This window comes from Aedes albopictus, chromosome 2 (genome assembly GCF_035046485.1).
Source record: "Aedes albopictus strain Foshan chromosome 2, AalbF5, whole genome shotgun sequence".
In the NCBI taxonomy this organism is placed as follows: domain Eukaryota; kingdom Metazoa; phylum Arthropoda; class Insecta; order Diptera; family Culicidae; genus Aedes; species Aedes albopictus.
Window position 1 is genome coordinate 479,928,451 of NC_085137.1, and position 72,089 is coordinate 480,000,539.

Sequence of the window (72,089 nt, forward strand, 5' to 3'; positions counted from 1 at the left end):
GCAGACGGAGATCAGTGTAGGGGACTGTACTATCCTGTCAAAGCGCTCCGTCAAACACTTGGGCGTGATGATCGACGATAAGCTTACCTTCGGTAGCCACGTCGATTATGCCTGTAAAAGAGCCTCCACAGCTATTGCGGCACTGTCCCGGATGATGTCCAATAGCTCTGCGGTGTACGCCAGTAAGCGCAAGCTTCTGGCTAGTGTTGCTACGTCCATACTTAGGTATGGCGGCCCGGCGTGGGGCACCGCGCTAAGTACTAAATGCTACCGACGGAAGCTGGAAAGTACTTACAGGCTTATGTGCCTGAGGGTTGCGAGCGCGTACCGTACCGTGTCACACGACGCTCTCTGCGTCATTACTGGTATGGTGCCTATCAGCATTCTTATCAGTGAGGACATGGAGTGCTTCGAAATGCGCGGCACAAGAGGCATACGCAGGACTGTCAGGATGGCCTCTATGGTCAAATGGCAGCGCGCGTGGGACAGTTCCACCAAAGGAAGGTGGACCTATAGGTTGATACCGAGGGTAGATAGTTGGATTAATAGGCGCCATGGGGAAGTCACATTCCACATGACACAGGTCCTTACAGGACATGGTTGCTTCCGACAGTATCTACACCGTTTCGAGCATGCGGATTCTCCCGAATGCCCAGTGTGCAATGGTTTAGAGGAAACGGCGGAACACGTTTTGTTCGTGTGCCCGCGTTTTTCGCACAATGCGTGACCGCATGCTTGCCACATGCGGGGAGGACACAACTCCGGACAACTTGGTCCAGAGGATGTGTAGGGATGAGTTTGGCTGGAACGCCGTTTCAACGGCTATTACCCACATCGTCTGGGAGCTACAGAGGAGGTGGCGCGTGGACTCGGAGAATGGCTAGTCCAGATGCAGTACAAGAGGTGGTCCAGGGGTTCGGAGTCGGCTTCGTAGGTCATACCGGTGCCCTGCGGTCGAGATCGACCCTTACAACGATTAAGTGGCCGCGGAGAGGAATTCCCGGTAGCGGTGCTGTCGTGGCGTCGGTCTACTGGGTTGGATCCGAGCCCGCGGTTGGAAAGGGGTCCCCGGCAAGGGTCGGGGTAGGTGAGATCCTGCTGTCTGCAACCTACGGGTGCATCTGATAGGGCCTGAAGGGTAGTGATACCCTTCCTTTGCGGGCAGGTCAGATCGGGTTGCACGTGGGCATCAGTTCTTGATGTCCGCTCAGCAGTAGGGCGCGGGCGGGGTTGACCCTGCCCGCCTTCCGAGGACAAAGGGAGTGGCGAGGACCACTCGGGAAACTGGCTAAGCGCCAGCATGCTACCGTGATGGACTCTCCAAAGCGAGCCATCGATGTTCGTTGCTGCAGGCTACGCAGCTAACCTTGTGGGTGCGATGTGCACTAGCCCCTCTCTGAAGCAATACCTTCTTGGTGGTTCCGGAGAGACGTAGGGTTTGGCGACCATAGGAATGGTTTAGTGGGTACGAGGAGAGAGTAGTCCTGGATTTTACTTTTGTTGTAGAAGACGGCCTGTCAGACCTACACTACCCTAACCTTCTGTTAGGGTGTCTGTTGTGCAGATTATCCCCCTATGGTTTAGAAGGAAAAAAAAAAGACCAATATATCCGACGAGATATAGGAATCGTGAGAGCGTCGAATACCGATCTGGCCAGCCTTGCGCCAATCAAAGCTGGTTGGAGTTCCAGCCTTGGGATGGAAAGAAATTTCAATGGTGCTACCCTAGTTTTAGCTGCCACTAAGCTACATTCCACGATATTGCCATGGGTGAAACGTAAGTAGCAGGCAGCGGCAATTCCATTCGCACTCGCATCAACAAATGTGTGAAGTTGGACGTCTCCGTTTGCAGCAGTTTGTTGACGAAAGTAGCTTCGAGAAATATCCGCTCGACTTGCGGCAACACTTCTAGCCACGTTTGCCATTTTTTGTACAGAACATCATCAATTTGATCATCCCAGTCTATCCCAGAACGCCAGACTTCTTGCAGAAGGATTTTTAGGTACATAAGAAACTGCGCAATAAGCCCAAGTGGGTTGAACATGGACATAAGGATGCGCAACATTTCCCTTTTTGTTGGACGATGTCGACCTTCCAGCAACGCTCGACCGTAACGATCCCATCCAACCTTGTAGGTGAAGGTATCCGACTCTGTGCACCACCACATTCCAAGGACCTTTTCCGTGGCTATTTCCGACGACATGTCGAGATTTTTTTCTTCCGTTCCAGCTTCTTGTAAGGCCTGTACGACACGTTTGGAGTTACTTATCCAATTACGGATCTCGAAACCGCCTTCTGCGTGCACTTGTTTCACTTGCTGGGCGAGTTTGATCGCTTCCTCTTCTGTGGCTACACTCACCAGCATGTCATCGACGTAATGGCGCTTTATAATCACTTCAGCGGCCGCGGGATAATCGCCCTGGAACCGTTTGGCATTCAAATTTTTGACGTAGTGTGCGCTAGAAGGAGAACAGCATGCTCCGAAACTCATCACCTGCAGAACGTAGACATGCAGGGTTCCATCCTGGTCGTACCATAGAAAACGCTGGCATTGCTGATCCTCTGCGCGCATAAGCACTTGCAGGAACATCTCACGTACGTCTCCGGATAACGCGATACGGCCTTCACGGAACTGGACCAGTATGGCGAAGAGTTCAGAAAGCTGATCGGGTCCCTTGAGTAAGGCAGAGTTCAGAGATACACCGTGTGTGGTCGCAGCTGCGTCCCAGACCATTCGAATCTTTCCAGGTTTGTTTATGTTCGTAACAGGAAATATTGGAAGGTACCATATCCTTGGATATTTTTGGTTCAGCTCTTCTTCATTTAGCTTTCTAGCGTACCCCTTCACGACGAGATCGGAGATTTTTTGATTGAGGGCCTCGGCGAGTTTCGGGTTCTTGTCCATTCGCTTTTTAAGGCACTGAAGTCGCTGGAGTGCCATTGGAAGGCTGTCAGGCAGACGTGGGTTGTCATATCGCCATAGTAGACCGGTTTCGTAACGGTCCCCCTTGAAAATCGTGCGAGCTTCCAGAAGAGAGATGGCTCGCTCCTCCTCGGTAGAGCGAAGTGTCTTCAACGGCTGAGCTACTCCCAGGCTATCTACTGCAAAATATTCCTTCATTTTTTGATGCAGGTTGACATCCGACAACGAATCGCAAGCGCATACGTGGAATACTGAGTGAGCAAGATTAGCAGAGTTGTCTTGATTTCCTCCTCCGCAAACTGTCCACCCAAGACGTGTTTTCACGGCGATCGGTTGATGCAGAGCACCCTCGCGGCTCTTTTGGACTAAGCTGAGGTGCTGGTCCTTCATGCCAATGAGAATCCTCGGCCGAACATTCTGATAAGAACTGATTGGCAAACCCTTTAGGTGCGGGTATCGTTGGGATAGCTCTTCGAGATTCAGCGTTTGCGAGGGAAGGAGCAGTTCCGCTACTGTTCGTACACCCGTTATAGAGTACGTTTTCGATTCATTATGCTTTGCAGACACTTCTAGTTTGACGCTCCTTGATTCTTCTTCTCGACGCTTCGCTCCTCCCGTCCAGTGCAGACATAATGGCATCGGCTCTCCTTCAAGCTGCAGTTCATCCGCTAATTCGTTGTCTAGCAATGTGAGTTCCGATCCGTCATCAAGAAAAGCGAACGTCTGAATCGAATGATACTTTCCATGTAGCACAATGGGTAGATAGCGGAATAATACTTGGCTAGAAGTAACCTGATGAGCGTGACACCCGTGTTCGGACGAGATTGGCACTGGATGTGGAGTGGAGTATTGGCCCTGAGCCGGCGAGGCTTCGTTTGGATTATTCGAAGAAGTAGTCGACGGCAGCTGTACGCCTTTCTGTTCGTTGTGCAGTAACTCGTGATGTTTGAGCTCACAGCCATTCCTCCCGCATAGTTTTGCTTGACACCATCCCTTATGTTGCCGAAGACATCTGCGGCATAGCCCCAAATCTCGAACAGTTGCCCAGCGGGCATCTCGGGAGAGTTCCAGGAAGCCTTTACAATTGGCAATCGATGTGCAGCTTTCTTCACAAACTGGGCAGCGGCCAGTCGCAGTTTCCACGTTGGATGGGGCTGCAGAGTGAAACCCCGAAGAGGCTTCTTCAGAGTGGGCATTCACATACGGATTGTTTCTTTTTGTTGTGCGTGAGTCGCTACGTACTGTCTTGGATTCGAAGGTCACGTTCGGGATGGTGATGGCGCTAGCAGCTTCAGCAAGTGAGTACAACCAGTTGCTAAAGGAGGACAAGTTAACCGTTGGAAGTGTTCGCCTATATTGCGCCCAGTTCAATTTTATCGATGGTGGCAGCTTGTTGACGAGTTGGTGAAGAAAGGAAATATTGTAAAGGTATTCCTCTAATCCACACGCATCCGCTGTCGCGCAGAAGTTTTCGACGCTAACGGCGAAATCCACTAGGGCTTCCAATTTGTCCTCTCTTAATGACGGAAGAGAGTTGATTTTGGACATCATAGTATGTACGATTAACTCAGGCTGTCCAAAGAGCATCTTCAGTGTTGATATGACCCCATTCACGTTTGCCGGGTGTAACAGCCTACTTTTTACTGCCTCATATGCTCGGCCCTTCAAGCTTCTCTGCAAGCGAACAATATTCTCCTCGTTGGTAAAGCCACACAATGTTGTCGTGCTGTTGAAGGTTGAGAAGAACAGAGGCCATTCCTCTGGGTTCCCAGAAAATGCAGGTAGATCTTTCGTAATCGCTTGTCGGGCAGCCAGTTGCTTTCGAGAAATCGGGCATGGGTCCATATCTTCCTCATGGTCGTAGACACGACTGGCTCGCATGGTAGAAGAATGGGGAGCATTCGGAAGATGAACTCGTGATTGGATCGGATGTGGAGCAAACTGTTGATACTCCGGAGTTGAAACACCTTGAGAGAATTGACAAGGCTGATTCGCTTCAGGGTTTCGGGAAACTGAATTGCGTGGTTGAACTCGCAGTGCAGAATGCGGTGCCGAGCGTGTTGCATCCAGCGACCGACCGGACTGAAACACTCCATATGCTCCGGAGTGAGGAGTTTGCGCAATCGAAACTCGGCGCTGGGCTTCCATAGAAGTGACCGGTTCAGTTTGGGTGCCTTGTAGAACTGGATTTACCGATCCTACTGTCAATGGCTGCATCCTACCGTCCGTGGCTGGTGGATCCACGGAGTAAGTTAGCAAGGACTCCGGCACTGGGAATGGATCCGGTGGGTTTGGTTCTGGTAGCGAGGAGCGGCTACTACCGACCCTTACACTGGTCGTGTGAGCAAGTTGTATCTTACCAAAGCGCTGGTTTAGGTCAAGTTGATCCCCGGTGTTCAGCAGTCTCGGCTGGCTCGTGCTTGCTACCCAGTGTTCAGTTCTGCTCACTGAATCGTCCCTAGAAGAACCGCTTTCAGACATGGCTTGCTCTAGTAGATGATACTTCTGATCCAGATAAGCCTTTTCCTTCTTCGCTTCATCAGCTACGATTGCTCGTTGCTGTTCTGCTTCACGCCGTTCAATAGCCCTCAACTCCTCCAACTTTTGTAGTTTCAACTTAGCGAGCGCTTGCGAGGAGTGACTTGACGATACCGAAGAAGCTCTCGAAGCATTTCTAGACGGCTCTCTGCTAGTATTGACTACCCATCTCAAGAAAGTCACGAATGGAGTTTGATTCACATTTTTCTTTTGAATGGTCCCATCTGTTACTCTGCTAGTCTGCGGCTGCGTTTCGACCTGCTGGTGTGGTAATACTGGTAACGAATTCAAGTCGACTTCCGACAACCGCACCGATACACCGCCACTTCCTTGATGAGCACCTGCAGTTGAAATTGATTCCTGGACACCTTTTGCTATTCCACATTTGGCACAACTCCACGGGAAATTTTCGATCTGCTGCGTTACTCCCACACACTGGAAGTGATGCCACTTCTGGCAGTCGTCACATTGAACCATCTCGTCCGTGTCCATTCCTCGGCAGACTTGGCATGTCCGTCCGGGATGGGACTCCTCTGGATCACCCGTAACCACCACTTGCACCCCACTATTTGCACTATTTTTCGCACCAACCACTTGGTTCGGTTTGCCGGACCGATTTGATCGTAGAGTTCGACTCGACATGACTGTAGTTTGCGTGTTAAACGATAATAATAAATTGTTGGAAATTGCCAACAGATTCAGGAGGTTCCGCAATAATAATACCGGAAATGAAACAACCGCAGCTTATGGTTTGGTTACAATCCGGATGAATTATTATTATCCTGAGAAATTATACAATTTTAACGTGTGAATTCATGTGTGTGTAGATAATAATAGTTATAAGTACTTGTTTCATGTTTTTTTTTTGTAAATAAACTTACGTTTAGTCCCAATTTGCTGTATCGTTTCCCTCCGTGTCAAGTCAAGTCAAATCTACTCGTATTGTGTCCTGGGCATCGATTGTTTTGTGCAAAACACGTTCCGTACTTAGTCGCAACAGTCGACTGTTCAACCTGCCGTACTATAGTTAGTAGAACTAGATTTAAGTTTGCATGAATTTTAGATAATGCTAGATTTACCTTTGCGGTAGTAGCAGATGTAATTTCTGTGTATGCGACTTTTAGGTTATAGAACTATTGGTGTTGGATTTCAACGTATCTACGTAAATAATACCTATAAGTTTATACAAATTCGAAACAGTTCTAGAGCGTAGTTTACCTTGTAAGAATAATAAGGAATTCACTTTGTTTAAGCAATAATCTGTAGTAAATTTGCACAAAATAACTGCACTTAATCTTGGCGAGTCTTAGCATTTCTACACTATATGACAATTGACATATCATTTAGGTACGTTTTTCGTTGACTCACCGCGTGACAGTGAAGACTGTCACTCCGTGTTGTGTTCAATACCACCCAGTGCAGATGACCGTCTCGATTGTAGTTCGGTGCCGTCAGACATTAGGGTGGTTCAAAGAAGGCAGTAAAGGCGCGGTGGTGTGAATTCGCCAACAGCAACGTTTAAATTCTTGTTTAGTTGGACGCCAATGTAACCGTTCATTATCGCAATGTAACTTTCTCAAGAGATTTATTGAAACACGGTGAATTATGCACCACTCCCGAAGAGAGATCACCGGTCGTGTTAGATTTGCCCGACTGAATTAGAGACTATTCTCTCAGCGAAAGTTGAACGGCTCAAGGAAAATCGGCAGAACTTTCTTGACACGAAACCCAAACTCAATCTCTACTCAAAGGCTACGAAAACAAACAGAAATATCAAACTAAACAAAACGAAACATGAAGTTAGCGAGTAATTTATTCATGAATTTATTTAAAAAGGGAACATTAAACGCAATGGATCTAAATCTTAAAATTCTACAATTGACTAACCCACGAGCGATCGCGCTGTTGTATTTTGTACAACACGTTGAAAAAATCTAGCTCTTTGTACTCAGCATTAGCGTGGTGCTGACGCAGGTAGCCAACCGCGCGAGTTCATTTCATTTATTTAGTATTACATCAAATTCAAGATAAAACTGAGTCAACAATATTTCTCCATAATACACGGTTCGTGGCTGCCGCTCTCCATCCTCGGTCGCGCCCGATGCTCGCCAAGTCACGCTCCACCTGGTCCGCCCATCGTGCTCTCTGTGCTCCACGCCTTCTTGTGCCAACCGGATCAGTTGCAAACACCAGCTTTGCAGAGTTGTTGTCCGGCATTCTTGCAACATGCCCTGCCCACCGTATCCTTCCAGCTTTGGCTACCTTCTGGATGCTGGGTTCGCCGTAAAGTGCAGCGAGCTCGTGGTTCATCCTTCTCCGCCACACACCGTTCTCCTGCACACCGCCGAAGATCGTTCTTAGCACGCGTCGCTCGAAAACTCCGAGTGCTTGCAGGTCCTCCTCGAGCATGGTCCATGTCTCGTGCCCGTAGAGGATTACCGGTCTTATTAGCGTTTTGTACATGGTGCATTTGGAGTCGATAAGGAGAGCGTCCAATATAGCTCTGGTCCTTACAAGTTCCTACCTCATGCTTCCACGGGTCAAGCGATGACAAAGACCGCCAACTAAGAGTTGTGTGCTTAGCTGGTAGTGCAGCCTGGGCACTGTTGTCCTTATGACTTCAGCTAGATTGAGGAGGTACGATCCGAGTGTCTGTTCACCAAGGACTCAAACAGCGTCTGTTCTGGCATCCAGTGGCTGAGTAAGAAACGCTGCACCACGCCCAGCTAGATCCAAGGTGGTAGCCCCATCAGCGCGGTCGTCCCAGTGTTGGTTGGGACGTTAAACAGAACTAGCACGATGGCCCTCCGGCGAGACAGGAGTGTTGGCGTAGGCCCAATAAGCCACCCGTAAAAATCCCCATTGCGAATAACATAGGAGAAAATACGACTCGATACAATCGGCAAAGACCCACGCGACGAAATAAGGACTACGATTGGAAACTTGGAACATGGAATTGCAAGTCACTAGGATTCGCAGGATGTGACAGGATAATCTACGACGAACTACATCCCCGCAACTTCGACATCGTGGCGTTGCAGGAAACTTTGTTGGACTGGACAGAAAGTGTGAAAAAGCGGGCATCGAGCGGCTACCTTCTACCAAAGCTGTGGCACCACCAATGAACTGGAAACAGGATTTATAGTGTTGGGCAAGATGCGACAACGTGTGATCGGGTGGCAGCCGATCAACGCAAGGATGTGCATGTTGAGAGTTAAGGGCCGTTTCTTCAACTACAGCATCATCAACGTCCACTGCCCACACGAAGGGAGACCTGATGACGAGAAAGAAGCGTTCTACGCGCAGCTAGAGCAAACGTACGATGGTTGCTCGCCACGTGACGTGAAAATCGTTGTCGGCGACATGAACGCGCAGGTAGGAAGGGAGGAAATGTACAGACCGGTAATCGGGCGAAACAGCCTGCACGCCGTATCGAATGATAACGGCCAGCGATGCGTGAACTTTGCAGCCTCCCGTGGTATGGTAGTCCGAAGCACCTTCTTCTCCCGCAAAGATATCCACAAAGCCACCTGGAGATCACCCGACCATCAAACAGAAAATCAAATCGACCACGTTCTAATCGACGGTAAATTCTTCTCAGATATAACCAACGTCCGCACATACCGCAGTGCGAATATAGATTCGGATCACTACTTAGTCGCTGTATGCATGCGCTCAAAACTTTCGACAGTTATCACCACGCGTCGAAGTCGAACGCCGCGGCTCAACATCGAGCAACTTCGTAACGTAGAAGTGGCTCAAGACTACGCGCAGCTGTTAGCAGTGGCCCTACCAACGGAAGAGCAGCTTGGCACAGCTACACTTGAAGATGGCTGGAGGGACATCCGATCCGCCATAGGTAGTACCTCGGCTACAGCACTAGGCTTCGCGACTCCGAATCACAGAAACGACTGGTACGACGGCGAATGTGAACAGTTGAAAAACGAGAAGAATGCAGCATGGGCGAGAATGCTACAACACCGTACAAGAGCGAATGAGGCACGATACAAACAGGCGCGGAACAGGCAGAACTCAGTCTTCCGGATGAAGAAGCGCCAGCAGGAAGAACGAGATCGCGAAGCGATGGAAGAGCTGTACCGCGCTAAGGACACACGAAAGTTCTACGAGAAGCTGAACCGCTCGCGCAGAGGCTTTGTGCCACAAGCCGACATGTGCCGAGATAATCACGGGAATATTCTCACGAGCGAGCGTGAGGTAGTCGACAGGTGGCGGCAGCATTACGATGAGCACCTCAATGGCGACGTTGCAAGTACCGAAGGTGGCGTGGTAACAGATCTAGGAGTATGTGCACAGGACGAAAGACTTCCGGCCCCTGACCTCCAAGAGATTGAGGAGGAGGTTGGCCGGTTGAAAAACAACAAAGCCGCTGGAGCAGATCAACTACCAAGCGAGCTTCTAAAATACGGTGGAGAAGCACTGGTGAGAGCACTACACTGGGTCATTACCAAGATTTGGGAGGAGGAAGTATTACCGGAGGAATGGATGGAAGGTATCGTGTGTCCCATCTACAAAAAGGGCGACAAGTTGGATTGCGGGAACTACCGCGCGATCACACTACTGAGCGCTGCCTACAAGATACTCTCTCAAATTTTATGCCGCCGTCTATCACCGATTGCAAGAGAGTTCGTGGGGCAATATCAGGCTGGATTTATGGGTGAACGCGCTACAACGGACCAGATGTTCGCCATCCGCCAGGTGTTGCAGAAATACCGCGAATACAACGTGCCCACACATCACTTGTTCATCGATTTCAAATCGGCGTATGATACAATCGATCGAGAACAGCTATGGCAGATTATGCACGAATATGGATTCCCGGATAAACTGATACGGTTGATCAAGGCGACGATGGATCGAGTGATGTGCGTAGTTCGAGTATCAGGGACACTCTCGAGTCCCTTCGAATCTCGCAGAGGGTTACGGCAAGGTGATGGTCTTTCGTGCTTGCTGTTCAACATTGCTTTGGAGGGTGTAATACGAAGAGCGGGGATAAACACGAGTGGGACGATTTTCACGAAGTCCGTTCAGCTGGTTGGTTTCGCCGATGATATTGATATTATTGCTCGTAAATTTGAGACGATGGCGGCAACGTACATCCGACTAAAGAGTGAAGCCAGGCGAATCGGATTAGTCATTAATGTGTCGAAGACAAAGTACATGATGACAAAGGGCTCCAGGGAGGAATCACCGCGCCCGCCACCCCGAATTCATATCGACGGTGATGAAATCGAGGCGGTTGAAGAATTCGTGTACTTGGGCTCACTGGTGACGGACGACAACGACACCAGCAGAGAAATTCAGAGGCGCATTGTGGCAGGAAATCGTGCCTACTTTGGACTCCGCAGAACTCTACGATCGAATAAATTTCGCCGTAACACGAAGTTAACCATCTACAAAACGTTGATTAGACCGGTCGTCCTCTATGGGCACGAAACATGGACCCTACGTGCAGAGGACCAACGCGCCCTTGGAGTTTTCGAACGGAAGGTGTTGCGTACCATCTACGGCGGAGTACAGATGGAAGACGGGACTTGGAGAAGGCGAATGAACCACGAGCTTCATCAGCTGCTGGGAGAACCAACCATCGTCCATACCGCGAAAATCGGGAGGCTACGGTGGGCGGGTCACGTCATCAGGATGTCGGATAGCAACCCGACTAAAATGGTTCTCGAGAGTCATCCGACCGGTACAAGAAGACGTGGAGCGCAGCGAGCTAGGTGGGTCGACCAAGTGGAGGACGATCTGCGGACCCTACGCAGAGTGCGGAACTGGAGACAAACAGCCATGGACCGAGTGGAATGGAGGCGGCTACTATGTACAGCAGAGGCCACCCCGGCCTTAGCCTGACCGGTAAGGTAAGTATGTAGGACAACAGTTAGTAGGAGTGGTGTATAATGCGAGCAGGATGTTTGAAATTTGATATTTCTGTTAATACACTGTTGTTTACCATTTTCAATTTTTATGTTCAGTCAAAGTGGACCAAGTACAACAGTTCAATATCATATGAAGGGTAGTCAATTGAATTTTTAGCTTGAACATTTCATAGCCAACAACTTTTAAATGTATTTTCACAGTTCGGTTTTTGAAATATTGTAGTACACAGTTCATAATAATTTATTCAGAGGACTGGCATTTTTTTCAAAAATTCGTTCAGACAGAGTGAGCCAAGTACACAATTCTTAAATAATCAGTAAAATCAATTTAGTCATTAAACGGGTATTGGTACATTTCAATAAGATGCCCAGCAGCTACTAAACAAACATATTTTGATTAGGAAAGGATTACGAAGAAAAAGGTAATTTCACCTTTTTTTCTAAGAGACACATAGTCCACTCTGTCTGCATGCAAAATGCCACAATATGCTTCAACACGGTGATCTGTAAAATACGATATTGACCATAATAAAATGGAATTTCACGTGATTTTTTGATCAATAATCATCAGAAAATTCGTTAGGGAGTCATACGATTTGGAAACGTATCACATTTTGATGATAAACTATTTTATTTATTGGATTTTGACCAATACATATTTTTTCAACTCTCTTGACATCAAGTATATGGTCCACTCTGACTGCACACTTTTATCGATTTTTGCAGTGCAATCAAAAGAAAATTGTGATATAACTCTCGTTAATTGTAAAATTAAGAAAATTGAGTGAATGTTCCAAGTAGCTTAAGTAATTCTTAATCAAATGCCCTAAAAATCTAATTTTCGTCAATTTTGTTACTTGGTCCCCTCTGACTTAACGCCGACCATATATTAATCAAGAAATTTATTACAATATCGCCCAAGCCTTCGCGACCCAAAAAATCAGACCTACCAGTGGGTCGCGACCCATAGTTTGAGAAACGCTGAACTACGGTACATCTATTCGTGGCTGATGTGCGTGGTGCCCCGCTGAGTGCCATACGAAACAGTATTCAAACGGTGGATCTTCAACGGCGAGTTTCCGCTCTTTATACAGAAAATTCCTGAAGATTTCGGTCATCGGATGGAACAAGCTTCTGGCGAAACATTTTTTCCATGTCCGCCTTCATAACAAAGCGGTGAAAAGGTATAAAAATACTACAACGCAATTTGCTACATTTTGCGCATTTATGGTTGTTAAAATAGTTGTTAAAGTTTACTGCTTGGGACATCCAATAAATTTACAGTCTCGTTGTATTGTTGTTTGAAGCAGCTGTATGAGATAATAAATCGCCTTAGTGTGAAACTATTATATAACTTAACGATATCCACGCTGAAACGTCAAATTTGCATTGCTTACGGTTGCTAATCTAGTATCATCTGTCAAATCGCTTGTGATTAATTAGTCTTATTAAATCCAATAATCACCGCAAACAGGACAAAAATCCCTTGTTGTACACTTTGTTTGCTGCGCCAAATACTCATTATAAAAGCAGTTTTATTCAAATAAAACAACGTTTCATACGTACGAAATTTATCATCGTCCCTCGTAATGTCTTTGTTAAAACTATCCAATAAAAGTTGCAATAAACAGCAACACCAGAGATGACACCCAGTATAGCTTCCGCTCTTGAGCTCGCGGATCACAACTTGGTATCGGTTTCGAGGATCGTCCTTCGGCAATTTACGACAATCATCAAATTGAACCCTTGAATTCGAGAAGTCTTTTTGCCGAACGATCGACCTTGGCGTTGGCAGTTGCCTGGTTCATTGCATCTTCCTAGTTTGATGATTTTCTTGACGGTAGTGAAGACTGCAAAGCTCACGGAGGTCCAAGTTCATGCGTCTTGTGGGAACATTCGGTAAATCGTGGCGGTGTTTCTCGTAAAACCACCCATCATGATTGTCAACGGGTCGCAAGTGAGCTTCGTTGTACCTACATATGCTCTGTGGTGTGGTTGGTAGATACATCCCTCCTAATTCGTTTATAATTGCTCATCGGAATGACCATTTTTGTCAACTGAGAAGATGGTTCGTACATACCAGGAGGAATCTCTGTGCCTAGGCTTGCATATCGCATGCTCGCTGCTGTGCAATGTGGACAAGGACGTGGATGATTATTGCACCATTTGAGTGGTGTCATCTTCAGCGCGAGTATCTAACATTGATTTTAATGCAGCCTGAAGATTTATTTAACGAGGTGCAAATGGTCGGTGTGTGTCTTTGTATGTTTTTCGTAATGTACATATCTTACACTACATGGAATGTACACTTGTTTTTTGAAAATTAAATAGAATTATTACTTCGATAAAACTGCATTTTCTTCGACTCACTCAAAGTGCAAATTTTCAGTAATACCAATCCGTGTGGTCAATTATGAATTTCAAATAACTCAACATACATATGTACAGATGGGTAAATTATTGGTTAAATTGGGAAAAAAATCCACAGCTCAGGTGAGATTTGAACTCACGACCCTTATTCGCTAGACAAGTGCTTTGCCAACTAACACCAACCAACATTTTCTTGTTGAGAACTATCATTTTCGCCTCGAAGGGTAAAGTCACATATACCAATAAACTCAGTTCGACGAATTGAGATGATGTCTGTATGTGTGTATGTATGTATGTCTGTGCGCAAACAAAGTTCACTCACTGTTAACACACCGCAGAATACGGTCACCAACGCGATGGTCACACGATGTATTACTGTAGATCATCATACTGCCGACTCATGCAGTATGAATAGAAAGGAAGGAAACCAAAACAAGTCAAATTTGTGCCCGGTTTCGAAGAAATATAATCAACATAAAGTGATAAGTTTCTAGCGCGTCAGTAGGACAGTTTTCCTAAAAGGACGTTTGGAATAGGAGCGAAGCGTGTAAGAGGAGTTGAAGACCACTTCTTGTAAGTAATATGATTGAATTAGTGTAAATTATCAAAATGTCGCGAATCAATAAATTTCAGTTTGAGCTGCTACAAATTAAACGAGCTGCTTCAAAAATAGGTTCTTCTTTACCCGAACACCCTCTTTCAAGGCACTTCCCACTGGCCGATTTTTTTGGATTATAGCTCGAATCAAACCGGTATTTCACCGCATTTTTTGCTATTTAAAATGGTTCGGATCGGTCAAGGCGTTCCGAAGTTATGATTATTTCAGTGATCCGGACCAGCACCGGTATAGCTGGCCGTATACAACACTGAACCAACTCAAGTAACTATGAATGCTGAACAGTGAGAGCATTAGCTGAACTATAGCTGGTTAAAGGTGTCAACGGCTGAACACAATGACATCTGAATATTGGTCTGAAGACTTGTTCAGCCTTTTTACTCAGCAATACATACATGGCTGAATATCAAGTTGAATAGAATATTATTCTTCTGGGTAACCAGCTTTAAAATATACACCAAGATGCAGAATTAATCATCTGTTGTTCAACCTATAATCAAATAATTTTTGACAGCTGATCCCAAGCATGTTTTCGTAAAGTTCACATTCTTCAGCCTCAATACATACTTAGTTCAACTTATGCTCTGAATAGTCAAGAGCACAGCAAGTATTGCTCTTGTTTTCGAGGATATGTTTACAAGTGGGTGTGGTGTAGATGCTAAGGTGAGTGACTATAAATCAGGAAGTCCGAATTCAATTCCTAGTTTTCCCACAGATTAATTTATACATTTCAAAACATCTCATCTGGAAATAGACGCATCTGATGGTAAAATTAGACTCACGAAGGTGTTTTAATTTTATTTTTACACAATTAATAAATTTAACTACTGATTAAACGCTTATTAAGCCAATGAACCTCAAATCAGCTAAAGATTGAATAAAATCACCAAAATTAGATGTTTAGGGGCTGAATAAAGGATTGTGCCTCTTGTGCACAGCTTTGTTTAAATGAAGGCTGATTTAAAATAGTTGGAGAAACGTTTGTACAGCATCAAATTATTACCTGGGAAGCCCCATCATGCGATACATCAAATTGCAGCGATTTTCGCGACCTGTAGCATGGTTGATGAATTTTGTGTGGAAATCATCACTGGAGACCTGAAATTCTACGATGTCGGCCCAAAGTTCAAGATGGCAGCCGAATATTCAAGATGGCGGCTCCAAATTCAAGGTGGCGGCTGTGTAATAGAATTTTAGGCTCTAAAACCATGCAATATTGGTATATTTGGTATGAAGAAGATGTCTGGACTCCAAAAATGGCGTCCAGAATATCCGAGATGGAGGTCAAAAATCCAAGATGGCGGCTCCAAATTCAACATGGCAATTGTTTAATGGTGTTTTTGGCTATAACCAAGCAATATGGGTATATTTGGTATGAAGAAGACTGGACTAATAAAATGGCGTCCAGTGTATCCAAGATGGCGATCTAAGATCCAAGATGGCGGATCCAAATTCAACATGGCGGCTGTTTAATGATGTTTTTGGCTCTATAACCATGCAATATAGGTATATTTGGTATGTGGAAGATAAATAAAAAGAAAATCGGGTTAAGTACGGTTCCTTTGAATTCCACTAAGAATTTGCATCCTTTGACAGATACGTATTTCGACCTCAACTGTAAGGTCGTCTTCAGTGTCTTGTACTTGACTTGTCGAGTCAAGTACAAGACACTGAAGACGACCTTACAGTTGAGGTCGAAATACGTATCTGTCAAAGGATGCAAATTCTTAGTGGAATTCAAAGGAACCGTACTTAACCCGATTTTCTTTTTATTTACAGATATTCCCCTAACAAGCCCAGGTTAATCATCATCATGTGGAAGATGTCTGGAGTCCAAAAATGACGATTAAAATATTCAAGATGGCGTCTTATACTTCAAAATTGCGACTGTTTAATGGTGGTTTAGGACATCAACCATGCAATATGGGTATATTTGGTATAAGGAAGAAGCAAGGGAAGAAGTCTAGACTCCAAAAATGATGACCAGAATATCCAAGATGGCGGTCTAAAATCCAAAATGATTGCTCAAAATTCAACATGGTGACTATTTAATAAAGGTTTAGGCTCTAAAACCATGCAATATAAATATATATGGTATGGGTAAGATGTCCAGTCTCCAGTTAGCCTAGTGGTTAAGGCTATGGATCGCCAATCCGGAGACGCCGGGTTCGATTCCCGTTCCGGTCGGGAAAATTTTCTCGACTCCCTGGGCATATTGTATCATTGTACTTGCCTCACAATATACAAATTCATGCAATGGCAGGCAAAGAAAGCTTTTCAATTAATAACTGTGGAAGTGCTCAAAGAACACTCAGTTGAAGCGAGGCGGGCCAAGTCCCAACGAAGACGTAGAGCCATAAAGAAGAAAGAAGAAGTTCATGCAGTCAATAAATGAAAGTTGAAGGTAAGGTTGAACCATACCTTAGGACCGTCAACTCTCTTGCTTGTGTGATCCTGGGTTGGCGGAGGCGACACCATTTCGATCGGCCACTTTTTCATTTATGACTTGTTCACGCAAACTCCACTGTCATCTAAACAAATCGATTGCATCATTTGACAAATGTTTCTATCTGTTTCATATCAATAACAAATGCATTTGATTAATAGTGCTAATGTCAGCCTCTTTTTAGTGTCTGCAAGCTCTAAGAGGAATGTGACCTGTCCTTAATTTATTTATGGTTGTTATTATTACATATTTCCAAAAATGTTCTTTGTGGGGTGAATCGCCAATTATTGCACACCTGTTGATAACCAAACATGTTAAGAAAGTCTTCTGTGGAAAACTCATCACCAAGAAGTCGAACCCATCACCTTCAATCTCAAACTCACGTGCCGTTGCTCTCTAGGTTAACTGGATACACTACAGCATCGACAGAAGCATCAAGTCTATTAACCAGAACTGCGTGCCATTGATTTTTTCATCTCCTTCGAAAGCCGTATTGAGTTTTCTTCAATTGCTTGTTAGCATCATGTTTTCAAGAAGCTGTGATGCTCAATCTATCACCATGATGCTAATGAAGATGCAAATTATGCGCAATCCGTTTACACTACCGCGGAGACCGGCAGCCAGTGTTGTTCCCCGGTAGGCTGCTAGTGTTGCCAAGTGGCTCTTCACCTACAAATTAAATTAACCGCGAGAGCGGCTTATCGTCGCATGCGGCACCTTGCTGAAGAATAACGAGTTAAGAATTCGCAGTTTGGTGCGGGCTTGCTGTTTTGGTGACACGATGGCCGCAGTGTGATAGGTATGATGAGGAGAGCCGTAACTATGTTTGAAGACCATTGCTGGGAAAATGTCAAATGTTAAACTCACGGTGACAACGGTGCAATAGTCCTTCTATGTATTTTTTGTGGTGTGATCTGTTAGCAGATATCACTGGATGAAGATGCGCGACATGGTACACATAGAGCACACACTGCTGGCTGCTTGGACAAGAAAGTGATGCGTGATCGCAGTTCGCGTTACGGACCGGTTTTACTAGTATACTGGTGGTTCTGCTGGGATCATGAGCTAATCGGCTTAGCTCAGAATTATGCAAATCGGTAACGATTCTGGATAGGAATCAGGATCTCCTTGCAGTTTATCGTGGCACAGATGGCTTATCTTTGCTTTAGTTACTATTCTTCTTTGAATGATGCCTTTATTTTGGCTTCTTTTAATTTATAAAATATGGAATCTAGCAGTTTTTTCCGGGTTGTACTGAAGAAATTCCGCTAAAAGTCTATATGTTAGTATTGTGCTTAATTTCTGCAAAAGATCCTGAATTTAATCATGTAGATACTTATATCCACTAGGACCTTCTTTTCTTCTTGGTGTAACGTATCAACTAACTGGAACAAAGCCTGTTTCTCAGTTATTATTAACTGAGAGCTTCCTCTGGCACTGGCAATGATCATTTTGGATATATACATAATGTGGACAGGAACGAATATATTCTATTCTAGTTTAAAGGAAGTTTCCATTGTGAAAAGTTCTTGGACCCAACGGGCATCGAACTATTCAACCTCAGCATGGTCATGCTGAATACCTACTCCTTTGCAGCTGTGGCAGTGTAGGCTCTATTGTATAACATGAAATGTCCAAAACAGAATCATCTACCCAAATGGTCTCATACCCGTTACACATCAGGATGATAGAGATTTTATAGGCGGAAAGGGACATATTAAGGTGTGAACTCAAGACAATCAACATACGAATTAGAAGCGGTAACCATTAGACCACCTAGCCTGTCAGCTTTGGAACAACAGCCCAGTTTGTTTCTTAGAATAACACTTGCAAATCGACCATGGTCTGATTAATAAACAATTCTACTTCAAAAATGATAACGTCAGGACCAACCGCGGCGCTAACATCCATTATTCTGACCCATTAATATCATTTCGATCAGGCTAAGGTCGCGGCCGGGGTGGCCTTTGCTGTACATAGTAGCCGCCTCCATTCCACTCGGTCCATGGCTGTTTGTCTCCAGTTCCGCACTCTGCGTAGGGTCCGCAGATCGTCCTCCACTTGGTCGACCCACCTAGCTCGCTGCGCTCCACGTCTTCTTGTACCGGTCGATGACTCTCGAGAACCATTTTAGTCGGGTTGCTATCCGACATCCTGATGACGTGACCCGCCCACCATAGCCTCCCAATGTTCGCGGTATGGTGATGGACAGCTCGTGGTTTATTCGCCTTCTCCAAGTCCCGTCTTTCATCTGCACTCCGCCGTAGATGGTACGCAACATCGAAAACTCCAAGGGCACGTTGGTCCTCTGCACGTAGGGTCCATGTTTCGTGCCCATAGAGGACGACCGGTTTAATCAGCGTTTTGTAGATGGTTAACTTCGTGTTACGGCGAACTTTATTCGATGGTAGAGTTCTGCGGAGTCCAAAGTAGGCACGATTTCCTGTCACAATGCGCCTCTGAATTTCTCTGAAGAATTTTGTGTGACCTTCTCCGGATCTGCATTACCAGATCTGCTGGTGATTGGCAAACTTCGGCTACCTGTGAGGCTGTATGTACCGAAGGTAATGAATTGTATCAATTGCAAGCAGCTGGGCCACACCGCTCAGTACTGCAGCAATAAACCTCGCTGTGCAACATGCGGGGAGAGACATGTGGACGGTGCGTGTAAAACGCCGCCCAAGTGTGTTTATTGTGGCAGCGACCGTCCACATGATCTGATTGATTGCCCAAGGTACATACAGCAGAAAAAACATCAAAAACGATCGTTGCAGCAGCGATCACGGCGAAGCTACGCCGAAATGCTGAAAAAAGCTGCCCCGACCGTTGAATCCCGTAACATCTACTCGTCTTTATCTCTCGATGATCAGGGCTCTGACTCTGAGGTCGGGGACGGGGTTCCCTTTGTTTTCAAGGGTGAAACGAGGAAACGGATGAGGCTCCAGAGACCCACCAAAAAACCTCGGAATCTGCCTAGCAGCGACCCCCAACCCACCATGACAAATTTCAAGAGTGGTAAGAAAGTCACAAAACGTTCCCCTCCGGGATTCAAAATCCAGGACGAACGAGACTTTCCATCACTCCCGGGAACATCTAAAATCCCAGATGTCCCACGTTTTTCGAATTCTCACCCGGAAAGACAGCATTCGGAGCACCAGGAGCAACCTCAGGGTGCGCCATTGTTTACGCTCTCTGGCATCATAGACATCATCCTCAGCTTCTTCAATGCTTCAGATTCCGTGAAGAACATTGTAAAAGGACTTCTTCCTTGTGTGACCCCTCTTTTGAAGCAGTTGGCTTCTAAAATGCCCCTCCTTGCGACAATCGTATCTTTCGATGGCTAATTTAACCACCGAGGTCGAAGATACGATTTCGGTTCTACACTGGAACTGTCGTAGTATTACACCGAAATTAGACGTTTTTAAATTTTTAGTTAACAATTTACAATGCGATGTTTTTGCACTATGCGAAACATGGCTGACACCTGATGTAACCTTACCTTTTCCCGATTATAATATCATTCGCCTTGATCGATCCGACTCGTACGGAGGGGTGCTTCTAGGGATTAAGAAGCAGCACTCATTTTACAGAGTCGATTTTCATCCGATGACAGGCATTGAAGCCGTCGCATGTGAGGTGACTATCCGAGGTAAAACCCTCAGTGTTGCCTCCATATATCTTCCACCGAGAACTGCAATATCTCGCAGGGATCTCGCCCACATCTGCTCGGTTATGCCCGAGCCTCGGCTGCTCATGGGAGATTTCAACTCCCATGGTACAGGCTGGGGGGAACTGTACGATGACAGCCGTTCAACTTTGATATATGACCTATGCGACGACTTCAACATGACAATTTTGAATACCGGAGAAGTTACACGAGTGGCACCTCCAGCTCAAGATGGCAGTCCTAGAAACAGCCGATTAGACCTCTCAATCTGTTCGAGCTCACTATCGTTGGAGTGTTCATGGAAGGTTATCCAGGATCCTCATGGTAGTGATCATCTGCCGATTGTTGTTTCTATTTCCAATGGGTCACATCAACCTCCATCTATCGACATCGCCTACGATCTCACCAAGCACATTGACTGGGAGAAGTACGCAGAAGCAATTATCGACGGTGAGCAATCGGTAGAAGTCCTTCCACCGCGGGAAGAGTATCGGTTTCTGTCCGAGCTGATCCTCAGTAGCGCGCTTCAGGCACAACGTCGACCAGTGCCAGGTCCGTCGGTTCGTAGGAAACCCCCGAATCCGTGGTGGGATAGTGAGTGTACAGAAATCTATCACGAGAAATCCGCGGCGTTCAAAGAGTTTCGGAAACGCGGTTCGGTCGAAAACTTCAAGCGGTTCGCTTCCCTTGAAAGCAAGTTCAAGAACTTGATCAAGGCGAAGAAAAGCGGTTACTGGCGTCGGTTCGTCGAGGGTTTGTCGCGCGAGACATCGATGAGAACTCTTTGGAACGTCGGTAGAAGAATGCGTAACGCGTCGTCGGTCAACGAGGATCGAGAAAGCTCTCCTCGATGGATCCTCAAGTTCGCAAAAAAAGTTTGTCCAGATTCCGTGCCCGTGGAGCGAATAATTCGTGATGTTTCCGACGATAGGGACGACATGGATAGGCCGTTTTCAATGATTGAATTCTCACTTGCTCTTCTTTCATGTAACAATTCCGCTCCAGGAATGGATCGAATCAAGTTCAACTTGCTTAAAAACCTCCCCGACGTCGCTAAGAGGCGCTTGTTGAACTTGTTCAATCAGTTCATGGATAACAACATCGTTCCGGATGACTGGAGACAAGTGAGGGTGATAGCTGTTCAAAAACCCGGGAAACCCGCGTCGGATCATAATTCGTACCGTCCAATCGCGATGTTGTCTTGTCTACGGAAGCTGTTGGAGAAGATGGTTCTCTTTCGACTGGACAAATGGGTTGAATCGAATGGCATGTTGTCAGATACACAGTTCGGTTTCCGCAGAGGCAAAGGGACGAGCGACTGTCTTGCGGTGCTTTCTTCAGAAATTCAGCTTGCCTTTGCTCAAAAGCAGCAAATGGGCTCAGTGTTTTTGGATATTAAGGGGGCTTTTGATTCAGTTTGTGTCGATGTTCTTTCCGACAAACTACACGAAAGTGGCCTTTCACCAATTCTGAACAATTTTTTGTATAATTTGCTGTTTGAGAAGCAGATGAGTTTCGCTCATGGCGACTTGACAGTTTCACGAATTAGCTACATGGGCCTCCCCCAGGGTTCATGTCTAAGCCCCCTTCTTTACAACTTTTATGTTAGAGACATAGATGAATGTCTCATGGAAAACTGCACGTTAAGGCAGCTTGCGGATGACTGTGTTGTTTCTGTAACGGGATCAATAGCAGTCGATCTGCAAGGACCACTACAGGATACTTTGGACAATTTGTCTACTTGGGCTCTCAAGCTGGGTATCGAGTTCTCTCCGGAGAAAACTGAGATGGTTGTCTTTTCTAAAAAACACAAACCGGCTAAGTTTCCGCTCGTTCTGATGGGTAAGACAATCACTCATAGCATGTCTTCACAATACCTCGGCGTCTGGTTCGATTCCAAATGCACCTGGGGGAAGCACATTGTGTATCTGATACAGAAATGCCAAAAACGAATCAACTTTATGCGAACTATTACCGGAACATGGTGGGGAGCACACCCGGAAGATCTGATCAGGCTGTACCAAACAACCATTCTATCGGTTTTAGAATACGGTAGCTTCTGTTTTCAATTCGCGGCGAAAACACACTTGCTGAAGCTTCAACGGGTTCAGTACCGTTGCCTTCGGATCGCGTTAGGTTGCATGAACTCGACTCACACAATGAGTTTAGAGGTACTTGCTGGTGTACAGCCTCTGACAGACCGCTTTGCGGAGTTGTCGTTCCGGTTCCTCATCCGATGCGAGGTTCTGAATCCGTTAGTCATAGAAAACTTCGAAAAGCTGCTCGAACAGAATCCCCAAACTCGTTTTATGAGTGTGTACTACTGGTACATGACGCTGGAGGTAAGCCCATCTCCGGTTAACACCAATCGTGACAACTTCTCAGACTTCGACAGCTCCTTTGTGGATTTTGATCTCTCTATGAGGGATGAGATCACCGGTATACCGGAATCTTTTCGTTCCATAGGTATTCCACAAATTTTTGCAAGTAAGTTCGGGCATGTTAGCGGGGCCAGACAGTTCTTCACAGATGGTTCCAAAACCGATGATTCGACTGGATTCGGTGTCTACAACGAATTTCATAGCGCCACCTTCATGCTTCAAAAGCCATGTTCGGTATACATTGCTGAGCTAGCGGCTATATACTACACCTTAGAGTACATTCGCACTCTTCCACCTGAGCACTACTTCATTTTTACCGACAGTCTAAGCTCTCTGGAGGCTGTTCGGTCAATGAAACCGATGAAGCACTCAGCGTACTTCCTGAAAGGAATACGCCAAGTCTTGAGTGCTTTGTCCAAACGCTCATACATCATCACCATAGCTTGGGTCCCTTCAAATTGTTCAATCCCGGGCAATGAGAAAGCGGACTCTCTGGCTAAGGTGGGCGCTAGCGAAGGCGATATTTACGAGCGTCAAATCGCCTTCGACGAATTTTTTGCATTGGCCCGTCAGGAGACCTTGATCAGCTGGCAACACAAATGGAGAGATGGAGAGATGGGTAGATGGTTGCACTCCATCATTCCACAGGTGTCGAAGAAGCCATGGTTCAAAGGGTTGGATTTAGGCCGCGATTTCATTCGTGTGATGTGTCGGTTGAAGTCCAACCACTATTTGTTGAACGCACACACCTTCCGTATTGGGCTCTCAGAAAGCAATCTCTGTGTCTGTGGTGTGGCTTACCAGGATATCGAACATGTCGTATGGGGATGCAATGAGTATCATGAGGTCAGATCTGAGCTGCATGAAATTCTCCGGGTCCGAGGAAAACAACAGAAACCCGTTAGAGAAGTGTTGGCAGGACTTGATTTGGAATACATGAACCTGATTTATCAGTTTTTGAAACGTGTTGATGTTAGAGTTTGATGTAGTACGTTCCTTGTTTTCGTTGTCCGCCTTTTGGTTTTGTTGTTCGCCCCTGTCTGTCGTCACCCCCCTTCCGTTTGTCCTCTTCTTGTCGTTTTCTACCGATAAAGTCTTTTCTTTTTGGTTCCGTTACAGATATGGACAATTTGTCCCATCAATGTTTTAGTATAAGTTAGCAAATAATTTAGTTTTAAACCCGTAAACCCCTCCTTCCCAATTTAATTTTTTTTTTCAATCCTTAACCTCGAAACAGCCGCGAGTACATCGGCTTCCCAAACTAACATAGTTTTAAGGCAGTAATAAATTGTAAAATGTAAATTCATTGTAAAAACAAAAGATTTCGGCTCAGTTATGCCCATGTGGCGCCCGAGCCTTCCAAATAAACGAACAAGTAAAAAAAAAAAATTTCTGATGGAATCCCTGGAGGATTTCCTGGAGGATTCCAGAAGAAATCCTTGAAGGAATTCCTAGAGGAATCTCAAGAGGAGTTCATGCACGAATCCCTGGAGGAATTCTTGGAGTAATTCATGGAATCAGGGAGGAATTTCTGGGGAAATTTCTGAAGGAAATCAATGTCTGGAGGAATTTTTAAAGGAATTGCTGGGGTAATTCTGAAGAAACGTCCAGATAAATTCCTGGAGAAATCTTCAAAGAAATTTCTAGAGAAATTGTTGAAGAATCCCAGGGGGAATTCTTGGAAACAAAAATCCTGGAGGAAACCTCAGCAGGAATGCCTGGAGCATCTTCTGGACAGATTTCTGTTGGAAACCCAGGAAGAATTCCTGGAGGAACTTCTGTACAAAATCCTGGCGGAATCTTAGAAAGAATTCCTGGAGAAATTCCTAGAGGAATTCTTGGGGCAATACCGTGGAACTATCCCTGGGAGACTTCCTGGAGGAATCCTTGAATTAATTCCTGGAGGAATCTCTACAGGAATTTTGGAAGGAATCCCTGGAGAAATTTCTGAGGAAATTCCTAGAGGAATTCTCAGATGAATATCTGGAGGAATTCCAGGAGGAATTTCCCGAGGATTTCCAGAAGGAATTGTTCTAGCAATTTTTGGAGGAATTCCAGGAGAAATTCTTGGAGGAAATACTAGAGGAATCATCGGAGGAATTCCTGGAGGAATCTTTGGAAGAATCCTCAGAGGAATCCCTGGAGGAGAAATTCCTGGCAAAATTCCAGGATGAATACCTGGAAAAAAATCTGAAGAAATTCCTGAATTTACCTGGGGTAATTCCTGGAGAAGTTCACGAAGAAATGCTTGGATGAAATCCTAAAGGAATGTTTGAAGGAATACCTGGAATACTTCCTGGATAAAATCCCGGAGTAATTTCTGGGGAAATTTTGGAAGGAATCCCTGGAGGATTCCTGTAGAAATCCCTGAAGAAATTTCTAGAGGAACTTTAGGAGGAGTTTATGCAGGAATCCCTGGAGGAATTCTTAGAATAATTTCTGGACTAACTCTGTGAGGAATTCCTGGGGGAGTTTCTCAAGGAATCCCTGGAGGATTTCCTGGAGAAATTCCTGGAGGAACTGCGATAGGAATTCCTGTAGGAATTTTGGGAAAATTCTGGAGGAACTCCTGGGACAATGCCTGGAGATATGCCTGTAGGAATATCTGGAGGAATCTCTAAAGAAATTCCTTGAGAAATTTCTAGAGGGGTTCTGGAGGACTTGCATAAATTCCATGAGCAATTCCTGGAGGAATTCCTGGAGTTTTTCCTTAAAGAATCATTGGAACAATTGCTGGGGGAATTCCTGGTGGAATTCCTGGAGGAATCCCTAGAGAAACCTCTAGAGGAATTCCTGGACGAATCCCTGTAGAAACTTTTAGAGGTATCCATGCAGGAATTCCTTGAACATTTTCTGGATAAATCCCTTAAGCAGTTCCCGGAGGAGTTCCTTGAGGAATTCCCGGAGGAATCCCAGGAAGAATTCCAGATGAAATACAAAGTTCAATTTCTGAGGGAATTCTAGGAGGAGTTTCTGAGGGAAGTACTGAAGAAATTGCTGAAATTCCTGAGGAATCCTGAAATCCTGTATTAATTTCTGGAGGAGTTTCTAAGGGAATCCTAAAAAGAGTTCTTTCAGGCATTTTTAAAATAATCCCGGAAGTTGTTCCTGAAAGAATTATAGAAGGAATTCGCGTGATTCCCTGCAGGAATTCTTGGAGAAATTTCTGAAGAAACTCCATGAGGAGCTCCTTAGGGAATCTCAGGGAAGCTTTCTTGGCGAATTCCTGGAAGCATTTTTGTAGGAATCCCTGAAAAAAAATATGAAGAAATCCGTGTCTGTACTATTTTTTGGAAGATTTATTGATGGAATACTTGTGTGAACCCCTAAAGGATTTTTTGTAAAAATGTTTTGAGCAATTCCTGGATTATTTTTAACCTTTTAGGACTTGCACCATCAAGCAACCGAAACTGCACCGCGCTCGCGCTGTATACGACGAGCGAAGTTTTTTTTTTGGTAATGTTGTACTTTTTACAACAGCGCGCGTCCTAAAGGGTTGAATAATCGCTAGTATAGTTTTCTGAAAGATTTTTTTCAATAAATTGCTGCAAAAATACTTCGAATCATTCCAGATGGAATTATTGGAGCAATCTCTACCGGAATTCTGGAAAGAATATATGAAGAAATCCTTGTAGATATCTCTGGGTGAATTCTTGAAGGAGTCTCTTGAGGAATCCATGATGCTCAAGCTATGGAAAAAAAAATCCTGGAGGAATTATTTATACTCATATAGTTTACGAAACTAGGAACAAATCTAAAACAGTCATTTTGATTCCTCCAAACTGCAATGCCGATTTGCATATTCACATATCTGGCGCCCATCCCGCTTAAAAGTCATTACTAGTCAGGCCCCCCTGGGCCCCCTCCAGAAAAAAAATCCTAGCTACGCCAATGATCTTAAGAAGCCCTCAAGCTTCGGTTTCCGATTCGGGAGATGGTATTTTTTGCAAGAAATGTTTTAATTTCGTACCCATTTGTGCATGCTTTTTGAGTGTTTTAATTGTGACGTTTTGTTGTGTCTCTTACCGGTAAATGGTGTCCGTGTTTCTAATGACATTTGTTTGATTTATTTTTGTATGCAACATGGTTTCTTGCACTTATCTCAAAATAATAAAATTACTGTCTGTTGAAACTTGATTCGGTTATTGAGATCCGATAATGGCACTATCTGATTGCTGACCAATTTTCCACTTATCTGTATGTACTAAAGTTGACGCGATTATTGAGTTATTAAAATTCAAACCATTGCATTGCATTGAGGTCTAAGGCTTTGTGCCACTCCGTCTTTGCATATTATTTTGTTTAGCATCGCGGTTCTATCTAAGTTCGAATGTATGATGCAGTTTGATTGTCTCGTCGTTCATTTGGATAATAGAAATGTAATGTACCAGTCGGCATCAGAAATAAAAAGGAAAACATGTTTTTGAAATCAAAATTTAGTTAAAGTCGAGAATCAGAACCTCACCCTGTTTTTTTTTTTGCTGACGTAGCAGTCAAAATATAGAGGGACACTGTTTGCCATGATTTGCGCCTGTCGAAACATTCGGCATGATACGGCGAGATCCCCACAGGAGATTCTTGTTTATTGCAACTGCCTGTTGTGATTCGTTTATCGGTGGGTGTACATGTGATGTCGAACTTCAGGCTGGCTATTTTTATGATAATTTTCGCCGTATCATCACCAGGGTGGAGTTCTCGGGTTGAATCACAGTTCATTGTGGGCGTGAGATCGGGATTTGTGGCTAAAATTCTGAACAAGGCTTTGGCGCTGCAGATAATTGCTCTCAATCAATTTGTCTCCCTAATCGGCCAAAGTGACATTAATCTTCTCCGGAAATTCAATGACAGTCGCCCGCCAGAAATTCGTGAACATCGATTTTTACTTACTTTTCGGCCAAACGTGAGAAGCTTATATGTTAATGGCTTGCATCCGTTGTCCAATATCCCGAATAAAAAATGAATCACTATCAATCCGTTGCCTCCGGAGTTCTTCAGTATAAGAACGCCTAATCGGCGTGGCGTGGTCCTGTACGAACATTTGGCTTTGCTGCACTTCTCAGACACTGCAAAGAAAAAAAAAAGTGCATTCTGTATTATTTATCATCATTTGCGATAAAATGTTCTCTCGTTCCTTTAAACGCACTCAGCTGACCGACGAAATGGTTTCGGAGTACCCTCGGATCTTCAAGAAGACGAAGGTGGCGACGATGTCGTCGGCTGCTCATCTTCTTGCGTTGGAGCCAGGTTAGCTAGAGGTGGACACACACATTTGTTTTGGGAGGAAGGGTTTCAGCATCTAATGTGCTAAAGTTGCTACATAAGTACAGCCTCTTCTCTATATAAATGCTGGCGCAAGCTCGCAAATCGTTTTATTATTCTACCGCGGTCATAAGTTCATAGGTGTCCTCTCGAGCACGCTTACCACCGAGTGGCGATTTCAGCAATAAACGTTAGACGAGTGCAAACGCGCGCTTGAACGGCTTACACGGTCGGTGGCAGTCCGCAAGGAATCTGGGCTTCGCATAGATAAACGGCGGCGGCAAGTGGCTTGTACTGTTCGGAAAAGTGCTTTTAAGGAGTGAGATTGGATCTATACCAAGTGGAGACCTTTTTGGATAACATTTTTGTGGAAATATGAAGCTTTTGGTGAGTTGTGCAATTAACGAGTTATCAAAGGATATTGCTGTGAAAGCTAATATTTAAAACATTTGTGGAAGAAAGTGATATGTGCCAATATAATAAGCTAAGTAATTTAACTAGTTAACATGAGAAGGAATGCGAAAGACTATCTATTCAAAACTAGAAAACAAGTACTACGTTAAAAAAATGTGAATTTACCATGTTTTGCAAAAGTTGGGGAGATTTGGTGCCGTTGCACTACTACAACAACATGATTACAATTGTCGCGTTGATCGTTGATCCGTAGAGGCGAGTGTTTCAAAACACGCCGTTGAAAATTGGAGGAAAAAGAGTATTGATTAATTGGTAAATTGTGAGATGAAATTGTGAAAAATAGCGTTCTGGTAGGATTCGAACCCAAGACTCCGTATTCGCTAGACCGGCGTTTTAATCAACTAAGCCACAGAACAAGTAACGTGTAATTGTAAAAATAGGAGTGTTCATGGTGTGTACTCGGTGTCAGTTTGGCTTTTCATTCCACGGAATTGTTACTTGTTCTGGGACTTAGTTGGTCAAAGCACCGGTCTACCGAATACGTAGTCTTGGATTCGAATCTCACTAGAACGTGATTTTTTTTTCATTTTTTCATCTCTCAGTTTGCCAAATAATCAACATTCTGTGTCTTCCAATTTTCAAGTTTTTCCCAGTATGGTTATGTTAATTTGCTAATTATTGAACAATTAGTACTGGATTTTTTTTTCATTGATCGTTTGGATTCATTCATTTCTTACACTTTCCATTGAATTCGAATTCCCTTAAGTTCCATTTTCTAATAGAAATTGAAATATTTGTAACGGAAGTTGGGAACCCAAATGTTTAACTATTCCTCAAGCTAGCTCAACCTAATGTTCACTGATTCATGCTAATTGTTGAACGGTTCACATTGGTAGTTGAAATATTAATGTATCTGTCAGATTTTCATTTTTAAGTTTCTTGTGAGGTTCAAACAAGTTCCCGGGATATGTATCGAAGGCGTAGCAATGCTTTTCAGGGAATTTCAAGAGAATTCTGAAAGATTTTCATTGGATTGAGAGGAAGTCCCTGAAATCTCCTAGAAAGCACCTGTAAGCTCCTGAGACGCCTACTGCCGTTCTACGCATAATTGTTCCACGTATACAGGGTTTTCCATACAACATGGGACAATTATACGTAGGACGGCTGTCTAGAACATCCATGGAACGCCTCAGAAACCACCTAAAACACCCTGTGATGCTTCTGATAGCCCCTGAAACGCCCCTGCAACTCCCTAAAGCCCCATGAACACCTCTAAAACAGTGTTGGGAATACTCATTTGAAAAAAATATACTCACTTGCTTCTATCTCAGTCCAGAAGCATGCTATCAAAAATGATGTTTGAAGGGCTTTTAGATAGTAGTTTAATCTAAAAGTTTGCCGAATAAAGTAAAGGTCGCAGACGCATACCAAAACCGTGAGAGAACTGTGAGCACAAGGTGAGCATAAATTACACGAGTTTTACTCACCTCTTACTCACAGATCTCTCACAACTTTGGTATGCGTCTGCGCCCTTTACTTTAACCGGCAAACTACAATCTAAAAGCACTTCAAACATCATTTTTGATAGCATGCTTCTGGACTGAGATAGAAGCAAGTGAGTATCACTCTTGCAAGTGAGTACTCCCAACACTGCTCTAAAATACTCTGAAACTCCCTAGGACCAGTGTTAGAAAAATCATCTCTTTTATTCAAATAGCAATCAACAAATTTTTGCATGCTGAAAACACCAGGAACGCTATTGCAATCCTTTCAAATATCCCAGGAAGGCCCATTTAACTCCCTGAAACTCGTGGAAGACCCCTGAAATGCCTAGAAACACACTTGGAACGTTCCTGAAACCCCTGAGATCATCTGGAATATCCCTGGAACTGGAACGCCCCACATAGAAAAAATAATGAAATCTTAACGACATTTAATTCCCGAGCAAAGGTGGATAACAAAATGATAACAAGTTCTGTTACCTGGCTATCATTGGTTTGATAATTGAGTTTGTTATCATTTAGGTTGCATTATGAGGTAACATAACAAAAATGTGAACTCAAATTTACACTAAGAGTAACAAAATGATAGGAAGTTAAGTTATTATTGACTTCAAGTAGATAACTAATTGTGTTATACAATATTTTATTCATTATTACATTTGGTTATCAATATGGGCAAATACAGCTTATTGATAACTAGTTCTGCTATCATTCCGAGCTATGTTTGCGACCAAAATAATAAAAATCTACTTTAACAACATTTTTAGCAGTTCAATGAAGTTTCTTATATTCATAACCCATGTTTTCAACTATTGCGCCCAGTGGGTCTCAAACCATGATCGAGTGATTACCGGTCGTAGGTATATACCAACGGGACTCAGGGCGAGGGAGAGTGGTTGTAGGGTATGATTTCGTACTACAGTCGCATTGAAAGTAGAAAGCGGAATCTATTTTTAGATTAGAGGTCCACCAGACCCTCAGTTTTGGGAAAGCTTTGAAATGTGCGTTTGGAAACTGATAACATATTATGTTATCGTTATGTATTTTTATGTTATCGCGATAGAACAATATTTCCCAATGAGAATTGGTAACTTCCGGATTCTCGTGCTTATAGGTTTTCTTATGATTTTTTTTTTAATTAGTCATGTGTTTCCAGGGAGATTGAGATACACATGGAGGAACATCTTACCCAATGGCAGATGGCCTTTTTGTACCACTTCCGTTTTAAAACCAAATTTTCAAAACGCTAAACATCGATGAAAATACATTAGTTTTATGAATGTGTCCGCTGAAGTATAAAGCAAATATTGTTTAGTTGCTGTTAACATTATGGATGACTTAAAATTTAAACTATTTCTCATTTAAAACGACGAAAATTTAAAAAAATCATCCTAACCCTCTAATACCCATTTTTTTTATTTTGATGTAAATATAATTTTTCGTCATCTAAAATCGACTCAAACATGTTTTGGAAGATGATTCTTTTTAATTCTCGATTTTGTGAATTTTAGTTTTTGATTTGTCTTATTTTTATTTTTGAACATCCCTACACTTTTATATTTTTTGTGGAAGCCTATATCAGTATGCCAACACTGATTTTTTAAAACAAAAACATTTTGAGGTTTTATGATTATTGTTGAAATGTTTTTATTTTATTTTTTTTTCATTGAAAATTTTATTTTTTTAAATTAATTTATAAGAAATTAATCCAACCCCCTTAACCCTTTGGAGCCGGAGGGGTCATATATAAGACCCCAACATAGAAACGACTGTATAAATTCACACAGTAAAACAGAATACTGTCTTCGGCAAAGTTATTGCAAGTTAAGTCCTCTATTGAGGAAAAATGGGAATATTTGTGTTTCAGACTTCACTGACAACCTTAAACATCCTGGACCTCATAAAGTTTAAAGACACGAACTAATTGACATACCAGTTGTTCTAAAAACTGAATTTGGATAATGGTTACGTTCATTTGTATTCATTTAAGCTTTGTTAAGAATATCAGAATGTGTTTTTTATTCTAGGATGCTCTAGTTGTTTCAAACTGTCCTGTAGTAAAGTCCTTCAAATCTACAAGAACGGTTGACAGCTTATCCTTTGAAAAAGGCTTAATAAAAAGCCGAAACGTCGGGAAAAGCAAAACTTGCCGTTTTGATTTACCAAAGACTGTGAAAGCCAGCATTCCGGAATCAATATATTCCAATCGTACTCATCCAGTACAAGAATAACTTTTTGTGTTTTCACTGTAATTAATAGCATTACATAATCTACTGGGATCCGTGAAACTCTTGAAATCTGTAATGCCATTTATAGACACTATAGGGATGTTTTAGGTCAGCTAAATTACTTTGGTATTTAGAATTTCCCTGTCTAGAAGGGAAAAACAAAATTATTATAAGTTGTGTCATTTTGCTACTGTGATTTATGTAACAATGATTGTTATAAAAAATATACCGTTAGAAGTTAAAACAACAAAAATTCAAACAAAACTCGTTCCAATTGAAACAAAAATATAGGTATAGTTATTACAAGATTATATAAAATTTTGTTAGAATAAATTGGCGAAATCATAATAAAATTGTAACAAGTTCTGTTATATATTTAAGAACAAATTTGCAACAAGTTTCGTTACAAATCTCTTGACGTGACCAAATAATAAAAAAATATCAAAAAATACAACACGGAAAATTAGGAAATAATTTTGTTACGAAAAATATAACAAAGATTGCAATAAACGTGTAACGAAATTATGTTAGAGGCAATTATATTATAATGCATAATATAACAAATGATGTTATATGGTAAACGTACCAATAGTGGTGATATTAGTAGCTCCTTGTAGTAAAATAATTGAACAAAATTGATAAGACTACAAAATAAAAAGTCGGAAAACGTTAATCGGGAGTTCTTTATTTGGACTTGTTAGGAAAAATGTTAAACCACCATTTAGTTCAGTTTTTCCTATTAAATCACTTGCACCAACTATAAGTACACGGTTCCTATTACGGTGTTAATATTTAACATTGGTTCCTATAGTGGTGCATCCCATTGAATTCGTATGGGACCCACCTCTATAGGACTACCACCACTATAGGTGCAAAAGCAAAAAATTCAGGAAAATTTTTTTTTTAAATAGGTGTTTTGATAATTCATGAACACAAAACTGAATTATTGTCATCAATTTAGTATAATACATCTATTAAAAATGTCATTTGCGAGCTTTTCGGTCAAAATAGTGCTAATCTGTCACTACCACCACTATTGGTACTACCTCCACTAAGGGAGCATTGACCCTACATCTGTTGGAATAAATGAAACAAGTTTTGTTATGATGTAGTTACATATGTTAATATAATTTTGTTTTGGATATTCACTTGGAAAAATCCTTATAACAGAATTATATCAACTATTGTTATTTCTGACAACAGTTGTCATAATTTTGTTATGATCTTGTTATGTGCTTCTGGTTGGGTCAGGTCTACACTCGTAACAGTAGCCATATCTATTATTCTGAGAAACATTGCAAAATCAACCGCAGTTACTGGATCAATCTGAAGTCTACTTGATGTTATTATAATCCTTTGGGACATTCAGGGTCGTCCAAACTGTCATATAATGATTTTGTTCAAGTCTACAAGAATAACTTTGTGTTTTTGCCATAAATAATAGCATTGCATAATCTGCTGGGTTCCGTGAAGCTATTGGAATCTTAATTGTCGTTTAGAGACACTATAGGTATATTCCAGATAAGCCAAACTACCTCGGAGTTCAGAACTTCAGGTCTACACTCGTAAAATGGCTACTTACTGATACAGTAACGTTGTATAATCAATCGCGATTACTGGACCAACCAGAAGTCTACTATGTTATAATATGAACCTTTGGGACATTACGGGTCGTCCAAACTGTCCTGAAGTTTAACTTTTGACAGTAACAGTAGTTAATCTCACAGTGAACTGTACCATTACACATCCAACTGTAATCTATTATCCCCCTGGCATTTCATGAGTCATTCCAAGAAAGTTTGAAATATTCCAGATCAACCAAACTACTTCGGAGACCATAGCTTCAGTTCTACACTTGTTATTATTATTATATTTTATTAAAGACACTTTACCAAATAGGTTGGCATTCGTGTCCATCTACACTTGTGATAATAGCTTTTGCCAGTACGTTAAGAAATGTTACATCCACCTTATTTACCAAAGTAATTCGAAGAACAATAAGCGTTGCTATATATTTTTTGGATCTTATGGGTCATCCTTACTGTTATGGAGCTTGGTTGATAAAATTAACCACTGTGACATGAGGTGATTTCGTTTTACATAATAACGTTGCACAACTAAATTGGATCCATGAATCTATTAACTTTCAATGTTCATTTCATGAAGTGTTTGTAATAATTTAGGTCATCCATTCTTTCATGGAGTATACAACTTTATATCTACACTTGCAATGCTAGCCTGCTACACTAAATAATGATACATGATAGGGGGATTAACTTAACAGCGTAAACTGATTAAACTGATTAAACGTCGTGATCACCAAGGCAATCTTTGATTATTTCATTCGCAAAATCATGTAACATTTCAAATAAGCAGAAAATCATGGCTTACGCAGCAATTTAATCTGTTTAGTGAGTACCCGTAATGAACCATATTTGCTAAAATCCTTCAAAGACTAGTAGGCATTGTTTTGTACCTTTGAAACATGTGTGCTATAAAAAGTTACGTTACCTAGTCTAACCCAACCAGATCCGTGAACTTCTGCCGAAGATAAGGACTACAGCCACGAATCGAGGGTTGTGGTGAAGATTTGTTGATTCAGTTTTACGCTAAATATTGAAATAGATACAATCATTACGGTTGGTAATGTTGTGTAACTCAAAACAGCAAAAAAGATATTATCACGGCTGTAGACTCTATGTTGCATGTTGTTTGTCCATATTGTTGCGTAGTTACACGCGACCGTTACCGACCGTTAGACATTAGGATCTAAACTCAAGAACAGTTTGGATGACTTAGGAAAATATTCTGCATCATATTCTACCCTTTGTACGCTATTGAGTACTAAAACCTCCGAAATACGTGAAAAAAAACTCTATAACAACGATTTGAAAAAATCGGGCTTCAAAAGGTTAAACTCCTTTACTATAAAAGAATGATTGAAGATTTTTTTTAAATAGGGTATTGGTTCCCTTATTAAGCATGTGGCTCCCATTTCCATCCCACGAAAAACAAAGGATTGAAGCGCTGTTTGTTTTGTTTCTTATTTTTGTATTTTTTGTTAGAACTGAGCACACATGAAAACAAAAAGAACGGATTCAATCGGTGCCGTAATTCGCTTGTTTTCGAATAGGATGAAAATGGGAGCATGAGATTACTGATGGCACACATACCCTATGTTAACTGTTTTTAATCACAGATGAACCAATGACATCTTAAAGGTGACAACCAAAACATCAATTTATCATTAATTAAAAAAATGTCAATACGCTTTAAAAGACAGTAAAAACCATTTGGAAATATAGGGAACAGTCCTTAGTTTCAGTTAAAAATATAAAAGTTTTGATTGCCCAGGCAAGAAAAAATACAAAAATCCTTAAACCATACCCCGTCTAAAGGCGAGGTTGGGTATTAGAGGGTTAAAACAAGCATGATTTGTTATTTTTTTTCCAGTAGCTCAATTTCAGAGAACTGTACTTAACTTTCATATTTAAGCTAGATCGAATAATGTTCAAAGCTCTAAAATTCAATCTCGTCTTTTAACATTTAAAAATTGGTTTATATTACTTTATATTACTTTTCTTTTCGCAAGACCGATGAACTTCTCGATAAAATAATATATCGAAATCTTCCTTTTCAGATTGTGTTCTCGTTCACTCTCTTGGCATGTACCCTAGCAGCGCCACAGGATGAAGTTCAAATCGTGCAGTTTACAAACGAGAACAACCTCGATGGGGGCTACAACTTCGCGTAGGAATTATATTTAGTTCCACTATTTTCTATAAACTCGTAATATATTTCAATAATCTTTTAGATACGAACAATCCGATGGCCAGAAGCGCGAGGAGACCGGTGTCCTGAAACCGGTGGAGGGTGCCGAAGCTCCAGCCATTTCCATCACGGGATCGTACGAATTCACCGATCCAAATGGGCAACGATTCCGAGTGGACTACACTGCCGATGAGCGTGGATATCGGCCAACGGTTACCAAACTGTAAATTTGCTTACGAATGGAACGGCGTTGAACAATGAGAGTACAATTTTGAGGAGATATATCTTCTCAAGTGCAATTAGGTATTTTGAAATAAAATGTTCTGAACATATGTGAGAATTGCTTTGAACTACAACCTTGGTGCGAAACCTGTATCGCAAATGTTTGAAAGTAGCTTAAATGGATTTTATCCATTCGAAAAACCTCCATAGTGCATCCATATTTCATGATGTGAACCGTAACTGCTTCTATAATATATTTCCTATCGTGTGATCAAAAATAAAGTCCATGAGCCCATGATTATATGGCCTAGCACTATTTTCACCAAACTTTTAGTATCTCCTATTGTATATATGCTTTTCACAAGATCATTGTGTTTTTTCCCTAGCAGAAATTTTCAAGGTTTTGTGATCGCTGTTCTGCTCCTTAAATTTATTATGCCTACTAAAAACTTCCTACTTACTAAAAGAAAGCTGCCTTTGAACAGCTGTATCTAAATTGAGGGGCCCAGATGCAAAGGGGTGTAACGTTTTGTCGATTTTGAGCTAAGGATATCAAATTTCAAGCTTTTAGGAAGTTTTTTAAGATTATTTTTACGATGATTATAAAAATTACGATAAATATAAGGACCTTTAACTACATAAACTGTTATTTTTATCTCTAGTTTTACCAGAGTGTGTACGAAGAAATCCTGGAAAACGTTTTTCATTTTTAGATCAGATTCTATAAAATTACCTAACCATAAGACCTTCTGCAAAACTGGACAATACATCTATAGGTTTACTATACTCTGTCTCCGTATTTCGTTCCAATTGGGAGAAAATGTTAATAATCGAGTTTCCAAACTGAATCTGGGAGCATTCAATAGAAATATAAACAGCAATTATTCTATTGAATGTCATAGAAAAGTCTGTTGAAAACATTTTTTTTATATTTCCGCGACAAATTTAAGATGCAGTGTAATTGAAATGCTTCCGAGATAAAATTGGAAAGGAATATTCAGTCATAAAGGTATGATTAGCCAGGTTAAAAATTTAAATTTGTTTTAACTCACTTAATGTTTCATCGGTGTTTTTCAGGCCGGTATGCAAACTTCAGAGTTTGAGGGGTTTGTATAAAAATACCAAAGCGTTCTTTATTGTTTAAGTATAGAAGCGGGTTTCTTTTAAAACTAAACATTATTCAAATTATATGCTATATTGAATTACCTCAAATTAGTTAGGGTATGTATTCCATCAGTAATCTCACGCTCCCATACTCATCCTATTCAAAAACAAGCGATTACGGCACCTATTGATTCCGTTCATTTTGGTTTCATGGGTGCTCTCTTCTAACAAAAAATACAAAAAAAGAAATAAAACAAACAGCGCTTCATTCCTTTGTTTTTCGTAAGATGAAAATGGGAGCCACATGCCTAATAAGGGAACCAATACCCTGGTTATGACGAAATTTTATTATAACATGATTCATCTCATCACATCAACCCACCAATGACAGTAGCGCACTGTTTGGAATACCGACAGATGGCTCAGTGGGCGTAAACTGGTATCCATCCTTATCCGCTTCATAGCTGCCATAGTAGGTGTTTCCGTCAGGACCAATGTAACTGAATGATCCGTGTACCTTCATATATTGCTTTCCATCGGCATCCGTCACGAGTTTTCCTTCCTCTTGTCTGGTTTGTCCATCACTTGTTTCATACCTTCAAAAACAATTCATCATTATGTAACTCTTCATTTCACACTGTAGACAACACTTCTCACTCAAATCTATAGCCATCATCAGTTCTCACGAACTCCTGGCGAACGATGGTTGCCGCGGAGCTGTCATCAACGGGTGCAGCGTTCAATGCAATGAACGCCATCGCGAAAATCACAACGATCTAAAAATATTTTATATGCAGTGTTACTTTGTCAAATAATTCGAATATAACAAAACATCTTCAGCTTACCTCTTTCAAAGCCATCACTCGAAAAAATGACCCAACCAGCTGCGGTAGCAGTGCCAAAATAAACCCGCCCAGCGCTAAACATGAAATCATGCGTGATCACCATTCTATCTGGTTTCAACCAAACTGACTTTTTTGGTAATCGTCTGCCGTTGCGTTGAGGAAAACCTCTTGCAAGATGATGCGATTTGCACCTTCAAGGTGAGATTTGTTTTGATCAAGTGAATGTATGGGGAATGTGTGGTGCAGACGAAGTTAGCAGTCTTCATATTTTCAATATTCTCGTCGATTTTCGATCTTTGGTTTGTCATTTCGAGGAGAGGGCTGATGTAAATAGTCAGAAGGTCATGATATTTGCACCATCAACCTAAACAAGTTTTCTCAAGATTTCCATTGGAAAATTTTTAAGAGATTACATCAAGAAATACATAACGTTTTGTTACAGAGATTGCACAATTTTACTCAAGATTTTACCTTGAGCATTCAACAGAAATTCTTTGTGGGCATTTTTGGGTTCCTAAGTGGATGATTTTATCAGAAACTCCGCGTTCACCGCCCTTTTTTTCGAGATTAATGCTATACCATGAAGCTAAACTTTTCAGTAGTGAATTGGTAAGATCTAATGGTAGTTCAAGAATTGCTAAAAAAATACACTTTAGCAACATTCGACAACTTCTGTTCCTACTATTCCATTTGTTAACATTTTCACAGGTTCTACCTTAAACACTTCATAAACGTTTCTTGACCCCCTCCCCCCATCTGACCCAAACTCTTAAAACAAACCCCTAAAAGCAATTTAAGACATATTCTACGTAATATTAGCTAACAAATATTACTCAAAGATGTGCTTAGCTGGTAGCAGTGTTGCAAAAATTCAACTCATTCATTTGAACACTAACCAACAAATCTTTTCAGTAATTTTTCCTTCTATTCATGTTCAAAACGATTTCATTCAATCAGAGCACTTATCAAAGAAGCGAATTCTTGTCAATTGAATACATTGTCACTCGAATGAGTAACTGGGCACGAAACACGAAAACCCTGTCGGGTCAATTTTTATTCAATGTTGGGCCACTGTTGGACCAACATCAAACACGTATTGGGTCCATGTTGGGTTTGGTGGCCAAAACAAAAATAGGTGAATGATAGGTTGATGTTTGGTTTGACGTTATTAATGATGGTAAAAGCTTCAAACCTACAACACTACACGCTTTGCTTCTGGAAAAACGTCGATTTTTGCGTAACATAATTTGTGTATCACCCCTTAGCTATATTGAGGGGGTACGACCCAGGGGATCCGCAAGCGGCAAGGTAGGCCTACTGCTCATCTTTTTCGAGTGTGTTAGTGTCGACTGACAATGCGACCTGGGGCCTGGTCGAATCTTGCTTGGAAATCAGTTTATGTTGGCGATGGGGATGGCCCGCGAAATCGCATTGTGTTGTTTGGGAAGGCCCGCTCGATGCATGTTAGGTAGGCGTAGTTTGTTCGAGTTTGACGTGCCTAAACCCTCACTGGTACGACCTGAGTGTCTGTTACCCAAGAAGGTGCGGCACAAACAGCGTCTTATCTTGCATCCAGCGGCTGAGTAAGAAATGCTGCATCACGCCCTGCTAGATCCAAGGTGTTAGCCCCATCAGCGTGGTCGTCCCAGTGTTGGTTGGGATGTTAACCAGAACTGACACGATGGCCCTCCGGCGAGACTGAAGTGTTGGCGTGAAGTGCCCCACACAATGCATACGTTTGCGTGCGCGTGACAGTAGTTTGACACATTTCCCATGGGAAAACTGTCAGAAAAACGCAAACCTCGACGGAACGGACGCTATGTGTTCCAGGCTTAATCCCAATAAGCCACCCGTAAAAATCCCCATTGCGAACAATATAGGTGAAAATACGACTCAATACAATCGGAAAAGACCTACGCGACGGAAAAAGGACTGCGATTGGAAACTTGGAACATGGATGGAATTGTTAGTCACTTGGTTTCGCAGGATGTGACAGGATAACCTACGATGAACTACATCCCCGCAACTTCCACATCGTGGCGTTGCAGGAAATTTGTTGAACTGGACAGAAAGTTTGGAAAAGCGGGCATCGAGCGGCTACCTTCTACCAAAGCTGTGGCACCACCAATGAACTGGGAACAGGATTTATAGTGTTGGGCAAGATGCGACAACGTGTGATCGGGTGGCAGCCGATCAACGCAAGGATGTGCATGTTGAGAGTTAAGGGCCGTTTCTTCAACTACAGCATCATCAACGTCCACTGCCCACACGAAGGGAGACCCGATGACGAGAAAGAAGCGTTCTACGCGCAGTTAGAGCAAACATACGATGGTTGCTCGCTGCGTGACGTGAAAATCGCAGGTAGGAAAGGAGGAAATGTACAGACCGGTAATCGGGCGAAACAGCCTGCACGCCGTATCGAATGATAACGGCCAGCGATGCGTAAACTTTGCAGCCTCCCGTGGTATGGTAGTCCGAAGCACCTTTCTTTCCCCGCTAAGATGTCCACAAAGCCACCTGGAGATCACCCGACCATCAAACAGAAAACCAAATCGACCACGTTCTAATCGACGGAAATTTCTTCTCGGATATAACCAATGTCTGCACATACCGCAGTGCGAATATAGATTCGGATCACTACTTAGTCGCTGTATGCATGCGCTCAAAACTTTCGTCGAAGTCGAACGTCGCAGCTCAACATCGAGCAACTTCGTAACGTAGAAGTGGCTCAAGACTACGCGCAGCAGTTAGCAGTGGCCCTACCAACGGAAGAGCAGCTTGGCGCAGCTACACTTGAAGATGGCTGGAGGGACATCCGATCCGCCATAGGTAGTACCTCGGCTACAGCACCAGGCGTCGCGACTCCGACGGCGAATGTGAACAGTTGAAAAACGAGGAGAACGCAGCATGAGCAAGAACGCTGCAACACCGTACGAGAGCGAATGAGGCACGTTACAAACAGGCGCGGAACAGGCAGAACTCAGTCTTCGGTATGAAGAAGCGGCAGCAGGAAGAACGAGATCGCGAAGCGATGGAAGAGCTGTACCGCGCTAAGGACCTCTAAAAGTTCTACGAGAAGCTGAACCGCTCGCACAGAGGCTTTGTGCCACAAGCCGACATGTGCCGAGATAATCACGGGAATATTCTCACGAGCGAGCGTGAGGTGGTCGAGAGATGGCGGCAGAATTACGATGAGCTCCTCAATGGTGACGTTGCAAGTACCGAAGGTGGCGTGGTAACAGATCTAGGAGTATGTGCACAGGACGAAAGACTTCCGGCCCCTAACCTCCAAGAGATTGCGGAGGAGGTTGGCCGGTTGAAAAACAACAAAGCCAAGCGAGCTTCTAAAACACGGTGGAGAATCACTGGTGAGAGCACTACACTGGGTCATTACCAAGATTTGGGAGGAGGAAGTATTACCGGAGGAATGGATGGAAGGTATCGTGTGTCTCATTTACAAAAATGACGACAAGTTGGATTGCGGGAACTACCGCGCGATCACACTACTGAGCGCTGCCTACAAGATACTCTCTCAAATTTTATGCCGCCGTCTATCACCGATTGCAAGAGAATACGTGGGGCAATATTAGGCTGGATTTATGGATGAACGCGCTACAACGGACCAGATGTGTTGCAGAAATGCCGCGAATACAACGTGCCCACACATCATTTATTCATCGATTTCAAATAGGCGTATGATACAATCGATCAAGACTAGCTATGGCAGATTATGCGCGAGTACGGATTCCCGAATAAACTGATACGATAGATCAAAGCGACGATCGATCGAGTGATGTGCGTAGTTTGAGTATCAGGGACACTCTCGAGTCCCTTCGAACCTCACAGATGGTTACGGCAAGGTGATGGTCTTTCGTGCTTGCTGTTCAATATTGAGTTAGAGGGAGAAATAAGGAGAACGGGGATTAACACGAGTGGTACGATTTTCACGAAGTCCATTCAGCTGCTTGGTTTCGCTGATGATATTGATATTATTGCTCGTAAATTTAAGACGATGGCGGAAACGTACATCCGACTAAAGAGTGAAGCCAGGCGAATCGGATTAGTCATTAATGTGTCGAAGACAAAGTACATGATGGCAAAGGGCTCCAGGGAGGAATCACCGCGCCCGCCACCCCGAAGTTATATCGACGGTGATGAAATCGAGGCGGTTGAAGAATTTGTGTATTTGGGTTCATTGTTCAGAGGCGCATTGTGACAGGAAATCGTGCTTACTTTGGACTCCTCAGAACTCTACGATCGAATAAAGTTCGCCGTAACACGAAGTTAACCATCTACAAACGGAAGGTGTTGCGTACCATCTACGGCGGAGTGCAGATGTAAGACGGGACTTAGAGAAGGCGGATGAACCACGAGCTGCATCAGCTGCTGAGAGAATCAACAAATATGCTATATTAACAATATGGGTCACTTCGTGTTTTCCCATACAACGACATGGAGACGCCGTTTACGAATGATTACAGCACCACCTGTTGTCAGAAAAAGTCAATAATTGTATTTTGATCAATTTTAGTTTACCGTGCAAGGTGACACTTCTCGAAAAAAGATGTAAGGGGTGTCGAAGTTTTTTGTTCCCAAATAATCGATTAATAAATAATCGATTTACAATATACACAAACATAAAAATATTTCATTAGATGACATCTACGAATAAATCTGTAGAAGAATTTGAATGCTCCCTCATTGTAAAAAATCCGGAAGATCACCAACCAAATGCACGTCTTATGGCAGAGTGCAAGACATTGCATCCAAGGGTGCACAAGCTAATGGACCGAGGCACGAACTTAATAATTTCAACGTTTGAGCGTTCCGTGCTTACAAAAACTGAGCTCCGGGACCTGAGAATGGAACCCGTCAAATTTGATTTCGACTAATTTAATTAATTGTTTTATTCCGGACTAATCGGTTTTCTTCGTTGTTGGATGTGTGAACATTGTGCTGTCGAAGATAGAACATTTACACGACATTTACACAATCGTCGCGAAGTCCTTGCAAAGCTCAATATTTTAAAATATACAGTCATTCGCTGCTGGGTGAACTTCAGTTTTTGACGATCTTGCACCTAATACAACGCACAGGCAAACATAATTGTCCCACCACAAAATGTTCACACCGGTTTCAGCATACATTGGTTGCAGTCATCGCTGCAGTAATTTAGCAGCGGGTGCGCATTTTGGAGTGGTGTTTCGACTAATCGGTTTGTTTACGCACTGTTTCCTTTGTTGTTGGATGTGTGAACATTGTTCTTTCATAGATTGAACATTTGCACGATCGTCGCGAAATCCTTGCAATGCTCAATAAATAGTAAAAATATTCTAGCAAATGCGCCTGCTGCAGAGTGATAATCCTCCAAAAATTAAGTCAGGCATTCCTTCAGATGCTGTTGAAGTTGCAATAAATGAGAATACAACAACACAGTTACCCAAAGTTTTGATCATACAGCATCAAATCAGACAAGCAGTCATAAAACCCTTGGTTTTTTTTTACCATTATTGCAGTTACCATTTTATTTTATTGCAGTATTGAATTTACTATCTCATTATACAAAAAAAATCAGCTTATTACTACAAATTTAGTACATCACTGATTGCGTTTTATTCATGAAGCTATGTAATCTCAGAAGGAATTTTTGAAAAAAAAACAAAACGAACATCTGGAGGAATTTTTACAAAACTGCTTTGATAAAAAAAAAAAAAAAATGTTGGAGGATGGAGGAGGAACGCTGGAACGCTTTCCCTAACTAATCCCGAAAGGAGTTCCTAAAACAATTGCAGAATAATTTCTAGGAGGAATCCCCCAAGAACTTCTTGGAAGAAAAAAATCCCGAGTGCAATTCTTATAGGGATCTCACAAGGAAATTCTTGGGTAATTTCCGGAGCAAATACAGTTCATAACTCACTAATGGAAATATCGATTTGGGTCGTCTGTGTTTTAGTCTGTTAGGAACGTTTATCGGTTCAAATTTACTTCGCATCTGCAACTTTGCATGTCCCGCGAGTCGCGACTTCGATTTGGTGCTGCGACGATAATATACGCCAGATTGTTCAAGAAGAGAGAACAAGAGAGAGAATTAAATTTGTTCTAATTTGAGTTGTAGAAAAAAAATCGATTAATGTTTTATCGATTATTTGAGAAGAAACGGGCATCCCTACCATGCAATGACAGTTCGACAGAATAAACGTCATTCGGATAGCGCATGCATTTAGTGTGTAGTAGTACCTCTTCTGACGCTTGGTGGCGACACATTCACTAAAAAGGTGTCGCCAAAAAATCGTAAAAGTGACCTATATTGTTAATATAGTATATTTGGAATCAACCATCGTTCATACCGCGAAAATCGGGAGGCTACGGTGGGCGGGTCACGTCATCAGGATGTCGGATAGCAACTCGACTAAAATGGTTCTCGAGAGTCATCCGACCGGTACAAGAAGACGTGGTGCGCAGCGATCTAGGTGGGTCAACCAAGTGGAGGACGATCTGCGGACCCTACGCAGAGTACGAAACTGGAGACAAACAACCATGGACGGAGAGGAATGGAGACGGCCACCCCGGCCTTAGCCTGATCGGTAAGGTAAGTACCAGTGTATTGGTCGGCACCCATTCCTGGGTAGGGATGATCTTATGGCTTTGCGGACTGCGGTATCGCACACGACTATGGACACCATCAAGGTTTCCACTGTACAGGTCGTTGGTGTTACCCTCCATGAACAATCGCTCAACAAATGCCGGCTTGAAGAATCGCGAGGTCAGCCATCCGCGAAGGCTATCGATGACCTTTGACTGTGGAGGTCTTACGCTGTATTCGATTCTGTTCTGTTCCGAATCGCCAGATGGTCATTATGCACATATCCAAAATCCAATCTGAGTTGGAGTTTAGACCCGGGCTTCAAACGGTCACATCAATGATGGAGTCTGCACCGTTACTATTATAGTACACGTTACACGTTACCAGCCTGGTCATAGATTCAAGCAGAGCCCAGCTTCTTGTGTTGGCCGAGCGACTGTCCCATCTAACCGTTCAAACGTTAAAGTCTGCACCGATGACCACGGGACTTAATCCCGGCAGTACACTGGATAATGAAACTAGAATTGACGAAAACTGATCTATCAGCCACCTGAAGGCATATCAATTATAGTAGTATCAGTAGGTCGGCTCTAGAGGCACGTTCTCCTCCATTTATAGTAGTATACCGCGTTGATCTCTATTGCGAAGCCCTCATTTAAATTGATGTGAAACTATCTTTGGGACTGGAAACCGACCAATTTTACAGATTGCCGATATTTAGCCTTGTCAGATAGCATACGTTCGATTAAGCTGGGGGAAGTTCACCGTTCTTAACTGCATTGATAAGTGGTCCCGGTGGATGAAAAGTAGGTTTCAGCGTGGTTTTGGAATCCTGGATTGTCCTCTTAGTCTGTGATACTTTCAAAGTTGGATGGGAACAAAGCACCTCAGTTATAATATAAATAATCGTTAATTTAAGTTCATAATTTCATTCCTGTTTATATATTGTTATTTTCAACATCAGTTCCATATTATATCAGTGCCAAGCCATTTCACATATCATAATCGAATTTATTTGACACATATCAGGATAAAACTATTCTGCAAATACCATTCACTTTCCGTTGGTCCATTCCGAAGAGAACTTATCCAATCAGCGATGCAAATAACTTTTTCTTTCGTTCTGACTCTGCCAGTTTGCGCGTTTTCGTCTTGGCACGGTATCCACTTTTGCCGCTTACGTACATCACCATAACTTCGGTGCCATCGTCCGTTTCGTAGCCGTACATACCCATCACCACCAGTTCCTCGTCCGGAGTGCCAGGATTCATCAGCATACCGGTTTCCTCGCGAAACTGCCCGTCGGCCGTGGAGTATCTGTTTTTGGGGTACGCGGGAAGACATGGGAAAAGGTCAGCGCCGGGCGACGACACTGCTGTCAGCAATAATTTCGTCTTATTTGTTCAACACAGAACACCCAATTAATGTGCTTACTTGAAGCGGTAGCTCTCCACCATGTGTTCCGAGTCATATTCAACCAGCATGGACTGCATATCGGGATTGCTTAGATCTTGTCCGGAGGCAACGTGCGTTGTCCACGATAGAACTAGAACCAGCAGCGTGGCGACATTCCAGCTGACCACGGCTGATGAACTCGACAATGCACGAAACTTCATATTTCTAAACTGAAAGGTTAGGACCATCCAGCAGGGGCTTTTATCGAGAAACAAATCCGATGCGCTGGGGCAGGTATTTGAAAGAAGTTGGAATACACATAATTCAATAATCATCAATTAGCTTCAACCGTGCTTCGGATGGAATACTTAGCGATTCTTAGCGACTGACGACGATGTCCATGCATACTTTGTAGTGGGTTGCTTGTTTGCACTACTCAAGAAGCTGGTCGGTCATGCTGCAATCGTTATTGACGTAGCTTCTTTTGGGATGAACTTAGACGAAATCAATCGGTTATCTGTCATTTAGACGAATGTGATGTGACATGAACAAATAGCGTAATTGTCCCCAAAGTCTGAGAAAACTTTTTAACCTTTTACTGGGTGCGCCCATCTTGAGACGTCCGCCTACATGCGGAGCTAGCTGATGAAGATGGATCAGTAGGACACCACGCACTTAAACGGAGGCGATCAGTCAAGATGATTACGGGATGGGCTGGTAAAAATTGACGAAACTAATGAAGCTTTCGTAGCTATGGGGTAGTGGTTTGCGTGTCGTTTCCTCAGTGCAAGTTGGTTATGCCGGAATAATCATTCCCACATTGAAGCACACTGTACTGATGACACCGCGTGTGTGCCACCAACAACAGCCATGAGTGATCAGCAAGGTGCATCATCGTCGCACTATAATACCGGATCGGATCGCTCTCTCGGAATCATCTTGAATTCAATTTCAAGGGTGGAGATGGCAATCTGGTAGGAACAGGTTTTGTGCGCAGCGGGCTGGCAGGAATCTTCAATTCAGCGGGGTGTTGATTCAATTCATATGTATGCATGTGCAAACTGTTCGACTGGATTTCGGGTTCACCCGTTGACCATGAAAGGTTATGACTAACATGGGATTGGGCGGCTTCTTTTCTGAATGAAAGTTCAAGTGGGTTAGCAGAAAAGCTGCAGCAAAAAGTGTGGTCGTTATAGGTAATTCACTATTGCATCATTGAAGAGCAGAGGTGCTATACCGTGATTTCGGGTGAAATTGATCAGTGGGGTGAAATTGATCAACGTGAGTGCCATTTTTATTTGTCAAAAATAACGCTTTAAAGTTTAAACAATTTTTAAAAAATAACCATCATCTGGCTCAAGGGTTATTGAATGATGAATTTACATGTTTTACAGATAATAAGTCACATATTTCTGTATAAAATTCAATATTTTCCACAATTGCTTGTTAGGCGAACTACAAAGACACTTTCAAACTTTCGTTACCGTAGCTGTATCGCACATGTAATGAACATTCGAATGAATGTTTCTAGCTGCCAAGTATTCGCTAATCCCGACTTCGTCATCGAAAGCTCTTAAAATATTTAAATGTATGCATAAATTCATACTTTTCGGAAGTAATCACGTATTTAGTAAGAAAATTGCATACTTTCAGGCGTTTCCTTAGGATTTATTAAATTTTAAAGTTAAATAACTAAAGATTTAGTAAAGTTGTAAAAGTTTTGCAAAGCTTTTCACATTCTGGAGTGGTTGATTCAGTTGGAAAAATATTTTCAGCACTTACAAAGTAATTTCATTGACTGATCAATTTCACCCCGAAAGTAATTTAGTTGATTTTTTAGTTCAAATGATATTTATTACATTAAAACGATTTGCAGTAAAAGTTTCAACCTCATTGACTGATGAAACCCGTGGTCGTACTTGATTTAAAGCATTGAGTTTAACCATATCGATAAATATGCAAAAATTAAGAGCCGAAAACTGCGAAAAGTGATCAATTTCACCCGAAATCACGGTACCTTTCAAATTTTTCGTTGACGCCTTTTTATCACGCCATTTGTCAAACGCTTTCTGTACTCACAATTTCAAAAGTGATTCAAAAGCTATAGTTTAAGTGATGTTATTAAATGAACAAAAATCCAGTTAGGTGCTCCCACGAAAAACACAATGGGTGATATAGTTATTACCGTTTTTGATTTGTATGCAGGAAGATCAGAGTTCAACCATGTTGGTTAATGATTACCTAGTTCTCAGCATCTTCTACCTACAGCAATTCCTATCACTACCTTCACATGGCACCGGCTGGATAATGACCATTCTGGTGGTAGATTGAGCAGTTTTGGTCGTATACCAACACGAAAGGGATTGACGATTTAATTATCAAACCCCGTCTATTTTCTAGTTTAGAATGGGCCCACAAATGCATCTGTTCCTTATGACAGGGCAGCTGATCATCCTTCGGTAAGTGGATCTGCAGAATTTTCAACTTCATCGGGGCCATCCGTATACTCGCCATTTTGACGGGTTTGCCATCGTGGTAAACTAGGTATTCTGCGAGCGTTTAGAGGTGTGACACAAGTGACTTTTAGGCATCTTTCATCGTGATAACGAATATAAGCAACCGTGTGATTGGCTGATGGCTGACTGGCGAAAGAAACTAAACATAGAAGATCAAGGGCCAATTCCTACACCTATTCATGCATAGCCCACATTCAGAAGACACTGATGATGCCAAATATGAGCTCTACGCACAGCTCTTCCACGAGTTTCGCCGACGGATCATACAGTTGGCTATAAAAAGCTCTCATCAGCTGTAGAACAAACACGGCATTCTATTTATTGATTTCGCCATCTAAAAGAATATAAACTTTCGTAACACTTTATTACAGCCTCTCTCTGGTTATAGTATAAGACCATCATGGCACCGGAGTAAGAAAAAAAAAACAACAACAACAGTGATGACCTGTTTTTGTCAGCCCCTGGTTACATTTTTTAACCCTTCCGTTATCAACCTTCCCTAACGAGAGTGCGGAAAAGCATTCTTTCCCCAATGACTTTTTTGTTTTTTAATTTTTTCAACCATATTTGGACACAAAAAGCACATCTGATTCTTCCGGTGATTTCTTCAATGATTTATCCAGGATTTCCTCCTGGAATTTCATCCAGGTGTTATTCCAGTAATTCCTCTTGGTATTTCTCTAGGAACTCTTATTGACCTTCCACCATGAAATCCAGCTGGGATTCCTCAAGCAATTCCTATTAGGTTACGTCGAGAAATTCTAACTTTGGTACTTCCGGGAATACTTCTAGAGATTACTTCTGGCATACTTATTTGTTGCAATACTTTCGGGGAACCTTTCTGAGACTCCTGGAAAAATGTCTCTTGCGATTTCATCAGGGACTGCTCCATGAATTCTTCCAGGATACCTCTACCGATTCTTCCAAGGAGAACTGTAGGTATTCCTCCAGCTCTATTAGAGGCATTTCTCTTAGGATTCCCCCGGCATGCTTGAGGCGATTTCTCTAATAATTCCTGTGGTCTTCCTGAACTTCCTGTGGTGATTCCAGAAGCTCCTCCGCTGATTCCTCTAGGAATTCTCTGACGCTGCTAGCTGATCCGCCGATATACATTCCCGATGCTCGCTGACGGTTTTCTCATGTGGATTCACGATCTCGTTCACGACGTTGTACTATTTTCACTATCACTCAGTGTTCGCGCAAGGGCGGGTCGATTAACCGACGTGCAAATAAATTGGACGGAACACGGAACATCTCTCCATTGCAATGGTAAAATGCGTACTGATTTTATTGTCTGATCATTCCATATACATACATATACATTTGGGGGTACAACACATATAAACTGATATGCCCAAACACTCAGTATAATTGCCAATAGAAATTGAAAGAATGGCATAAATAACTTATCACAACTTGCTTCTTGCTTCGATTGCATTTGATGTTTCATATCTTTGGTAAACACAGCGGAGTTAAGTTGTGTCATTTGTCATGTAATTTTGTGGTTAATAGAACTGGCAAATAAGTTCCGTGACTGCATTTTCCCTAAAATTACTTGAAATCATCTAATATGATAAAATATAATTTTAAAAGTCTGGTTTTCTCGTTCGCATCACAATTGGCACAAAAATAAGTTCTCTTTTTGATTATTTCATGAATGTTTACGTCAATCCTGGTTAATTGTGTCACCATTAAAATTGAGATTTTTAGTGAGTAGTGATAATATGCAATAATTTTCAAAATCATAAGGTTTAATATGTCATATGATGGTGTTTCTTCTTCTTTATGGCTATACGTCTCCACTGGGACTTGGCCTGCCTCGCTTCAACTTAGTTTCCTTGAGCACTTCCACAGTTATTAATTGATGGGCATTCTTTGCCTGCCGTTGAATGAATTTGTGTATTGTGAGGCAAGAACAATGATACACTATGCCAAGGGAGTCGATAAAATTTCACCGACTGGAACGGGAATCAAACCCGCCGTCTCCGGATTGGCGATCCTTAGCCTAAACCACTAGGCTAACTGGAGACCCATGGTGTTTATTGATCTTAAAAAAAAATGGACCCCGGAACCACCGGAACGGATTCTCGTGAAATCCGAGTATCGGTTCCGAAAAGGCCAGAAGTATTTCCGATAACACGAAAACAGTTCAAAACGGTGTATGTATCTTGAATAATCACGAAGTTTGAGCACATTGCTTCACTTTTTGTTACATTCGTCAAGTGTAACACAAGCTGAGCACAGACCACTCAGTAACTGGCGATAAAATTCCAAACACTGGATTTCCCTAAATGACTTCTTTTAAGGATTTCACGTTCCTCTAGGAATTTCTCGTTTGATATTGCTTAAGGTATTTCTATTGTGATACGGAAGAAATCACAAATACCCGCAGAAATTGTTCTAGAATTTATTGCTGGGAAAGATCCATGCAAAAATATCTCAAGTCTTCTCTCCTGGAATAGCTCCAGAACTTGCTCAAAATATTCTCCAGAACTTTTTTTTCCGTAGAATCTGGAATAGGAATTCCTCCAATGATTTTTACCAAAATGGTCAAAGAGTAGTTTTTTTTTTTTTTTTTTATCTGTATTAACGAGATTTTTAGCCCTAGGCTAGTTCATCTCGGGACCCACGCTTTACTTCCCTTCCGAAGGAAGAACTCACATTTTGCGAGTTTGTCGGGAGTGGGATTCGATCCCAGGTCCTCGGCGTGATAGTCAAGTGTTCTAACCATCACACCAGATCCGCTCCAAAGAGTAGTTGACCTGGTAAAAAGTCAGGCTACTAGACTGCTTATAACAGTGCTTAGTGAATAAAAGAAAATCGCGTTAAGTACTGTTCCTTTGAATTCCACTAAGAATTTGCATCCTTTGACAGATACGTATTTCGACCTCAACTGTAAGGTCGTCTTCAGTGTCTTGTACTTGACTTGAGTCTGGTCAAGTACAAGACACTGAAGACGACCTTACAGTTGCGGTCGAAATACGTATCTGTCAAAGGATGCAAATTCTTAGTGGAATTCAAAGGAACAGTACTTAACGCGATTTTCTTTTATTTACAGATATTCCCCTAACAAGCCCAGGTTAATCATCATCAGTGCTTAGTGGTTACCTGGGAGTTCCAATCAACATTACTGGGCTCCACAATCCCTGCCAGAATGTACGACGATCGAACAATACAGCGAGAATGGGCTGAATGGCAAGGAACGAATGCACACGTAAATTAGAAACCAAAACAAAATCGAAATACGACATCGTTTACTCAACGTGGAAGTTTTCTACTTAAATGCCATTAGAAATTTAAAACTAAGTGTAAAATCAATTTAAACGCTTGATTAGCTATTTCCCGAGCAGGAACAAATAACTGACAGCAGCATACCAAAATCAGGTATCATACCAAGACGAGGTATTGGTCGGTTACCCAGGTATTGAAAATAACTTATTTTGGTGTTTTCTAGGTAATACCTCGACGAGTTATTGGTATGGTGTTGAGGACTGCTTGAGATATTATTCAATTACGGAAAAATCACTATTTCTATGGAAAAATCGCCTATTTTTATTTAGGTATAGCCATACCTGATGTCATTATTCACGTGTTATGCTCAGAATACATACCAGTGGCTGTCCATAAACCACGTGGTCATTTTTTCCTGAATTTTATACCCCCCCCCCCCTCCTCCACCGTGGTCTTGCGGGGTTTCAGACTGACCCCCCCCCCCCCCCCCCGGGGGTGACCTTGTGTTTTTTTATATGTGATTTTTTTTTGGGGAAAAAATAACCACAACACAGCAACAACATAGTGTATCATTGTGCTTGCCACACAAAATATGCATTTATGCAAGGCAAACAAAGAATGCAATGTACTTCAATTAATAATAGTGGAAGTGTTCCAAAAACACTAGTTTGGAGAGAGACAAGACAAATTCCTGCGGCCAAAGAAAATTCGTCTTAAAGTAGCTGGAATTTTTACAAGGATGACAGACAGCCTCAGAAAAAGGAGGCAGCTTTCGAAAAATGTAAACGAGAGATCTGCAAAAGGAAAAAACATATTCAATAAATGATCTGGAAAAAAATAGTCTGATTTGGTGATCAGCCGCGTGAGCTGGAGATGTTCAGTGGTATCACAATAGTTGGGTAGTCTTTATTATCAATAAAATCACCCGAATTCTTCCTTTCCTGAATCTATGAATGTATTCATATTATTTTGTTTCTGCTAGAAAAGAAATATGTGATATAGAATTTTAGGCAAACTGGACATTGTAAGACCAAGCCCACTCGTGGGCTTCATACTACATACGCAACAGCACGTCGTTAACGATTTTTAATTTCGTTATCCACCCATTTTCGCACCGGTCGTTCGTTTCCATGTGTGTAAAATAATGATCGGTCGCCTTTGCGCACCGGTGGTCTCTATTCTATCCGTACCATCGGTTTTTTGCACTTCTGTAAATCATCGCAATATTTTGTGTATTTCTATGGTGTTATAGCAAATCTTATTCAGTATAATAATCTGTGCTCATATTTTTAAAGAAGGGGTTTTGGATAAGACTGAAAACAGTTAGTAAAATTTGAACACAAATAAATAATTCCCTTGGAGATTTGTACCAGTTTTGGTGCGTTTAAAGATATCATTTTCTCAATAATGTATGATTGTATTAAATCCCTTTCAATTCAAGCAATCTTGTTTAAAATTATATGTTTGTTGCTTACTGTATGACTTGTAGGTTGAATTTTTATCTAAAATAATATCCATCTCTTCGATATCCATGTTGCCTTTCTCGCAAGAAATTTATCTGAATTTGAGATTTTGAGCATCTTTTTTAATAATTAGGTTTATTGAATAATTACATCCCTTGCATTTCCAACACATTTATAACGTAGTCTCCTTTACAACTTCGCGTAGGTCAAGATTCTTGAATCCTGGTCATAGTAGAAGCTATCTTCTGACAGTCTGCGATAAGTTTGCGCAACCTTTTTCCATTAACGTGTATTTTAACATCAGCTAATTACTCAGTCACAACCTTTTAGTTACAAAGCATCAATCGTAAATCTTAATATATATTCCGATCCTTTGGATGCTGGTATATGAATATTTTGTTGGAAGCAGATTCTATGCGCTTGAAGTAGACTGCGTATTTGTCAAAGTACATAATGAGCCCACTCTCCTTTTTGGCACTTCCCGAGCAGAAGGGCATACCTTACAAATACCATGCGAAGCGCAACATGTGCTCTAATACCTAAAATTGTTATTACTGCGTTATTCTACGAAATGTTATGAGAACATCACAATAACAGTTGGAGGTATTTGAGCAGAATTTGGTATTGATGTAGTATTTGTTGGTTCAGCAGTGAAAATAACCGAAGAACAACATTTGCTATTCATCATGAAGCCATCGAACAAATGAAACATTTGATAACAAGAAATGTTATTAATTTGTTATTCAATAACTTTGGAACAACAAATACAATACTTGAAATTTTAGGTATGCATTAATTATCGAAATAACAAGACTTGTTATTTGCTAGGTGTTATTTATACAAAATTTTGGTATTCGTTTTTGTTATTTTGCCTCTTATTACCACCTAATGAAGGACATATCAAGGTATTGTAGTATTTAAGATAAATACCTTTATATGTTATTCACTTGTTATTTTCTTCTGCTCGGGTTCATACAACAATTGTTGTATTTTAACATCCAACACCTTGCTTTTTCTATAACGAGGAACCTACAATATGGCAGTCCTGCACACCGCCTATTTTAATTGATGAAACTTGGCAGCTCGACAACATTTTTTTTTAGATTTTTATCGGTATGATTAAAGTATGTTTTTACAAAAAAAAAAAAAACTGTAGTGTTTCTATGATATCTGAATTGAGTTAGGTACAGTCAAAGCATCTTTGAAAAATCGTAACTACTCTACTACAATCGTAACTATTTTTAAGAGAAAATCAATACATTTTGATGCATGATCCTAAAATTGGGGAAGATGGGAGAACTTTATTCGTAACATATTTAAGCAAAGCTTGTCAATTTAAACCTATTATTTTCTGCGTTTGTATTGTCACTCTATCACAATTGTATGTCAGACAATTTGTTGTGTTATTCTTGTAACGATCTATGATATTATTTGGTTGAAAATTTTAAGTAAAAATAAAAATTTTAAATATTTGATGCAAACTAAAATAAATCCTTACCTATACTAAACAAGAAAATCATTCCCTAGAAACTATATACCTGGCAACAAATCCATACTCATGTTCTTTCGTCTCCTCTTTACGCTACCCAGAGAGCTAAACGCGAGAGAGCGCACGAGCCTACGGATAGGGACCGTACTTTGCGTGTCTCTATATTCTAAGCCCTGCTACGAACTGTACGTAAACTTTTCGCTTTCGAGCCCTACTTAGCAGTGTACTGTACTTCGCGAACATTAATGGAGAAGGCGCACGGGTCTGTCATCAGGACACGATGTATACACTTTGCTTGTTGGACATTGAATGAATGATTTTTATTAGTTAGAAAAGTTACACATTACCTGAGGAAAGAATAAAGCATGTTCACACGAATTAATGCTGCGTGGTCAATTTGAGCCGCGCATGGGGTGTTAGATGACATCGGCCGGTCAGGTAACCAAAAGTCGGCACGTTGTCGTTAAGCTAAGCATAATTCATTATTTCTCGTGGGAAATAATAAATTTGCGATGCAGAAAAAGATGTTGTGGAAAATTCCACTACAGCAGCGACCGGTGCGGTTCGCTTCTTTGTTCGGGGCTCTACTTTACGTTAAAACGCTTGATGGAGCCCATGAGTGGGCTTGGTCTAAGTATTTGACCTGACCTTGTGAACATGTACTTAAATTAGCTGGGATTATGCAACTTTCAAGTATTCATAGGAAAAAAGCGGGAAAGTATGCAAAATAAAAGTAAAAGTTTCTCTGAATTTTCTCATTAATCGGTATTTTGTACAAACACGTTAAGAAAATTTCACTTTTTGCACTCTGCATTAGTGTGGTGCTTGCGATGGTAGCCAACCACGCGGCTGACGGAAGGCTAGACTGCACTAAATGTCTTTATTCTCAATGCTCGACCTTTCCCTATGTTTTTTTTCTTAAGATACAGGTTGTTTGTTTGCATGGGCTTTAAATAGACAACACAACTTTTCCTGCTGTGGACAGGAAAAATCAACTTAGTCAGTCGAAAAAAACAGATTTTATACTTTTGGAACAGACAGGAAAAATAAAATACCTAATAAAAAAAACACGTGGTTTGGTCGCAACCCCCCCCCCCCCCACCCCCCTCCGTGGTTTCTCGTGGTCTTCCGGCAGTTCCGGAAGTGGCCAATGTTCATAAGTTACTTTGAATATACCACTAAAGCCTGCGGTTTCTCCAACTTGCACAAACTAAAACGACTCCAACATTGTCTTTAAGGAGATGCCCTTGAGGCTGTCCGAAGCCGGTTGGTCCTTCCAGATTCGGTACCCGATGTCATCAATGACCTTCGCCGTATCTTTGGTAGACCGGAGAAACTTTTGAAGACGCTTCTTACGAAGATCCGGAATGCACAAGCGCCACGGGCCGACCGCTTGGAAAGCTTCATGCAGTTCGGAATAACCGTGAAGCAATTATGTGGCCATTTGGAGGCGGCTAAGCAGGCGGATCACTTAAATAACCCTATGCTCGTCCAGGAACTGGTGGAAAAGCTACCCTCAAATTACAAAATGGACTGGGTCCGTTTCAAGTGGGGCAGGATAGGAACTCCTTTGAGAATCTTCACCGATTTCATGAATGACATCGTAGCGGATGGATCCGAGGTGTCAGAGTGAACAACCATCACATTCCGGGAAAGGAAAGCCTAAGCGGAAGGAGTTTATGCACGTCCACAACACTTCGTCCGACCAACCGGATCTCCCGGTTTCGTTCAAGGGAACCAAACCAAGCTTCGTCTGTAAAATGACGGATCACAAACTGCGCTTCTGTGATAACTTCAAGAAGTTCAGTATATCGAACAGACTGAAGGTCATCGAGCAACACAAGCTCTGTACTTTGTATTTGAACAACCACGGCAAAAGTCGTTGCACCTTCAAAATCCACTGCAACATCAACGGATGTCAAGGCGCCCACCACCCTCTACTGCAACACGCAGAAGGATCCATGCAGATCATGGACATCGCGTGCGACGCACATGGTGCGTTAACTCGTGGTGTAATCTTTCGGATGGTTCCCGTAACCCTATATTTCGAGAACTATGCGCTGGATATTTTGGCATCCTTGGATGAAGGTTCCTCATCCACCCTTGTCGAAAACGCTGTGGCCAGAGAGTTGGATGCCCGTGGATTCGCGGAACCGCTGGTAGTGACATGGACAGGCAACGTGAAGAGGTGCGAAACTACGTCCAAAAGAATCAACCTTTTGATTTCTGCACGTGGATCGGACGAAAAGTTGCCACTGAAAGACGTACGTGCTGTGGCCGAATTGAAACTACCGAAACAGAGCCTCCAATACGAAAAGCTAGCTGACCGATATCCGCATCTGAACAATACCTGCTGTGAGCTACGGGATCGAAGAGCCTAGGATCGTCCTTGGACTGGACTGGACAACCTGAGTGTATTTGCCCCACTTGAATCGCGAGTTGGATCATCTGGAGAGCCAATCGGCGTGAATTCCAAGTTAGGGTGGACAATTTACGCTCCAGCCAAGTGCTGCCGTAATGTCGGAAGTAAGGTTCAACTTTCACACGCTGCAACCGATGAATAACCAGAAATTACACGATGCCATGTGCACTCAATATCTGTTAGACAACTTCGCAGTAGCACCAGTGGCGGAATCAACCGAAGATGTGAGGGCACGAAGTATTTTGCAAACGACAACAAAACGAGTTGGAGACCGATACGAGACCGGATTGCTATGGCGATAAGATGAGCGACGTTTTCCGGATAGCTACCCTATGGACGTGTCTCGGTTGAAAGCGTTGGAGCGGAAATTAGAGCGAGAGCCGGAGCTCCGGTCGAAGGTACACCAGTTGATTTCCGAGTACCTAACAAAGGGATACACTCATAAGGCTACCGTAAATGAGCTGGCAGATATGGCGAAGGGAAACGTCTGGTATATTCCTCTCAACGTGGTGCTCAACCCTCGAAAACCAGGGAAAGTTCGCCTCGTGTGGGACGTGAGAGCATCTGTCAATGGAACATTGCTAATTCGGAGCTCTTAACCGGTCCAGATCTACTGGTACCACTGCAGTCCGTAATCAGTAAGTTCCGTGTAAGATGCGTGGCCTTTGGTGGGGACATCCAAGAGATGTACCACCAGTTCCGCATACGTGCAGCCGACAAACAGTTCCAAAGCTTTCTTTTCCGGCAAGATCTGTCCAGCCCCCCGAAAACATTTGTGATGGACGTTGGAACCTTCGGGGCAACATGTTCTCCATGCTCTGCCCAATTCATTAAGAACTTGAATGCATTACAGTTCGAGCACGAATTCCCAAAAGCATCAGCGGCAGTGATCAAAAAGCACTATGTAGATGATTACTACGAAAGTGTAGACACCGTGGACGAAGCAATCAAAATAGCTACCGACGTGGAGCTGATTTATTCTCGCGGAGGATCCACATCCGTAATTGGGTGTCCAATTCTTCAAGTTTCCTGGAAGCGATGCGATGGAAGAACAGCCAATAATCACTGCTGTACGTTTCCATCAAGACAAGGGAACGCTGACTGAACGTGTTCTTGGAATTGTTTGGAACCCTAAGGACGATGTTCTCTCTTTCTCCACGACGACACGCTCTGAATACCATTCAATGTTCCATGGGGACGCCAGACCTACCAAAAGAATCGTTCTGAGCGTGGTAATGTCAATGTTCGACCCTCTAGGGCTGCTATCACCATTCACAGTGTGCAGACGGATGCTGATACAAGATTTGTGGAGGACTGGCTGCGGTTGGGACGGGAAGTGGACGCGATGGACGAAAGTGTTTTCGAGTATCGAGGAGATTCGAGTACCCCGGAGCTACTTCGGACAAGCAAGTTCTACGGACATTCATGACCTTCACCTTCACATCGTAAAGAAGCATACGGTGATTCATAAAATAATTCGAACACTGGGTAACCTTATTCCTTTTGGCGTAAACCCCTGACAGGGATGAAAGCTGCTTCTCATAAGGATAAGATCCTGGATCTGTTCTGGCTGAGTTTACCGCTTCGGACATATGGGCCCGAATCAAATCCCATATAATTTTCATATACTTCTCCCAGTAATATCCAAATGCACTATCAAACTGCAATAAATTGCAAACACACATATTCGAACTGCTCGACCACCGCCACCGTTCGTTGCCACCCCACTAGAGAAACGATCCCCACACTTTCCCATTTTGGACAAACTGGCCCCACGTTTGACCGGTTCGTTTGTTCTTCTCCGGTTTGAGGTGGTAAATAAATGCTGGTGTGTTCCTCGGCGAGCTGCATAAATTAATATCAAATGTGGATTATTGAAATGAAGATGCTTTCAAGGTCAACCACATGTTTTACCCCGCGGTTTTCTGGCATGTCGTCGCCCAGAAGCAGTGGTGTCTTTTTGGTCAGAGGGAAGATGCGACCAACAACGGAAACGTTCTGAGGGTGCTGTCCGATGGTGTTTCGATCGTGATTGCTATATCGTTCATAACTGATACTTGTTTTTAATCAACGTGTGTTTATTTTTACAATGCGTATAATAAGTACAGAAGAGTGATTATATATTGCGCAAATGGTTCTTGTAAACACAATAAAGGGGTGAGGCTGCCGCTTTTTCGAGCCTTTGCTTTGACAAAATAACATATCATTACTTTACGCTGAAATTTTTCACTAGGATTTCAACGCAGTAAAAACGAGGCACGTTTACATGCTGTTTATCAGGAGAGTGTCTTTTTATAAACGGCAGAAAATTTTATGCGCCCATAAAATGCAAAGGATACAGATGGCCTCATCTCAAGAATTGGCTTTTTTGTTATAATCACTTCAATTAAAAAGACTGAGAACTCTACCTTTCACTCATACAAACGTTAAATGTCGCCAATGGTAGTGTCTGTTAAGCTACAGGACATGAATTGTCCCACAGGGTTCATATTTCCATATAGCCGAAGCGGCAAACTCGCAGTTGAAAGTGACGGATTGAAATTCCGGTCAATCCAAGAACTTCTCTTAATGGAAACTTACCTGACGACTTTTGGGCATAAAGTATATTCGCGCCTACCATAGAGTATACCAATGCAAAAATGGTATTGCTGAAGAAAGCCCTCAGATACCAGTCGTGGAAGTGCTCGAAGATATGAGAAGCAGGCTTTATCTTAGTTGGGACGTTATGTTAAGAGGAAGAAGAAGAAGATCCACCGTTTGCGCACAGTGTCAACAGTGCTGCCAGTCTTCTCAATAAGCTGGTTTTTACTTCTATGCAATTCAGTAATTATTGGCACAACACAGGACATAACATATTTCAGTATGATATCGACCTACTTTACAAAGGTTTTGATTACAACATATGAAAATAAAAAGGTAGACACAAAACCTATTGGGTACGAAGTTAGTCTGGGGGAAACCAAATAAGTGCACATAGTTTATGCACTGCATCCAACGTTTGCTGCAAGTTATGAGGCATTATAGATTTTCAATTGGCTTCTTAAACGGTGTTGAGATAATTCCATATTCTGAATCTACATGCAAAACTGAGCCGAAATCCAAATTTTCATGAATTTTGGTGCCCGGGAACCAATTTAAAAATCAATTTGAAGTTTGTATTGTAGCGATTTGTCGAATCACCCCTCGTCACATTTTGTACTGGGTGGAGCTGTCAAACAGTTACTCAGCTGTCAAAAGGTGATTTCAAAAAATCTCTTTGAAATTGATTTTAGGTACCAAAACAAAGTTCTAAAAATCTGAAAAAATTCATAGTGGCTCAGAAAAAGGTGCTCTTTCATATAAAATCAAAAAATCTTTACATTTTTCTTAATTTAAAAACCCAATTGTTGCAAGTACCATCTGTTAATATTGAACACCTTGAGTCTTCTTAAATTACCAGTACAATTTTTCATTTCGGCGCTTACACGATCATTAAGGGCCTTGCCAATGAAGACCGCGTTGGAATCCGAGCGTGATAACGAAAAAGGGCTCCGATGCCGCGAGGCATCCAAGATGACATGACCTTCACCAACAACACCAGCCCTGCTGGGTGTGAACCCGCCACAGAAGAACTGGTCGGTTCGGTAGTGGCCTTTTTGTAGGAAATTTAAAATTTAAATCATAATTGCCTATCATCTGTTGTTGCTTAAACCGATGAGCCCTCCGTTGTTGTTGTTGGTTGGTTGCTCGTGTCTATAGCGTAACGGGACATATGAATAAAGTCTTCCATAAATCTGCGGTTAATTTGCGTTGACGTAGATCATTTACCAAGGGAGCTTGTACCACCTGAAGATTCTATACGTATAATGCGAAGTTTGTTATCGGGCGGGTGCGAGAAATCGATCCCTGCCATTGCGGCTGTGGTGGTTGGATTGCGCTGAACTGGTGGCTGAGAAATAAATATCCCCGGGAGTACCATTGCGTTAATTTGCCGAACAGGGAACGGCGAATGAGAAGAATATGTCGTCGCTAAAAGGCATTCAAACGGGTTTTTGAAGAGCTTCTGCCGTAAAATGAAAGTGAAATCAGTTTGTAAATTATTTCTTGGGGTAGGCTTCCTTAGGCATTAGCGAATGGTAAATTGTTAAGAGTTCCTTGGCATAAGATGAGGATGACACATACATACAAACACTCATTTATTTGTTCAACGAAACATAATCAACAATAATATCACGTTAAAAAACTGAGTTCGTGGCTGCCGGTCTCAATCTTCGGTCACGCCCTATGCTCGCCTGATCACGCTCCACCTGTTCCGCCCATCGTGCATTCTGTGGCCCACACCTTCTTGTGCCCACCAAAGCAGTAGCGAACACCAACTTTGCAGGGTTGCTGTCTGGCATTCTTGCAACATGCCCTGTACACTGCGCCTAACTGGCTTTGGCCAACTTCTGGATGCTGAGTTCGCCGTAGAGTGTAGCGAGCTCGTGGTTCACCCTTCTCCTTCATACACTGTTCTCCTGCACACCGTCAAAGATCGTCTTTAGTACATGTTGCACAAAAACCCCGAGTGCTTGCAGGTTTTCCTCTTGCATGGTCCATGTCTCGTGTATAGAAGACCACCGGTCTTATTAGCATTTTGTACATGGTGTAATTGATGCGTAGATGAATCATTTTGGACCGCAGCTTCTTCTAAAACCCGTAGTAAGCTGATGATGCGCCTTCGAATTTCACGACTGATTGTAGTTACCCATCAGTAAGAATCTGGGGTAGACGAACTCGTCCACCACCTCGAAGGAATTCGCGTCTACCGTGACATTGCTACCTACATTGTAGATGGATCCACTCGTATTCAGTTCTACCTACCAGAATGTTTTTGTTTTTGACGCATTCACCACTAGCTCGACCTTTGCTGCCTTTAAGCAGCTCTCCCACCGCACCGTTCCAAATGTTCTACCGATAATGTCCATGTCGTCTGCAAAGCACACAAATTAACAGGGTTTTGGGCAATTTGTACCCCGGCTTTTGAGCTCGGCTCGTCGCATTACACCTTCCCAAGCGATGTTGATGGGTAGACATGAGAGTCTGTCACCTTGTCGCAGTCCCCACGAGACTCGAATGAGCCGGATTTTCACCCGAAATTCTTACGCAGTTTTTATTCAGTGTAGTCAGCTTCCTAGGGAAGCCGTTTTCGTCCTTGGTTTTCCCTAGCTCTGTGCGGTCGATACTGTCGTATGCCGCTTTGAAGTCGATGAACAGGTTGATTGTTTGATTTGTCTTTATTTAAGAGACTTTCAGCCCTTGGCTGGTTCGTCTCTCGATGAACAGGTTATGCATTGGAACCTGGTATTCAGGGTGTATCTGGAGAATTTGCCTTACGATGAAGACCAGGCTCGATGTCGCCCAGCCGTCGATGAAGCCGGATAAAGACTTCCTACGAACTGATTAAATTTAGGTGACAAACAACAAAATATGCTCTGGTATAGCACATTGTAGGTGGAATTTAAAATGATGATCTCTCTGAAGCTCTCACATTCCAAATTGTCGTCTTTCTGATGAATGGGCAGATACCCCTTCCTTTCACTTCTCCGGTAGCTGTTCGATTATCCAGATCCTAACTACCGAAGCAGACCCATCTTGATGAGTTAATCTTCTGTAAGAACTTCCGTGAAAACTTTCTTCAAAAAGGTGGGTCTGCTGTTTCCGCTTCTGTTTGCAGCGTTCCACATTCTGACGGGTTGTTTGCTGCAGCATTATCGCCCGTGCTGCGTTCTGTTCCTTCAAAATTGCTCAACACTCCTCGTCGAACCATTCGTTTCGACGACTTCTTTCCATGCACTCTATGGTGCTCTACGTTGCGTCGTTGATGGCTGCTTTTCCTGAACTCCAGCAGTCTTCTAAAGGGGCCAAATTGAGCTCACCCTCATTTGGCAACGCAGCCTCGGGATGCTGCGCGAATTTATGTTACGGTGAAATCCGGTTGCTCCAGTCACTCTAGATTTTACCGTGGCGGTCGTCGGTACCGTACTATACCGATGACGGATAGTTTTGAGTGCAGTTTGACCATCACCAAGTAGTGGCCGGAAGCGATGTTAGTGCCTCGATAGGTTCTGGCGTTGATAATGTCGGAGAAGTGCCGTCCATCAATCAAAGCGATTCCATCTGCTGTGGTGATTTCCAGTTGTTACAATAAGCAAGGTTATGTTGGAAAAAGGTTTTACTAATGGCCATGTTTTTGGATGTGGAGATCGATGAGTCGTAGGCCGTTTTCGTTTGTCTGCTGGTGGGAACTAAACTTTCCAATAGTCGGTCTAAATTCCCCCTTCTGGCTTATGTGAGCGTTAAGGTCTCGTATGGTCTTGACGTCGTGGCTTGGACAGCAGTTATGCTGAAGTTTAAAAATCAGCCCTTTGTAGCATATCTTTTCTTACATGTTTTCCAAGATTCCATAAATTTAAGAGTTTGACATTTTTGGTTCGGCTTCATGAGAATTATCCCACAAGTGCATATATCCTGCATATGTATTCTAAAGAACAGTCTCAAGTTCTCACGAACATTCCTGGGGCATGTCATTTCACAAGTCATTATATCTGGCGTTAGCATTCTTAGTGCTAAGTTCCCATGAACAAACCTGGGACTTGTTGTTTCACAGTCAATCGATAGAGAATCACATTTCACTACTCATCGATTTATCCATGTAGGGCAGTGTTTCCCAAACTTGTCGGAGCTATCGCCCCTTTGAAGCTGGAAAAATAAGTTTTCGCCCCCCCTAAGTTGAGCTTTTTAAAACAAATTTTGAAGCTTTGCAATTACGCCAAATCTCCGATTTTCAATGATTTGGTCTTCTAAACTATCTGCTGTTACGACATTTACTGAAATCTTTCAAAAATATCACATCGCACCGAGATCTTTTACCACAAATTTTTATCATTTTCATTTTGCTTTCAGTTTGAATTTTGAAATAAAACCCATATCGTATATAGCATTCAATAACATACTTTTCTAGAATTTTCCGGAAATGGAACTTCTTTTTTTGCAAATACTATGAAAGTAAAATGTGAATTAAAAAGGCTTTTTTGATTTTCTGATAAAAACTTCAAAAGTTTTGCAAATAATTTAGCTTTATCGAAAGTTAAGTGTTTTGTGTTTAATTCACCAAATATAAGGAAATAGTTGCAAAATTTGTTGCAAAAGCATTTTGGGATTACGAAATTTGACATAAATTTTGAAGTTCTGCGCCATGAAGGCAACACAAAGTTTTCAAAGGTTCTAAGTAAAATCTTATTATGATAGTGATGTAGGCGAAAAATGTCATCTCAAAAAAACTATTTTGAACTGCAAAATATTTGCAAAACCTTCAAAAAAGCCAAAGCATAAGAAATCGGAAATACAATTTTAGATTTTTTTAGAATTCTATCAAAATATCCCAAAACAAAAAAAAAATCTTGATAAACAAAATGGAAAAAATCAAAATGCTTGAAAAACTGTCCGATAAAAACTTATGCACATATTGTTGAACTTGTAGCTTTCCTCAGAACATATTGGATCAAATCATTAACGGTAAAGTTTTATATTTCTTGAAACACGTCTGACAATCACGAATGTATCGTATCAAATCATATGTCATATTGTGCCAAATTTGCAATCAACATGAAATTAGTCCGTCAAAAGTAAGCATCAATTAAACAAAATCTATCAACACTTCTTGTTAAAAAAAAATCAAAATAACAGGAAGGGAAGGATTTTTTCCTACAATATCGCGATTTGTTTGTCCAAATTTCCACCCTTGTCTCAGTAAATAACGTGGATTAATGAATTTAAGCCATTTGCTGCAACTACATTCTATAATTTGTTATTTCAAACTTTTCATATAATTTAAAACTAAAGACCACATTGCGAAATAGTTGCGAAAATAATAGTAAACCTTTTAAAAAAATACTGAGAAGAGAAAGCAACTTTTGGAAATTTGTTACAATCAATCAATAGATTTTATGACTGATTTCATTTTAACCCTCTAATACCCAACCCCGCCTTTAGACGGGGTATAGTTTGAGCATTTTTGTAATTTTTGTTTCGTGGAAAATCAATTTTTTTATATTTTTGGCTGATATTTAGGACTGTTTTGTATATCTCAAAATGGTTTTTGGTGTATTTTAAAGCGTATTTAAATTTTTTAAAAATCATTGAAAAATTGATGTTTTAGTCACCTTCCAGAAGTCATTGTTTATTTTGTATTGAATCGCTACAATTAACATATTTTAAATTTTTCCCGAATCATTCTAGCATAGTTTTATAGTTTAAGGGAATCGAATACACTCTAAAATTATTTTCCTTAAAATTACACGGAAAATAAAATTTTCTATGAAAAAAATTTAAAATAAAAATATTTCAACAATAATCAAAAAATCTCAAAATGTTTTCATCTCAAAAAATCCGTACCCCAAATAGGCTTCCAGGAAAAATATAAAACTGTGGGGATGTTCAAAAATAAAAATTAGAAAAATCAAAAACTGAAATTCACGAAATCGAGAATTAAAATGAATCATCTTCCAAAACATGTTTAAATCGATTTTAGATGACGAAAAATGATATTTAGATCAAAATCAAAAATTTGGGTATTAGAGGGTTAATTTCAACTATCCACCACCTTTTGAAAAATCGCCCCTTATTGGAATTTTCGCCCCCAATAACTAGTTTTCAAATTTCCGCCCCCTTTGATGTGATTCTCGCCTCCCATGGGTCGATTTCGCCTACATTGGGAATCACTGATGTAGGGGAACAGAGCCCAAAATGGCAAGATGGGGTAAAATGGCCCAACTCATAAAATCATTCCTGAATGGGACTTGATCATTGATATAGGTGAATGGTGTTTTAAGATATGTTTGCAATAAATATTCTTCTAGAAGCTAGGCCGCCAAACCCACGGAAAATCTTTTGATTTCCCAATGAAAATTGGCAACTTCCGATTTTTTGTGCTTGCAATTCAGGTTTTCGGGTGATTTTATTATCAGCCATGTGTTTCCAAGGAGTTTGAGGCACCCATGGAGGCACACGGTTGTTGATGTCTACGCTATCCATGTTAGGGGTCATTCAAATATGACGACCATCGTTTAGCGGGGAAGAGGGGTGATACTCCATGTATTGAGTATACGAAAAAAAACGTGAAAGAAGGGTGAAAGAGGGTGAAAGTAAGTCGAAAATGCCAGAAAAATGATGGACGTTTTACGAACCAGTTTTGTAATCGCTAAAAATCGATGAAAATGCAATAATTTAGTGAGTACTTTTGCTGAAGCATCGAGCAAATATTGACTAGTTGCTGTTACCACTTTGAAAGCCTATCAAATGAGACTATATATCATAGAAAACAATGAAAGTTTGAAAAATGGCATCTTACCCCACTTCCCCCTACTTGTTCCCACGACGGACCACCGACATGCTGGGTGGTGTCGTCCCGTTTCATGTTGTCAATTCCCTTTTAGCTAGTGCGCTGACCTTACTCGGTAGCGCACAGCATGTAAAAAGTTAGCACCCATTTTTTTGATTTTACACTCTGATTGGTTAATTCATCGTCAGTTGTTCAAGCCTTCTCCAGAATGAGAAACTACTAGATTAGCAGCTTAAGTTAGCTGTAAGTTTGAAGTTCAATAAATATCAATTCGTATTCCAACCTTCCAGTAGTCAAGTTCGATGAAAGAAATCCTGCGACGGTGAAGTTATTAGACCTTGATGCTCAATCTGCACATTCTTTCATCGATTGTTCAGAGGCGTTGCATATGGGCTTCAGGGACGTATCCAGGAGGTTTCGAAGGGTCTCAGTTGCGTCATATGGGGTCCGTCCTTTGGGTTTTAGGGGGATTTCGAAGGCATTTTTAAAAGCTTTACAGAATTTTTGGCTCATTTCAGGAGTTACACGGGCGTTACGTAGACCTTTTCAAGGGTTTCTGTGGGCATCAGGTGCATTACTTGGGGTCCGAGAGGGTTTTAGGGGGATTTCGAGGGCGTTTTTGGAAGCTTTAGTGGATTTTTGACGGGTTTTAGAATCGTTACGCAGGTGTTGTCGGGAGTTTCAGAGGGTCGCAGAGGTGTTACAGTGGGTTGGTGGGAGGGGGTTAAGGTTGAAAATACATTTCAAGACGTTGCAGACTGTTTACAATTGTAGATCCGATACCCTATACTCAAGGGTACTCTTAAAGAATCTTAAACAAACATTGAACTTACCACTTGTCAGCACACAGTTGCATGAGGCTGTGTGAGCATGACTTTCATTCAACCATTCAAGCACACAAGTTATGCATGTAGATCAGATGATTTATGCTCAATAAAGTTCTTAGGAAGCCTTAAACAGACCCACACGACCCCACCCCCTCATTGCTCCACCCTGAGCACGCTCTAAATTCCCGCTAACTCCACTTGCTACCTCCCTTAAACCGACCTTATCCCTAATCTAAAACACTCCAACTACTCTGAAAACAATCAGACCCCATGTGGGAAACGTTACCTACAGTATGCGGCAGGAAAAAATGCGAAAGTGTTTTTCAACTTCAAACCTCATTTTCGTCCATTTGACATTAACCAATCTTTGTTTCAACGTTCCATGATCTATAATAGGCTAGTTTTCTGAAAAGTTAATTAAAAAATTTCCCATTTTGGTCACTAACCTTTACAGATCGGCGCCTGAAGATGAAGACAACCAGAATTTTCAAAACGCAGAAAATCGCACAGGTCGCTAAATTTCGCATCTGATAAAACAAAAATTTTGATTTTCTCTACAATATCATCAAATATATGTACTTATTTCATCTGCTATGTGAAACAACATGGCTCTGGATCAGTGTGGTCTGGTTGTTCATCGAATTTGAGCTAATTTTGTTACTGTTATAGTCATTTTGTTTAATGACCATTGGGCGCGCAGTTTATTGATATCCGCTAATTAGGCCTACATTATCACATGTTAAACATCAAATGTGTTCATTTTTATTTTTCAGTGCTAGAATATAGACATTGACTGATACACTGTCATGAAAAAATAGTCATATATATCCCATATTTAGCGTGTAATAGTGCCTTGAACTTTTCGCATTTTTTCCTGCCGCACCCTGTACCTAAATGGATTCTACTTAAATGGAGGTTTGAGTGTATTCAAAATCATACAAACTGTCCTGCTATATAATTACATGAAGTCTACAGACGTAATAATAGCTTATTTTGATGTTTTGAGTTACACAACAGTTCCAGCTACTGATTTGAGCCCCGTCTAGTTATGCGCAGTCTCAGGAGTGGTATGGCTGACCTGGAATATACCTATAGTGTTTCTAAATCACATATGAGATTTCAAAGATTAACGTTTAACAGCAGATTAGCAGATGGGCAGGGCATGTTGCAAGAATGCCGGACAACAACCCGGCAAAGCTGGTGTTTGCAACTGATTCGGTTGGCACAAGAAGGCGTGGAGCGCAGAGAGCACGATGGGCGGACCAGGTGGAGCGTGACCTGGCGAGCATTGGGCGCGACCGAGGATGGAGAGCGGCAGCCACAAACCGAGTATTGTGGCGTACTATTGTTGATTATGTCTTGTCTTAATGATGTTGAACAAATAAATGTATGTAGCAGATTAGCAGATTAACAGCAGATTATGTAATGATATTATTGATAACGAACATACATTAAATTATTTTTGTAGATTTGAAGGACTTTATCATAGGAGAGTTTCGATCACCTAGAAAACCCCAGAATATAAAACACCTTTGAATATTCTTGACGAAGGTTAAACGAATACTAATAAACGTAACCCATAACTAAATTCATGAATTAGAACAACTGGCATATCAATTATTTCGTTTCTTTATAGTGTTCGGGATGTTCTAAGTTATAAATAAAATCTCAAATTCAAACACTAACATTTTTCCTTAATAGAAAGTTTTATTTGTAGCATTTTTGCTCATTATAGTGATCTCTTTTATTAGTTGTGCGAATTTATACCTACGTTTTCATGTCGGGGTCATATACGACCCCTCCGGCCCCAAAGGAATAAGGAGACATATGACAGTATGGACCTCACAGAACTGTGAATGTGTAACTCGCAGCATAACGGGATTGACAAATGATTACACTATTGTTACCCAAGTAGCACCTGCAACTAAAATGGAAATGATCATCGTTGCAAACATGTTGCAACTGAGTTTTCATGAAACAAACAAAATTAAAACCTTTTAAAATCCTGTTGTTAATGCCAAACTGAGGTGTAACAGTTTTATAACAACTAGCAAAATGAAAACAAACGTCATCATTAGTTGAAACTTGCGAAACCAATTTGTAACTGAAGTACCTATAATCTGATTGTTTCAACGAATCTTAGTTACAACCGTTTACAAACCAAATCAACCAAAACATTGATTCTGATTGTTATAAACATGTTGCACCTGGAACTTATTTAGAACATAATGAACAATTTTGACAGGAGTGATAGAAGTTCCAAAATGTGCGGCAAAATGTTTTTGTGATCACGAAAAATATAAAATGCACTATAAAAAGTCAAAATGTTTCAAAAACATCGAAATCATGTACAAATAAAATGTAATCTTTTCTTCATAAATTTATCGACATATGTATTATAAAATTATTAATAATAAATTATAAAATTAAAGTAGCAAAATAGAAAAAAAAAGTTTGATTGGAAGTATAATATTGACCCAATAAAAAAACTGCCTCATTTTCGCAGTACTGAACGACTGGTACCTACCACTGGGAAGATTTGAATATATGGGGTTTCGAGAAATCTAACGTAACATACAAAAATATTAAGAGTTTCCCACCAAACAATTTACATTGGGTTTACATTTTTAACAAAAAACGTGAAATTTTCGGTAAGTAATAAATGGACAGCCTCTTGTCGACGTAAATGGGAAGTACACGTCCAAGTGTCTGCTTTTCTGGTTATTTATGTCCTACACGGAAAATTCAATGAGTATATCAAATTGATTAATTACCCAAAATCAGGTTGTTTTCCTCTCTCATCCACAGATGTTGTCGTAAATAAACAGAGATGCGTCTATCCAACGGGGGTCCTTGAGGCCAATAAGTCAATTTTGGGTAAATGCAGATTTACCCAAATTTGGGTTGAAAGAAGAGGGTCTTGAGTTGAACTTACCTACTCTTGAATATATTTTTAGTTGGAGGTAAAGGCGATTTACCTTGCGTGAGTTTAACCTTCCGTAACTCGCGCGGTTGACTACCTGCGTCAGCACCACGCTAATGCTGAGTACAAAAAGCGAGATTTTTTCAACGTGTTGTACAAAATACAACAGCGCGATCGTTCGAGGGTTAATCGATTCCCTCAAATGTTGACTTATTGGGCCGTACTATAGGATTGCGTCAAAAGAATCCAATTTTTGGTAGTTTGGCGGTTCCGTGTACCACGTGCAGCATTATTGAACTTTGTCAATACGGATTCCCATAGACATGATTCAGCAAATAGTATCTTTCTGAATTCTAAAATTAATTTTCTGCATTTTATGGGTGCATTAAATAAGCTGCTGAAATGCACTCCGCCAAAGCAATATGGCGAGTTAATTTTCACCACAAATGCTTATATTTTCACTCGCAAAATGATAGGTAGACTGAGGCGCGTTGAGAATACGGAGCTAAAATGCGTAACTTACCGATAAATCTGGAACGGCACACAAATTGACGTTCTCGGTCAGCGGTATATTGAGGCACACAATTTATTAATCACATGAACGAAACTGTTGATGCATAATAACTGGCAGGGACGAACGTGGTGACTAGCTGACTAGTTGTCGAATCAGTCATCATTTTTTAAGTCGACTATAAGTTGTATCTTGGTTATGATTCGATTGCGTATTAAAATCGTTTATATCACGAATGGATGTTTTATATTGGCTCCACCTCTTGCGCTTTTTTGGTTGCAATTTAGTCGTTAATAAGACGATTGGTTCAAATGGCATAACTTTTAATATAGCTGCATACAAATTACAGGAACTTATTAATGTCCAAGTGTGTTGCTTGGGTACTTTCGTAGGCATATATAGGACGAAGGAAATCACATAGGAAAAAATAGCGTGGATTCTTTTCAGAATGTAATGCGTAACAATTACGGCTCAATCCATCCTCCTTCCTCACAGCTCAATCAGCCGTCAATAAAATCATCAACTTATTTCATCTTTAAGCTGCAGCCGAGCTCGGTGTATGTATTGCGTCGCGTCGCGCCCAAGACAGCTTTACCCCGTGAGTAATGTTCAATTTGAGTCAAGTTTAAAGAAACCTGTTTCCATCTTGCCTTTCTCACCCGATCCTGACCCATCTGGGATTGGGATCCACTGCAATGCGAAAGTGCGAAATTGCGGTGCGACTGTTAAGGTGTCACGTCTTGGAGTTCAAATTTTAATCGAGAAAGGTCAAAGGCACTGGGTGTAGAAATAAAGCATCTCAGTGTCTTTCTGGATATATGTATTTTACTTGTGGAATAACCTAACAGATGATTTAATTTGAACATATTTAACGTTCATATGAGTATCATTACAGATTGGGTAGAGGAGATTTTCACCCTAACTGCTGCATATCGTTTCAACTCTCGAGAAGGTGACGAAGCGTCTCCCTCGTTGCGGTTTACCCGTCTCGTTAATATGTGATACCGACGCAAGGATTTGCGCGTGCAGATGGAATTTCAAATTGGTTGGTTGAAATATATAGACACAGAGCTACTAGAGATGAGGTGTCGATGTGAGAAAGAGAAAAACTAAAATTTGATTAATATGCATATTCAGATTAGACAGCATACTTTAAAACAAGTCGTTGGAATTCGCCAACAAAATTCGA

At 41.7% G+C, this 72,089-nt stretch overlaps 4 protein-coding genes across 4 annotated transcripts; 1 reads left to right on the forward strand and 3 right to left on the reverse strand.

Moving 5' to 3' along the window:
* Window positions 1-1,740: 1,740 nt before the first annotated feature.
* On the reverse strand, window positions 1,741-6,102 carry LOC134286946 (uncharacterized). Its single transcript, XM_062848659.1, has one exon. It carries the CDS (start codon window positions 6,100-6,102, stop codon window positions 1,741-1,743), a length of 4,362 nt encoding a protein of 1,453 aa, XP_062704643.1.
* Window positions 6,103-28,165: 22,063 nt separating this feature from the next.
* On the forward strand, window positions 28,166-36,340 carry LOC109399160 (endocuticle structural glycoprotein SgAbd-5). The gene is made up of 3 exons (XM_019671586.3): window positions 28,166-28,480; window positions 35,878-35,987; window positions 36,052-36,340. The coding sequence occupies exons 1-3, from the start codon at window positions 28,469-28,471 to the stop codon at window positions 36,233-36,235; spliced, it is 306 nt and encodes a 101-aa protein (XP_019527131.3). The 5' UTR covers window positions 28,166-28,468; the 3' UTR covers window positions 36,236-36,340.
* A 1,353-nt stretch (window positions 36,341-37,693) lies between these two features.
* Window positions 37,694-38,331, reverse strand: LOC109399172 (larval cuticle protein 65Ag1-like). The gene is made up of 3 exons (XM_062849282.1): window positions 38,180-38,331; window positions 37,992-38,110; window positions 37,694-37,930 (listed from the first exon to the last, which is right to left on the reverse strand). Exons 1-3 carry the CDS (start codon window positions 38,267-38,269, stop codon window positions 37,708-37,710), a joined length of 432 nt encoding a protein of 143 aa, XP_062705266.1. The 5' UTR covers window positions 38,270-38,331; the 3' UTR covers window positions 37,694-37,707.
* Window positions 38,332-45,656: 7,325 nt separating this feature from the next.
* Window positions 45,657-46,564, reverse strand: LOC109413999 (uncharacterized). Its single transcript, XM_019687726.3, has 2 exons — window positions 46,197-46,564; window positions 45,657-46,079 (listed from the first exon to the last, which is right to left on the reverse strand). Exons 1-2 carry the CDS (start codon window positions 46,490-46,492, stop codon window positions 45,848-45,850), a joined length of 528 nt encoding a protein of 175 aa, XP_019543271.3. The 5' UTR covers window positions 46,493-46,564; the 3' UTR covers window positions 45,657-45,847.
* Window positions 46,565-72,089: the final 25,525 nt, after the last annotated feature.

What these genes read in the sequence shown, in the direction of transcription:
- LOC134286946 (XM_062848659.1), bottom strand. Translation starts at nt 6,102, where the DNA reads ATGTCGAGTCGAACTCTACGATCAAATCGGTCCGGCAAACCGAACCAA.
- LOC109413999 (XM_019687726.3), bottom strand. Translation starts at nt 46,492, where the DNA reads ATGATTATTGAATTATGTGTATTCCAACTTCTTTCAAATACCTGCCCC. An exon ending in GTGGAGAGCTACCGCTTCAA is followed by an intron (nt 46,080 to 46,196) that starts GTAAGCACATTA and finishes CCCCAAAAACAG; the next exon opens with ATACTCCACGGCCGACGGGC.
- LOC109399160 (XM_019671586.3), top strand. An exon ending in GATGGGGGCTACAACTTCGC is followed by an intron (nt 35,988 to 36,051) that starts GTAGGAATTATA and finishes ATAATCTTTTAG; the next exon opens with ATACGAACAATCCGATGGCC.
- LOC109399172 (XM_062849282.1), bottom strand. Translation starts at nt 38,269, where the DNA reads ATGATTTCATGTTTAGCGCTGGGCGGGTTTATTTTGGCACTGCTACCG. An exon ending in GAGTGATGGCTTTGAAAGAG is followed by an intron (nt 38,111 to 38,179) that starts GTAAGCTGAAGA and finishes AAATATTTTTAG; the next exon opens with ATCGTTGTGATTTTCGCGAT. An exon ending in GATGATGGCTATAGATTTGA is followed by an intron (nt 37,931 to 37,991) that starts GTGAGAAGTGTT and finishes TTGTTTTTGAAG; the next exon opens with GTATGAAACAAGTGATGGAC.